General features: G+C 40.6%; 7 protein-coding genes across 9 annotated transcripts in view; all 7 read left to right on the top strand.

Annotated features, from left to right (window-relative positions):
• Positions 1 to 3,168: 3,168 nt before the first annotated feature.
• LOC308402786 (odorant receptor 131-2-like) lies at positions 3,169 to 4,254 on the top strand (the record flags this gene model as incomplete). Its single annotated transcript, XM_080891882.1, has 2 exons — positions 3,169 to 3,324; positions 3,457 to 4,254. The coding sequence occupies 2 exons, from the start codon at positions 3,169 to 3,171 to the stop codon at positions 4,252 to 4,254; spliced, it is 954 nt and encodes a 317-aa protein (XP_080748008.1).
• A 5,264-nt stretch (positions 4,255 to 9,518) lies between these two features.
• LOC308402839 (odorant receptor 131-2-like) lies at positions 9,519 to 10,682 on the top strand (the record flags this gene model as incomplete). The annotated part of the gene is made up of 2 exons (XM_080891936.1): positions 9,519 to 9,650; positions 9,900 to 10,682. The coding sequence occupies 2 exons, from the start codon at positions 9,519 to 9,521 to the stop codon at positions 10,680 to 10,682; spliced, it is 915 nt and encodes a 304-aa protein (XP_080748062.1).
• A 7,082-nt stretch (positions 10,683 to 17,764) lies between these two features.
• Positions 17,765 to 18,832, top strand: LOC308402785 (odorant receptor 131-2-like; the record flags this gene model as incomplete). Its single annotated transcript, XM_080891881.1, has 2 exons — positions 17,765 to 17,896; positions 18,053 to 18,832. 2 exons carry the CDS (start codon positions 17,765 to 17,767, stop codon positions 18,830 to 18,832), a joined length of 912 nt encoding a protein of 303 aa, XP_080748007.1.
• A 4,006-nt stretch (positions 18,833 to 22,838) lies between these two features.
• LOC308402783 (odorant receptor 131-2-like) lies at positions 22,839 to 24,277 on the top strand (the record flags this gene model as incomplete). The annotated part of the gene is made up of 2 exons (XM_080891879.1): positions 22,839 to 22,985; positions 23,450 to 24,277. 2 exons carry the CDS (start codon positions 22,839 to 22,841, stop codon positions 24,275 to 24,277), a joined length of 975 nt encoding a protein of 324 aa, XP_080748005.1.
• A 15,103-nt stretch (positions 24,278 to 39,380) lies between these two features.
• On the top strand, positions 39,381 to 41,732 carry LOC308403372 (odorant receptor 131-2-like; the record flags this gene model as incomplete). Its single annotated transcript, XM_080892714.1, has 3 exons — positions 39,381 to 39,428; positions 39,729 to 39,848; positions 40,917 to 41,732. The coding sequence occupies 3 exons, from the start codon at positions 39,381 to 39,383 to the stop codon at positions 41,730 to 41,732; spliced, it is 984 nt and encodes a 327-aa protein (XP_080748840.1).
• A 3,256-nt stretch (positions 41,733 to 44,988) lies between these two features.
• Positions 44,989 to 48,009, top strand: LOC308402782 (odorant receptor 131-2-like; the record flags this gene model as incomplete). The annotated part of the gene is made up of 4 exons (XM_080891878.1): positions 44,989 to 45,167; positions 45,767 to 45,905; positions 46,177 to 46,602; positions 47,728 to 48,009. The coding sequence occupies 4 exons, from the start codon at positions 44,989 to 44,991 to the stop codon at positions 48,007 to 48,009; spliced, it is 1,026 nt and encodes a 341-aa protein (XP_080748004.1).
• A 6,779-nt stretch (positions 48,010 to 54,788) lies between these two features.
• The window catches only part of LOC308402394 (delayed-rectifier potassium channel regulatory subunit KCNS2), a 20,787-nt gene continuing 3,486 nt past the window's right edge, over positions 54,789 to 72,089 (top strand). The window contains exons 1-8 of one of the 3 annotated variants that reach the window (XM_080891200.1): positions 54,789 to 54,929; positions 62,790 to 62,971; positions 63,100 to 63,233; positions 64,110 to 64,274; positions 64,354 to 64,525; positions 65,631 to 65,719; positions 66,675 to 66,804; positions 68,085 to 68,168. In XM_080891200.1, coding sequence (XP_080747326.1) covers positions 62,801 to 62,971; positions 63,100 to 63,233; positions 64,110 to 64,274; positions 64,354 to 64,525; positions 65,631 to 65,719; positions 66,675 to 66,804; positions 68,085 to 68,168 — 945 coding nt within the window. In that variant the 5' untranslated portion in view covers positions 54,789 to 54,929; positions 62,790 to 62,800. Of the gene's footprint in view, positions 54,930 to 62,789; positions 62,972 to 63,099; positions 63,234 to 64,109; positions 64,275 to 64,353; positions 64,526 to 65,630; positions 65,720 to 66,642; positions 66,805 to 68,084; positions 68,169 to 72,089 lie in introns of all 3 variants that reach the window. The other 2 variants (XM_080891199.1, XM_080891201.1) reach the window with 2 other exon arrangements.

The raw sequence follows: 72,089 nt of genomic DNA, 5'->3' as shown, positions 1-72,089 counted from the left end.
GTTGGTCTGGTCACAGTATACTCAATGATGGTTTTAGTGTGCTCTGTAATGTCTGTTCTCTTACCATTGCTGGTATGGATTCCAAAAAAAAAGAAAGTGTGTGCGTATGTATGTACATGTACATGTATATGTATGTGTGTTTGTCACTATGTAATTAGTATTGCTTGTTACCTGTGGTAACGCAATTTATAATTAATATATATTCTGTATTCAGTTATGAAGGTTCTATTTGTTGTTGCGAGCTGCCGTTGAGATGCTTGCATGTGCCCGGGGCTGTTGATGGTTTATTTGGTTGCAACGATGAGCGTAGCTGCGGGAAGCTTATTGTTTTTTGTTGATGAGTGAGTATAGGGGTGGGATTTAATAAGTTTTCTTCGTCCCACTCCTTGTCAGGTAATTTTTGTTTTTTGTTTTGTGCACTTTATGTTCAATATATGTATTTTTGTTGTGCCTGAAATGAACAAATAAATGAATGAATGAATGAATGAATGAATGAATGAATTTGAAAAGCGTAACATTTTCTCTGAATACGGAACAATTCCATTTTTTACCGGACGTTTGGCAACTCTACTAACTAACCTTATGAATAAAACAGAGTTCACTATCAGTGACATCATAGCACCCAGCTGTATAGAAACTCCGTCATGCTAGCTAGTACGCAGTACGAGTTATTGTAACTGACTGTAAAAAGTCAGCACAGCGAAAATAAACTCCACCTAAACTTGGTTTATATCTGACCCAGATAGACTGCAGGTCATAACTTCTTACATTTCGGGCAGTATGTTCAAAGCTTGTCCACTCTGCGCTGTGATATTTTACACCACTACATCTGACACTTCCTTACATCACTGAGCTTAGCGATGTAAGGCACTAATGTAGCTGCTAGGAAACTTGTTCTTGAGCTAATCTGAAGACTACACGAAGTTTGGAAGTCTGTAGCGATTGACTGCAGAAAGTTGGTGACCTCTGTACTACGGCCTACCACTTCATGACTTATTTGCTGTTGTTTCACATGACTTCCACTTTTAACACTACTAATAGTCGATTATGAAGTATTTCATAGCGAGAAAATTTCATGACTGGATTAAATGAATGACTGGATTAAATGAATGACTGGGTTAAATGCGTTAAAGATTTTAATCACACTAATCATAATGGCGTGTTAACACATTCTTGAAAGGGCCCCTTAGTTCCAGTGAAAGGAACCTTTCATGGTTCAGCATACCAAGACGTTTGGACAATTTACTGCTCCCAGCTTTGTGGGAACAGTTTGAAGATTTAAAAGTTTGAAGGTGGAACAGTTTGAATACATCTTTTTGTTCCAACATGACTGCAGACCAGTGTACAAAGCAAGCTCCATGAGGACATATAAGAGGGAGTTTGGCCCTGACCTGACCGAGTCTTGACCTCAACCTAAAGAACACCTTTGGGATGAATTAGAGCAGTCACCGCTCCAATTCTTCTCATCCAACATCTGTGTCTGACCTCACAAATGCACTTCTGGAAGAAAGATCTAAAATTCCCATAAACACTCCTAAACCTGTGGAAAGCCTTCCCAGTAGTGTTGAGGATGTTTTGCTGCAAAGGGTGGGCTGACATCATGTTAAACTCTGTGGATTAGGAATGGGATGTCACTCAAGCTCATATGCATGTGACAAGTGCAGACAAGGGAATACATTTGGCAACATAGTTTAAGTCAAAGGAGGCATTTGGTACTTTGCTGTGTGGTTATGTCTGTTGGTGTTAAGGTTAGGCTAATTTGCTCTTGATTTTTTTTTTTGTTTCTTTTTCTTTTGCCCCATTTTGAGAATTTTCCATTGATGCTTTATAATACATTCTATTTAAGTATTTGTTCTATGTAAATAATTCAGATCTTTTGTAATGTCTTTTAAAGAGTTCAGTGACTGAGTGAGTGCTTATGAAGGCTATAAGGGCTCTGAAACTGAAGCCAAATTGACACCTTCCCATATCACACATTTCTCCCACCAGGATAAAAAGTACAAAGAGGAAATGTTTTTAACTGTCAATAAATGAAAATGTCTTTTTGTTTTGTTGTTTTTTTCATGTTAGATATATTTTTTAAATGTAATAACACCCAGAGGGATATAACAGGGGTTGGTATTAGTTTACAGAACAGAAATGTTTTTAAAAAAAAGATGCCAAAGTTTAACCAATGAGGAGAAACAGTATCAGTGACATCATTTCTAACCTTTAACAGGAGTCATGCATCAAACTCCTTAATATAAAGACAAATTATTTCCACATCAGTTTCCTAACTGGTCAAAGTGGAGACTGAAGTGGTCTGTCTAAGGTAGGAAAGTTTTTTGTCTTTGTCGCTGCTATCAGTTCATTATAGTGCAGTATTTAGGATTCTTTAATGCATAAAGCTCGAGCAAAGCAGCTTATTTGTGTGAAGGTTGTGTGACCCCTTCTATGTACTCGGAGCTTTAGTTCTTTCCAGAGTTTCAGTTGGAGACTGGCTGGGCCACTCTACAACTTTTATTTTCTTTCTCTGAAACAATTGAGCGTTTCCTAGCTGTGTATTTAGGATCATTGTTTTGCTTCAAGTAAAATGATTGTTGTTTTTTACATCACTGCATCCAACACTTCGCATTGCACTTGAAGGTGTAAGGTTTGGATGCAGTTGCTCAGTCATGGAAACCCACTGCATGAAGCTCTCTACACACTGTTTTTGAGCTAATCTGAATGCCACATGAGGTCTGTAGTAGCCGACTGTGCAGAAGGTTAGTGACCTTTGTTCACTCAGCATCGCTCACTAAGCACCTCAGCATCCCCGGATGCCTCTCTGTAATTTTACATGACTTTGTGGCTGAGTTGCTGTTATTCCCAGTCACTTCCACTTTGTTATAACACCACTAACAGTTGATTGTGGAATATTTAGTACTGAGGAAATTTCACCAATGGGTTTGTTGCACAGGTGGCATCTTATCATGGTACCAAGCTGGAATTTACTGAGCTCCTGAAAGCAACCCATTGATTTACAAATGTTGGTAGAAGCAGACGGCATGCCTAGATGCTTGATTTTATACACCTGTGGCCATGGATCATCTGAATTCAATTATTTGGATGGCTGAATGAATAATTTAGGCAATAAAGTGTGTGTGACTTACTTTTACTCTTTTGTAAGGATCCCGAAAAAGCATCTCTATGAATTCCTCATCTTATGCCCTCAATGCGTCGAGCAGTCTGAACTATCGCGATTCGCCAAGTGCAGCCGTGGCCAAAAATGTCATCGTTCTGGCTCTCGGCTTTACCATCAACTATATTAACGGTACACTGATACACACCTTCAGAAAACACCAGGTCAGTATTTATTGTTATTGTTGTTTTTATTTAATTATCATTATTGGAAAAATATACCTAAATATTGCTAACACAAGAAATATATATGTATTAAAGTAATAAAAGTGAGATGAGGTGTTTCATGTCTTTCAGATATTTTATTTGAATCCTCGTTACATCCTGTTCATCCACCTGGTGGTGAATGACATGATCCAGCTCACTTCTTCAATTAGTCTATTTGTTTTCACTTATATCTTTTATCAAATTAATGTTGCATTCTGTTGCTTCCTTATCACTTTGGCTATCTTCACCACCTTCAATACTCCAATAAATTTAGCTCTCATGGCACTAGAGTGCTACATTGCTATTTGTTTACCACTGCAACACGCTGAGTACTGCACCACTAAAAGAACATACGTGGCTATAGGTTGGATCTGGGCCATGAGTGCAGTCTCAGCTTTGTCCGACATCGTTATTATTCTGGCAACAGAGCCAGTGGAGTTATTTTATTCCACAATACAATGTGAGAGAGATAACTTATTCCGGCATCCAATCATTGTAAAAAAGAAAGAGGTTTCATATTTAATTTTCCTAATTGGTGTTTTGCTCACCTTCATGTACACATACTTCAGGATATTTTTTGCTGCTAACAAAGCTAAATCAGCCAAGCGAGAGTCGAAGAAGGCGAGAAACACAATCCTGCTCCACGGCTTTCAGCTTCTGTTGTCTATGCTAACCTATATAGCAACTGCATTAATGCAGGCTCTGGTGCGCTGGTTCCCTAAACAGTATCTAATAGTTGTTTTTATTTCCTATATCATAATCTACATTGTCCCCAGGTTTGTTAGCCCTATTGTGTATGGGTTACGAGACAAGACATTTAAACAGTATTTGAAAAAGTATCTGTTGTGTACCATGAAAATGGGTAACGAGACCGATTTTAGACTATAACATTCTTGATCTAGCAGAGGGCAGCTAGGTGTATTGGTAAAAAACATTAATTAATCATCAGGTTAACTGGATTTCATCCTCTGGACATGCACTGGGTGCACATTGTGTTCCAGAAAAACCCCCAAATATTAGTTGATATGTTGGCTTTTTAAATGCTCAGACATAGGTATCACCATCAGTCTTGAAAATCACACATTACCCTTGCTCTTGTTAGTAGCGTTGTATAGAATCTGAATTAAGTTTAAAAAAAAAAACAATTTTAAAAAAGCAACAAAAAAAAGAAAGAAAAAAAAAACGTTACTGTTACCAGTGATAATTTACTGTTTTAACTCTTTGGCAAATATTTGTCCACTTTAAAAAAAAAAAAGAGCATCCTCCTTCAATTCTAAGGTTTTATGTATCAAAACATGATATGTAAGTAACAGGCGATACTAAAACTAATGCTGATGTCAGCAGTGGTAATATGGAAATCCCCCAAAATCTCATCTGCATTGTTTTTGTTCTTCTTTGTGTTGATGTCAGCATTATCTATATTGTAGTTTATAATGTAGTATAGTTTAGTGTCATTATGAATCACATAATGGTGTATTATTTTTTTTTTTAAAAAGCTCAAAGAAAGAAAGTTCCTTTGTCTCACAATGCCTAATATACTACTTTAAAGTTTGGAGATGATCCAGTGGAAACTAGTGTTTTCCTAATTGTGTGACTGTGTGATGTTTGATCTCTGACCTTGAAGCAGATACTAAAAGGTGTATTTTATATCTTTACCCATTTGATTGGAGCATAACTGGCTTAAATCTTTGGTTTCTATAAGCTTTAAATACTTAAATTCATGCAGTGTGTGATTTTGCAAAACCTTATACAGACATTGAGAATTTGTAGGGCGTTGTATTGGAAAAATATAATGTGTGATGAACATCTCTCTTCATTTCCTTTCATAAGATGTAGCACTTGATTACATACTCCCTCCCTTTTGGGGAAAGAGTAATCTGGCCTTTAGCAGGTCTTTAAAATAAGCAAATGCAATCTGACATGAAAACAGCGTGACATATTGTCGTTAGTTGTTGTTTTTTTATTATGCCAATATGCAGAAGCAGTGTGTAAAAAAACATAAATACATGCTTACTGATGTATTATTGTAGGTTCTTTACTTTACAGCATAAAATGCCTTGATGCAATTTTGGTTGTCTTTTGCAACTATGTAAATAACATTTTCTTGAATTGACAAAATGCTGCTAAATATATTTATTTATATAAAAACAGACAAAGCAACGACACCTCGAGCTGCTTTTTATTACAAGATTGCAACCCTACAATAAAACAGAGAAAAATCACCAACAAATAGATGGCAGCCTGTTAGCAACCACCTGGTGACACTGGGAAGGAAGAACTCCCTTTAAACAAAACCTCCAGCAGACTCAGGGAGGGGCAGCCATCTACTAAGACCAGTAGATGGCTGACATCTACTGGTGGCAGGAGGAGCAGGAGACAGGACCAAAAAAACACTGGAAAAGAGACAAAAATTAACAAAGAATGATTAAATACACAGTGGTATAAAAACAAACCATGAATTGCAGCTGGCTCCTAGCCTTTGCATCCTGACCCTCCCCCACATCACTCAAACAGCTGCTGCGCGGTGACCTGCCCCTCCTTTTTAATTACCCTATAGTGATTACGGTTCTCAGTACATCACTATAGAAATAGGGCCTGCAGGAGCAGGTGTGTTAGCCAGAGATTTGTGGTTGGGGCTATTGTCTGCCTCTCAATTTTATCTGCACTTTATAGGCCTTTTCCACTTGTACCTGCTTATTTTAGCTCGGCTTGACTACGTTTTTAGTGCTTTCCATTAGGTGATAGTTCCTGGTACCAGGTAATTACTCCGTCAGGGTTCCAAGAAAAATGTGATGTCAACCGACTGTATGCCACCAATCGGCTAGTGGTGGCACTCAATGAGTCATGACGGTGTCTCCTTCACAAAAATCCAAACCGCTATTTTTAAAACCATTGGTGCAGCCATTAAGGGAAATGTCTGCACAGAAAACAACATGCCATACACCGAGCAGCAGGTATACCATCACCTCGACATCCTCCTTTGTTGTGGCATTTGTTTTGCGTACAAATGATGTCACAGACTTTCAGCCACATTGCTATAACAACACCACACGTATTAAGTGGTACACGATTGTAATAGATGAGTTGAGTCACTTTGAGTGAAGCCAAATACGTACTAGTGGAAGAGAGCTAAAGACACAGAGTTTGGAGGGGGGAGGTTTGGATGATCAGCAGTCACATGCTCATGGTATCTGTCTCTAAATTAAATAGCACTGTAGTTTACACACACACACTCATGCTTTAAAACTCATATACACAGACACAACACATGCGCCAACATATCATGTCAAACGCTGACAACAGCGTGGAGTCTAAGACCCAAGCTGACATATAGACACAGATGAACAGGCGCACGCAGACACAAACATGCATTCCCACCCCCATATACACAAACAAATACTTGACACTCACCCGATGTGTAGACAGACACAAATAGACACTGTACACACATTCACACTCCCCAAACATACTCATTTTGCTCTGGCAGGAAGCATTTTTCTTCCTGCCAGAGAGCAGCACGGCTCCTACCGATAACCCTCAGTGTCTATATGCATTTAAAATTGAGGATAGGGCACCAGCGTCAGAGGTGGGTTTGAATACACAGACCATCCTCTGGACGCTGTATAACGTGCCCACCCCCACGTCCCTACATGTATGTGTTATGAGAGTGTGAGTAATGTGGATGTCTAGGTTGCAGAATAAAATTTAGGCACAGGCAGCCAGAAGGGGACAGAGGGGGAGTGCCTCCCCTGCACCCTGGTGACACACCTGCACCCCAAGCAGGTGACACACCTGCTTGGGGTGCAGGTGTGTGTGTGGGTGTGGTGGAGCGGGAAGAAGGAGGCAGCTGAGGATGGGGAGGGAAGAAAGGGGCCAGCTCCTGGGGCCAGCTCCCCCGCTGACCCCAGGAGGTATCCCAACACTCTGGAACCCACCAGGGCAATGTGGCCTAGGCCCATCCAGACCGGGGCCCACAGCAGCAGCACCACCCCGCCCCACAGAGTCCGGGGCAGCCCACCTGACCCCACCGCAGAGAAAACTGCACCCACCTCATCGTCCAATCTTCTCCCAGACTGCACAAGACAATAGACACCCAATTTGAGTCATTCTCCACCTCTCCAATATCTCTCCCCTAAAGATATTGGAGTGAGCTCCTGTAGAGAGGAGACCTCCTGCAAAGATGTGCTTGGACTTCTGAGTTGTGAACACTCAAATCAGTCCATGCATGATTGCATGGCTCCGCCCATCAAAAAGCCACCACGGACCCTCCAGCGACGACAAAGGCTGGGGCGGTCCCACGGACCCTCCCCCCAGCGAAGGCGGATGAAGGCAGACGAAGCTGATGGAGGCTGGAGCGGCCCCACCGACCCTCCAGCAGACGACGAAGGCTGGAGCGATCCCTCGGACCCTCCAGCGAAGGCGGATGAAGGCTGGAGCGGTCCCACGGACCCTCCAGCAGACGACAAAGGCTGGGGCGGTCCCCGGACCCCCCAGCGAAGGCAATCCCGGACGAGCCCCCATATGTTACACCCCGGCCTAGGCAACCGGCATGCAACGCAGGAAAATAAAAATAAGGGGAAAAAAATAAAAACTACTACGGTTCACCACAAAAAAAAAATCCCAAAATGAAAGTATCGACAACTATTTACATTAAAGAAAAATAGGACATTTATTTACAGCAAAACACCAAACTATTTACAACGGGGGGAAGATCGCGACCCTGACACACTGAAACACAGGGTTTAAATACCTAGAAGGAGCAATCAGGAAATGGACAACAAGAGGGAAACACAGCTGGGGCAACGCTGAACTGACGAGACAGGGAAACGTATACTGAACACACTAAGATAACACAGACTTTCAAAGTAAAACAGGAAACACATAACAGTCACGCCAAAACAAAACGCCTAAAACAATACACTGCCAACGCCGAACCGTAACAGCATGTTCTAAAGAAAATCTAACTATGTTTTGTCATACTGATGTAAAAGACAAAAAATAATGGGTATTAAGGCCCTTAATGAGCAGGCCTTTTGAATGGAGTCCTTTAATGCATGCACATGGCCTAGGGCCCTGATACACATATAATACAGAGAGATGTTTCAGATGTTTCTGGAGAGCTGGGGTTAGTGGATGTTGTAGCCTAAATGCTGACAATATCCTCTGACTTTTCAAACTTTAAACAAAGACACTAGAGCATGTGTTGGTGTCATGTCAACCTAAGGAGATGGACCATAAGACAAAGCATGATATTGACACATTTGCAGAGATTCTTGTCTCTTCTCTGTGAGCTAGCAAAAGTGCCTAATACACACGTGCATGCACTAATGGGTACGAGCACTCCTACTACTCACAAACATTCAGGCACTGTCTCCCTCTCTCACACATACAGTATAGACACACCTGACGTCATTTGCATATAACCACTATTATAAATTATCAATCACTGGCAAGTGCTACAAGACAGAAGTCAACCATAACCAGGTGAGCACCTATTCTTTGGTGGGTGGGGTTGTTTATAAAAACAATTTATATATTCTTTGAGATTTGTATTGTATTGAATCATTTAGTGTAGTATATTTTATTTTATGTGATCAGCTATATAATAACTCTGATTGTAACACAACCAGGCGCAATTATCAACTATGATTTAAGTTACTGCTTTGAATGAGAATGCTACTATTATCCAGCTCGTTGTGACTAAGTTAATGTTATAGGACAAACATGTGGAGTTTTTTCTTTAATGAAAATGTCTTATTGCAGTTCACACTTAACTAAAGCAGAGTTTAGTGCAGAAAAGCATAGTTTGTTGTAAACTGGAGCAGAAAGGTTCTTGAACTTTATAAAATTGATGAGAATAAATAATTTATGGTGGATTACATTGCAGAAAATGCATTTTCTGAAATGTAAATTATTTGCTTAAGCAAAATGAATAATTTTTCATGCTTGGATATGGTGTTTTATGGTTGGTGTAATAGTGTTGCAGAATATTTAAGATTTCTAAGATTATTATTGATCAGATAAGGAATGCTCATAGATATCAACACTTTGCCGTGTTTTTAAAGTTAACACCTTCTGTGTTACAACCTGCCATAACAATCAATGATGTCTACAGGTTTTTTGGCCAACTCAAGAACCTTTCAAATGCTGCCATGAATTTGACAACAGTTATGTATCGGGACCCGTTAAACATAGCTATTGTCAAGAATGTGATAACTGTGGTCCTCAGTATCGCCATCATCTATGTCAACGGCACCTTGCTGCACACATTCAAAAAACATGAGGTCTGTATCCTGCTCATAAATTTTGCATCTATTTATTACATCCATTTAGAACTACATACTAGACGACAGAATGTGATATGTTCTGCACGGTGAACATTCCATCGCGCAAAGAGACGTTGGAGTGACGTCTTTTAAGTGATATTTTTGGACGTCCAAGTTTGGTCACTGGAGCAGTTGTTTTTTATCCACCGTTCAATGTTTAGTGGAATAATTCACCTTTCATCTTCTAAATCCTGTCCTTCTCTTCAGGTTTTCAACACAAATCCTCGTTACATCCTGTACATTCATCTGGTAATCAATGATATCCTCCTGCTCATCATGTTCACCCTCTTTCAAGTTCTCAGTTACACCATTTTCACTCTTCATGTGCCCTTCTGTATTATTTTGCTAGTGATTGCGATAATTTCCACCCTTAACACTCCAATGACCCTCGCTGTGATGGCAGTAGAGTGTTATGTTGCCATATGCTTCCCTCTCCAGCACTCACAGATCTGTACAGTCAAAAATGTAACCGTTGTGATCACAGTGATATGGGTGCTAAGTTCACTTACAATTCTGCCAGATTTATTCACCATCCTGGCCACAGAATCCAGAGATTTCTTTCATTCAAGAGTCTTCTGCCTTTGGAAAACAACTTTCAGACCTCCTGAGCTAGAAAAGAAGAGAGATATATCCAACATTGTATTTCTGGTTATTGTTTGGCTCATCCTTGTCTACACATATTTCAGAATTCTTTTCGCTGCACAGGCAGCTGCTGCAAACGCCAGGAAAGCAAGAAACACTGTACTGCTGCACGGCTTCCAGCTGCTGCTGTGCATGCTCAACTACGTGTATGATTTGCTGCTGAATGGTTTGACATCCTTGTTTCCAAGTGGAGTACTGACTATCCGCTACACAGTCTCAATACTAATACATGTTCTGCCTCGAATCATCAGTCCAATTATTTATGGGATACGAGATAAGATGTTCAGAAAGTACCTGAAAAAATACTTGTTTCATACAAAAAATGCTAATGCTTTTGTACACAGGTAACCCAGACAAGACAGACATTGTTGACGTTACACATTTATCAATTTCTCTTAATTTTATTACCATTTTCTTTTAGATACAGGCTAAGTATAAGTAATGGGAGTAGTGAAATTCACTTTATGTTTCTCATATCATCCTGACTTACAATTTTTTTGATCTTTCTAAACTCTCATTCACAGTGAAACAGTGTTCTGTTAGTCTCTGCATTTTGAAGCTGTAGGCAGAAATACTGTAACTTCCTGTTTGTATCACAAAGGAGAAAACTGCAGTAACCTAACCTACAGCAAATAAAAACATATTTTCATGAGTTTTCAGAATTTGGTGTTATTGGATTCATTTTAGGTGCTCAGTGTTTAGTGTAATATGTTCCAAAGTAAGATGCTACTTCATTGACAGTCCGTTTTTCCATAAAGCATTACTGTGCTAAATTGAAAAATGGTATAACAGTTTTGTTGTTACTTATGTAAAACAGGTTCTCCAATTATGTGCATGATGGGAAAATAATCAAATGAGTCTTTTTCCTGCAAACATTTTGCTACCATTGGCTCACTAATGGATTTTATGTGGTGGTTTATGTGGAGGGAAATTTTGAAATTGCAGAGCAGGATACTTTATATAGTACTGTTAATTAGTAATTATTGCTTTTGGCTTCCTGTAAGCTACATTAGTGCTTGAACTTGCAGTGATGAAGTGAATGCAGAACACCACTGAACTGATCTGAATGGACTGGCTCATTGTCAGTGATCTGATCCAGCTTTTCAGTTTTGTTACTTGTGTTATTTGGTATCATACTTGAATTTTTCGTGACATGGGGTATTCGTAAGTCAGGGTTCCACTGTATTTAAGAATAGTTTATGTTTTTTTATTTATGTGTGCTCAAATGGAATAATATGGTAATAATAATACATTTGTCTTAAATTATGGATGCTGTGTCGGTCGCGAACGAAGTGGCTCTTAGAGCCGGATCTTTGAAGTGAACGACACGAGCCGGCTCCTTATCGCCAGCCGTGGGGGTTTTTTTTTTCTTTCTCTCACCCTCTCTCTCTCTCTCTCACTCTTTTTTTCCGCTTCACTCAGCACATGAGCCTTGTGCTTTGTGCTGGGAAGAGGGGGGAGGGGCGGAATTTACACTCGCAGTAGCACAGGAACAGAGCGGGAGGAAGAGAGAGAGAGCCAGGGACAACAATGTCACATTAGAAAGGTATAGTAAATACAGTTGTGGATGTTAAAGGATTCACAAAGTTTATTCATGCAGGCCCATATGACAGAGAATGTGCATCTTCTTTTTGTTTTCATATTTTCATTTATATGTAATTGTGTTGTGGTTTGCAGTGTTTTGTGTTGTTTTACTTAAAATTTGTTTAAAAGGAAAAAGCTGAAAATTTAAATAGTTAAAAGTTGAACTGCGAATAGTTGGTTTTTGTAATATATGATTTATTTATTACATTTTATGTGGAGAGAATAAATAAAAAGTAGATTTACGGTGGCCCCTACAGACAAAACACATACAAACTCCAAAACATGTAAAAACTCCAAAACATGTAAAAACTCCAAAACACGTACAAAGCACAACAGAAGTGCTCCAGGATGCAGGCGAAGTGTTGAGCTTTTGTTACCTAGTGGCTACCCAAGCCAGCAAGTACCAACGACCGGATTTGGTGTGTGGTAGTAACAGGTAAATGAACATTTTTTTTTAAATCATTTGAATATATATGAGTGGTATACATACATATGTATATATATATATATATATATATATGTATATATATATATATGTATATATATATATATGTATATATATATATATATATATATATATATATATATATATATATATATATATATATATACATATATATATATATATACATATATATGAGCTGGCTCTTTTTAGTGAGCCGAGCCGAAAGAGCCGGTTCTCTAAAAAGAGCTGGAAATCCCATCACTATAGTCTTTAATAGATTTTGATATAATACTGTTCAAACATGATCTCAGATTCCAAAGTGAAAAACATAACATGCTGCAAGTGTGTTGACCAAAAATTATTTTCAAGACCATATATCTTTAAAAATAATTTAAGTATGAAGCTATAGTTTCATAGCAAATATTACATATGTCCAAAATTTTGAATGTAATTTTTTTAAACCCATCAGAAATGATTGTGCAGAAATTGTTCTGAAAATTTGATGATTTGAAATGGAATGACCCTTATGTTAACTGATAATTGCAGTGGTGTGAAAAATAGTTTGCCCCCTTTTGCGTACATTTAATTCAATTCAATTTTGCCTCAAGGTGCTTTGAATTCTAATGTAAACACTCTACAATAATAAAAAGACAACAGAGCAAACCCCACAAATCATATGACCCCCTATGAGCTAGCAACAGGAAGAAACCTCCAGCAGAACCAGGCTCAGGAAGGGACGGTACACATTGTTTAATATGTGCATTGAAGGACATTTCGTGGTCAAAAATGACTCCAAAGTTCCTCACAGTATCTCTGGAGACCAAGGTAATGCCATCCAGAGTAGATATCTGGTTAGACACCATATTTCCAAGATTTTTAGGCCTGAGTACAATAACCCCAGTTTCATCTGAAATTAGAAGTAAAAAATGAGAGGCCATCCATGTCATTTTGTCTTTAGGCCATTCCTTAGGTTTAACAAATTGGTGTGCATTATCTGGCTTCATGCATAGATAAACTGCATAGCAGTGAAATAGATGCTACGCCCTGTAATGACATTGCCTAAAATAATCATGTATAAAGTAAACAGAACTAGTCCTAGCCCAGAACCCTGTGGAACTCCATAATCAACCTAAGTGTATGAAGTGGAGTCTGCAAATACATGAACAAATTGGACTCTATGAGATAGATAGGATTCAAACCACTGCAACAGAATCTCTTTAATACCTCCAGCACGATCACAAATTTAAATATTAGAAAAAAATCTTACTAGTAAACACAAGTAAAATATGCTAACCTTAACCCTAACCCTAAAAAGTGGATTGTAAAGAGCTGAAGCAGTATTTAAAATGTTTTCATTCACATTTGTGAATTTGTTAAGTTGCTAAGTTTTATCTAAACGCGTTCATGAGTCACACCTCACATAATGGGGCAACAGTTTGAGGCCTTCACTAAACTACACTCTCACCAAACTCTCTCACACACACAAAGGCCTTTGCTATTACTTGACTACTCTGTATTAGTAGCTGACCTACTAGACAGATGTATGACATGTGAGACGGTAACCACGTGAGTGCCTCTTCTGTGTTTTCTTGCATATAAATTCATAATATAATATTTTGTCTGTATATCAACTATTACTTCAGTTATAACTTCATGTTTAGAAATAAACATTGTCTGGATCTTCTTCTATTTACTCTTATGAAATGAGAGTTATATGTGTGAACTTAAAAATATATGCATATAAAATCACTTACAAATCGAGCTTGAGCGAGAATAGAAGATGTTTCTCACAGCAAATTCAAATTCAAATTCAAATTTTTATTTGTCACGTACACAGTCATACACAGTACGATATGTAGTGAAATGCTTGGACAACTGCTCGTGACCTAAAGAAAACAAAAAAGGAAAAGGCTATGAATAAGATAGGAAATAAATATGAAAAATTAAAAAGGGTAAATTTAACTAGGAAGGAATAAAATATAAATTAAGGTTAAAAATGAAATAACTGTACAACACACTGGGAAAGAATAAGATAAAATATATAAATTAAATTGAAAATAAAATAACTGTACAACAAAATACACAATATAGAACTATATAAGAATGTATGAACAAAATACACAAGAAGTATAAATAAATATATACACAATAACAGCAGCAGTGATTTAAGTAATGAAGTGAAAACAATGTCCAGAAAGTCCAGTGTGTGTGTAAGAACTGTATGTGTGGGTCAGTACTGTGTGGTGGTGTGATTGAGAGACCGTATCGCCTGCGGGAAGAAGCTCCTCCTCAGTCTCTCTGTGTTGGTCTTCAGGGAGCGGAATCGCTTTCCTGACCTCAACAGAGAGAACAGTCTGTTGTTGGGATGGCTGAGGTCCTTCACGATCTTCCTGGCCTTGGTCCGGCACCGCCTGCTGTAGATTGAGTGCAGGTCAGGGAGCTCGGAGCGGATGGTGCGCTCAGCTGACCGCACAACCCTCTGTAGAGCTCGTCTGTCCTGCATGGTGCTGTTCCCGAACCAGGTTAAGATGTTTCCCGCCAGGATGCTCTCTATGGTGCAGGAGTAAAAGTTCCTGAGCACCTTGGAGGGCAGTTGGAAGTCTCTCAAGCGTCTGAGGTGGTAGAGACGCTGACGGGCCTTTTTCACCACGGTGTTGATGTGACAGGACCATGACAGGTCCTGCGTGATGTGAACTCCGAGGTATTTGAAGCTGTCCACTCTCTCCACTGGGCACTCGTTGATGACGGGGGTCTGGTAGTTCCTCTCCTGCTTAGTGCTGAAGTCCACTATCAGCTCCTTTGTCTTACTGACGTTTAGAAGGAGGTTGTTCCTCTGGCACCAGTTCTCCAGATTCCTAATCTCCTTCAGGTAGGCCGTCTCGTTGTTATCAGAGATCAGGCCCACCACGACGGTGTCGTCAGCAAACTTGATGATGGTGGTGGAGCTGGTAGTGGCCACACAGTCATATGTGTACAAAGAGTACAGCAGGGGGCTCAGAACACACCCCTGGGGGGCTCCAGTGCTGAGAGTGGTGGAGGCTGAGACATGTCCGCCCATCCTTACTGCCTGTGGTCTGCCAGTTAGGAAGTTGGAGATCCACTGACACATAGATGAGCTGAGTCCCAGAAGCTCCAGCTTGGTGGTGAGTGTGGAGGGAATTATGGTGTTAAATGCAGAGCTGTAGTCTATGAAGAGCATTTTAACATAATTCCCCCTTCTAGTGTCCAAGTGAGTGAGTGATGTGTGGAGGAGATGAGAGATGGCATCGTCTGTGGAACGATTTGGACGGTAAGCGAACTGTAGTGGGTCCAGTGTGTCTGGTAGTGAAGAAATGATGAAGTCTCTGACCAGGCGTTCAAAACACTTCATCACTACTGAGGTGAGGGCTACAGGGCGATAGCAGACATGTTGAAAATAACAACTGAAGACCAAGGTTAAATTAGCAGCTTCAATTTAGTGTTTAGTCTATGGTGTACCATTTTTCTCCCTTTGTTTTCCCCTATGCCGATAAATGAGTAAGTTTAAAAAAATGATACGGTAGCATGGTGGCAGCACATGGCAGCATGGTAGTTTAGTGGTTAGCATTGTTACCTCACAGCAAGAAAGTCCTGAGTTCAGTTCTAACATCTGTGTGGAGTTTTCATGTTTTCCCTGTGTGTCCCTGTTTTAGTGTTAATTGATTCGAAATTGGAAATAGGGCAACCTTTTGCACTAATGTGAGTGTTGTCTGTCTCTGCGTGTTAGCCCTGTAACAGACTGGTGGCCTGTTCAGGGTGTACCCTGCCCTGAAGACAGCTGGGATAGGCTCCAACGCCCCATGATCCTGAATAGGATGAGAGGATGGATGGACATGGTCCATAAGAAGTGTGATGCATTTAAAATAATGGTCATCATCAATCACCAGAAAATGAGAAAACTAGTTTATGGTAGGCATTACAATGTAAGACAAAACTATGTAATAAACATATTATCAAAATTATATTTGTAAATTGATTTAAAAGCCATAGATTGTTTTGTGATAATAATATTTATGAGAGGACAAACAATGTCAGTATTAAAGTTTTCTCTGTTATATATTCCCTGAGAAGTGACATGCTGATGAATAACGTCAGGAGTGGGTCTCTGTCTACTGAATCCCAACTGGAAGCTGGTTCCACAGAAGAGGGGCCTGAAAGCTGAAGGCTCTGCCTCCCATTCTACTTTTTACCTCCGTCCACATATGTGGACATCACATTTTGGGTTATTTAGACCAAAATACTCAATTTTGCTCTGCAAGGGCCTGATATACAGGACATTATACTGCTACTGTTCTATCAAAATTTTAAACGAATATCCTCAGATGTGGCTCAGATTTTTTCTTAAAAACAAAAATAAGGTAAAAAAAAAAAAAAAAGCTGGTAATTCTTTGTTTTTACATTTCTCCGGCCCCAATCAGCCCAAATATCAAAGAGAAATTAAAAATGCATGCCGTGGAGGTTAAAATACTCCAGGAATCACAAGTAAACCAGCAACCACCATGGTGTTGTTGAAATTTTCTCTCTCATGCCATGAAAACGATTGAAAGTTCAGGTTTGCTTTCATTATACCCTCCTTAGGTCATCAGTCACAACTGAAAAAAAGTATCTGGCAAAAGAAGTGGATTGTAAAGAGCTGTAGTAGAATTTTATTTAAGATTTCATTCATCTAAATTGGTTTGTTCAGTACTGCGTGTAAGCATCAGGATTTATGAAACGTAATGAGCTAAGGCACACGCACTCTGAAGGCTCTCATGAAACCACGTGCACATGCACACACACAACCAGACCCCTTCACTATTACCTGACTAGTACCAGTACTCTATATTAGAAGTGACAATCTACCTGACTTACCAGACCTGTGTGGTATGAGATCATAACCAGGTGAGTGCCTGTTCTTAAATTGTTTGTGTGTAAAGAGATAAAACGATATCACATAATAACGATCTTTTTCATCATTGTGTTCACTTGATGTTTTTTTAAATGTTATCAAGTGTTACAGTATAAATAATATGTGTGCCTTACGAACCGTTGTTTTACTGTTTGCTGTTTTTCTTTCCTTGGCAACAGATTGGTAGGTTAAAAAATGACATTGTGCATAAAAATTAAACATATAACAGAAGGATCATCATCATTACCATTATGATTGGGCTTACAAGAAAAAAAAAAAGCATATAATGAATACATATATGTATATTTATTTACTCTTCTGGCTTCTATTTGCTATTTTTCTTATTGAGAATAATGTTTCCAAGATAAACAGCCTTCAGTATTGAAGCTTTCCTATATTAATGTTTTATGTTATATGAACCTGAAATGCTGATGAATAAAGTGTCCAGTTTTTAGAAAACTTTTCAGACGTCTCAAGAACCGTTCAAATGCTGGTATGAATTCGACAACAGCGGTGTATCAGGACTCCTTAAGCACAGCCATCATCAAGAATCTGGTTACCGTGGGTCTCTCTGTCTCCATCATCTACATCAACAGCAGCTTGGTGCACACATTCAAAAAACATGAGGTCTGTATTTTATTCATTCCTGATATTCATTTTGTATAATTCAATATGTTTGGGATGTATGTGGGACATCGTATAATGTGATTTATTTCATGCATATTCTCAGGTGATCATCTGTAATGTACCTATAAGTCTAAACTATCCTGTCCTTCTCTTCAGGTTTTCAACACAAATCCTCGTTACATCCTGTACATTCATCTGGTAATCATTGATATCCTGCTGCTCATAATATTCACCCTCCTTCAAGTCCTCAGCTACATCATTTTCACTCTTCCTGTTCCATTTTGCATCATTTTATTGTTGATTTCCATAATTTGTAGCCTGAACACTCCACTGACCCTTGCTGTGATGGCAGTAGAGTGTCATGTTGCCATATGCTTCCCTCTCCAGCACTCACAGATCTGTACAGTCAAAAATGTAACCGTTGTGATCACAGTGATATGGATGCTAAGTTCACTTACAATTCTGCCAGATTTATTCACCATCCTGGCCACAGAATCCAGAGATTTCTTTCATTCAAGAGTTTTCTGCCTTAGAGAAACTGTTTTCAGACTTCCTGAATTAGAAAAGAAGAGAACTATATCCAACATTGTATTTCTGGTTATTGTTTGGCTCACCCTTGTCTACACATATTTCAGAATCCTTTTCGCTGCACAGGCAGCTGCTGCAAACGCCAGGAAAGCAAGAAACACTGTACTGCTGCACGGCTTCCAGCTGCTGCTGTGCATGCTCACCTACGTGTATGATTTGCTGCTGAATGGTTTGACAAAGTTGTTCCCAAAAGGAGTCCTGACTATTCGCTACACAATCTCAGTATTCGTTCACGTTCTGCCTCGACTTGTTAGTCCACTTGTTTATGGGATACGAGACAAGGCATTCAGAAGATATCTGAGAAAATATCTGTTCTACTCACCAAAGGCTAATGTTAACAAAAGTTAAAAACAATGCCATCAGCGCTTTTAATTTAAAATACTGAGATTGAGTAGTCTTTGTTTATCTTATTCTATTGTCCTTTTTTGTTTGCATATCTTTCTAATCTAATGTCACATTGAATGTGTCGAACAGTAACTTTCACTATATGGCAATTTTATAAGACACGATTTTATAAGACACTTTAGTGTTCGGAAAGACAAAAACTGCAGAATTCAACCAGAGAGCTGAAAATATGGACGGAAATAAAACTGGACAAAATGAAAGCAAAGTTAATAAAGATGGAAGAAAATGTTGCACAAAAAGGCAAAACAAAAGCCATCAACATAAGAAGTAGATATTACCAAAAGAACCAATGCAAAAAGAGTAAGTATAACTAAATAATACAGAAAAATATTTTAAATATATACATTTTTAGGAGCAATGTGAAGGAACCCAAGAGCTCTAAAACAGTCAGAAGTGCCCACCAGAAGATGTCAGTAGAGCCCAGCCAGGATTTTTCAAGCCAATATTTGGTGACTTAAAAAATGGTAAAACTTTATTTCAGAGTCTTTCCTGACATTTCTTATGTGCAGTTATTTATCATATTATCTATATTTAAACGAGTTGAATGCAGTGATTTTTCCTTGATAAAATAAGATCCAAAATACATTCTTCTGAGTTTAAGAGTTTCTCTTTAATTAACTAATACATTCCAGGTGATATTTTTAAATGACTTAATGCATTAAGGTAAAAACACTAAGGTTTACAGAATGGAAAGTTCTTCAGCATTAGTGTGGTGCTCATAAAAATAGCAGCATGTTGATCGATGCTGATGACACCTACCTTAATGTGCTATTACATTCTTTTATTGAGAAGTGCATGATCTGTAGTCTGCTTTATTTCTTGTCAGAGTCATAGTACTTATGTAAATGTGTTGTTTCTTATTAGAGATCAACTAAAGCCATCTTCTTCTAAAACCATCTTCAGTCTTTTGTAGATGAGGCTTTTTAAAACCAAAACCAACCATTTTTCATTATTCATGTACAAATGATCCTCATTATTTATGTCTTTGCCATAGTCCATCCTGGGCCCTATACTACAAAGACAGTTTAAGGAGCTTGGAAAGAAAAGCATCCGGACTTCTGTAAGTTTCTTGAAGACGTTTCATCCAAGAAGTGTATTCAGTTCTAAGAGCAATCCCAGAGGCCCAGATTTTTAAGGGCTATTGGGAGTTTCCTTAAGAGGGTCCTGAACCCCCTATTGATCCTCTGCCAAATCCCAAGAGCCTAGGTTTGAAAACATGTGTGGGTCACAATCAGCCAAGGTTTCAGGTGAACCCATTGTGAAACATAGCCCCACCCTATCGAGTGACTTACTGAGATCAAATGGCCCAGGATGTGAGTGGGCATTAAGGCATTTGGGCCATTCTCAAAATTGGATTATAGATGGCAGAGAGTTGGTGTCGGAAGGCACACCTCTTTTCAAGAATAGTCATTCACGGTGGACATAGATGGGCTTTCCCTACATGTGTGTGTTCTTCCTTTTTCCCTTCTGCCACAGTCCCAGAGGGAACAGTCCTGATTACTCCAATTTTGTGTTCCAGAGGGTAGTGGAAGTCAAAGAGTAGGTTCTGGTCCATGTGTGTGAACGACTTAAAGATCCAGACACTTTTCTTTTTAAGCTCCTTAAACTATGATGACCTGGATGACTGAGAACCTTCACAAACATATAAAGAGAGTTCAACATACCAAGAGTTTCCCCTCCATGTTCACATGAAAGACGTGGTCTTTCAGCATCTAACCAACCTAAATCCCAGCCCTGGCAGATCACCATGTACTAAATAGAAGTGAAGTAGTTACAGAATTGAAAAGGGGAGGAAGGGAGGGAGGTGCATGTAAACGAGAATGATAGCTTGCAGAACTGGGAGAACCTATATAGATGAAAGCCAGAAGGAGCGTGTTTGGAGGCGTGGTCCTGCTCCTGAAATTCCGATCCATAATCTCCAATTGTCTCAAGGGGCTCTATGTTTTAAGGTATAGACCAGGGGTCCCCAATCCCAGTCCACAAGGGCCGGTGTCCCTGCAGGTTTTAGATCTCACCCAGGGTCAACACACCTGAATCACATGATTAGTTCATTACCAGGCCTCTGGAGAACTTCAAGACGTGTCAAGAAGGTAATTTATCCATTTAAATCAGCTGTGGTGCATCAAGGACACATCTAAAACCTGCAGGGACACTGGCCCTCATGGACTGGAATTGGGGACCCCTGGTATAGACCCTACAATACAGCAAAAACAGGGAAAACCCCAACAATCAGATGACCCCCTATGAGCAAGCAATCTGGCAACAGTGGGAAGGTAAATAGTGCATAAACACAGTGAATTAAAAAAAATAAAAGAAGATGACGAATAGGTGACGAATTATGAATTTAGGACCCGTTTTAAAGTCCTTTTATTGGTTTTTAAACCTCTAAATGGTCTGGCACCTGTTTATTTGTCTGACTTGTTGAAGCCCCACGTCCCCACTCGTTCCCTTCGGTCAGCTGAGCAGTTGCTGCTTTCAGTCCCAAAGTCACGGCTGAAACTTGGAGGAGACCGAACGTTCTCTGTTGCAGCGCCGAAGCTTTGGAATAACCTTCCTCTCCATGTTAGACAGGCTACATCAGTGCCAGTTTTAAGTCTTTATTTAAAAAACCTATTTTTATTCCCTGGCTTTTAACTCTGTGGGTAACTGACTTTTTTTATTTTTTTTATTGCTATTTCTGGTTTTATTACTATGTGCATATTAGTATTGTACAGCACTTTGGTCTACCAGGTGTGTTTTTAAAGTGCTATATAAATAAATGATGATGATGATGTTTTTGAAAACATTTGTCTCATGGCATGAGGATTCAGGTAAAAGAGTACAAAACCACAAATATATCTAATAACGTTAAATCAGTAACAATTTGCACAGTGACACTGCACCAGTGGCATAAACATGCAAAGTCCAGTTTAATGACTCTGATTAGCAGACATGCCTGTTAAGATTTTTTTTTTTAAACAGGAGAAAAAGAAAATATTGTCACCCAACATACCGTGTTTATAAAGGGAGAAACTCCACACCAGGAATGAAACCTTTTTTTTAAAGCAGACTGTAAAACTGTCCTTTCAGGAAGTTGAAGTGAGAGTCTGTGGGGATCAACTCATTTTTGATGTGGCTCCAGTTTTTTGTTTTTTCTTCTGTGTTGAATTTTTTTCTTCATCCTGGAACTTTTTGTGCACCAGAAGTGGGCAAATATGCAAAATAATGATGCAACCAAACAGACTAAACAACCAATCACTGCATATAACATCATTTGGGATTATCCAATCTAACTCCAAACCTCTTGGCGAGATGGAGGAAGCCGGCGTGCAAACACTGGCATCTATATAAATTCCTTGCACTCCCTACAATCTAATAGAGCATGTTGTTTGTGAGGGTAAGTACAATCTTTATTTAGTGTGTACTGTTACTGCATTACTGGACTGGAAATACTTTGCAGACTATAAATTACTGTGTTGTTGTTTGATATCCTTTTTTGCTGTTTGCCATATTTGTTATATAATTTTAACTTTTTCTGGGGTTTTAATTTTAGATTTTTAGATTACAAGTGTTGTCTTAGCAGTTTTATTGCAGCAAACACTAAAGTGAAGACGTGTAATGAATGCAGTTTCCTGTAGTAACTTGTTTGGTGGAGGTTTGATTTTAACAAAGAAAGTAAAGAACATGTGAATGTGAGCAGTTGTGATTTGATAAAGTTTCAAGCTGTGTTTGAAACATCGAATGTCTTTCACAGATCAATGCGCTGTACAGTAACAGCTCTTTTACTCATGAATGTTTGAACCTTTTCAATGCCACACAGTAACCTCCAACACCATCTCTGTGTGTGTGTGTGTGTGTGTGTGTGTGTGTGTGTGTGTGTGTGTGTGTGTGTGTGTGTGTGTGTGTGTGGTGTGTGTGTGTGTGTGTGTGTGTGTGTCATTTCAGACTGGGAGGATTTGTCATGTCAGACATGAATTTGTCTTCAGTCAATTTCTCTTCCACTCTAACCTCGTATGAGGAGAATCCCCTCCTGACCAACTACATAGTAGCTGCAGCCCTCTGCATCACCATTAATTACATCAATGGCACCCTGATCCACACCTTCAGAAAATATCAGGTATAAACTCGTACATTGTTGTACAAATCATGAAAAAAGAGTAGTTTATCACTCTCACTGTGATTCATTTTCAGATTTTTCTATGTAAAAAACGACATTAGGAAATATTGATACAGTGTGCTTCTCTGCAAATAGTGTATTTTTATGCATCAAGGCATGCCTTTAAATCTAGTCTTTTACTCCGAATTATTGAAATAAAATAAAAATCATCTGCTTCTGGAAAACATGGAAGCTTTCTTTAAAGGTGTAAAATTTCAGGAAAATGTGATTAAATCAATATTAAGTAGTTCGAATAGTTAAAAATCCTTATTGTAATACTTTGTGTCAGTTATTGCTAACCGTAGAGTCTGCTTTCAGTACCATGTAGTGAAAATCTTTTCTTGCCCATTTGCAGAAACATCAAATTGCTTTAAAAGGAATCCTGTTTCCCTCACATGTGTGGATTCACTGTTTTTACTCTACAGATCTTACATTCAAACCCTCGTTACATTCTCTTCATCCACCTGGTGATCAATGACATGATGTGGCTTTTCCTGTCAACTCTTCTCCTCATCATCAGTTACGCCCTGCGCATCTTCTTCGTGCCTTACTGCATCATCCTGCTGATCATTTCCATCATCGTCTCCCACAACTCCCCATTAAATCTGGCTGGCATGGCAATCGAGTGTTACATCGCCGTCTGCATGCCTCTCCGTCACGGGCAGATCTGTACAGTCAAGAAAACCTACATTCTGATTGGTTTGATCTGGGCTGCCAGTGCACTCTCTATCCTCCCTGACCTGTTCATCCTCCTGGCTACAGAGCCTCTGCAGTTCTTTCACTCTAAAGTGAGATGCATTAGAGATTTCGTGTTCAGAAGCACATACAGCCAGAACAAGAGGGACGCTTCACACATTGTTTGTCTTGTCGTGGTCTGGCTCACACTCATATACACCTACGCTAGGATTATATTTGCAGCCAAGGGACTAACCGGTGACATCAAAAAAGCCAGAAACACTATTCTTCTTCATGGTTTTCAGGTGCTGCTACTTATGCTGAATTATCTGAGGAACATTTTTGAACGGAGCTTGTTTTTTTTATTCCCAAACCGGGAAAGTCAAATACGATTTGCTGCCTTTGTCATTGTCCAGATCATACCACGGTTTATAAGTCCCATCGTTTATGGACTGCGAGACCAGACGTTCAGGAAATATGTGAGAAGGTACCTCGTTTGCCGTGAGAGAGGAATCGCCCACCCAGAAAACACCACTACTAAAAAGGCCTCACTTAATGTTACATCTGCAACAGTATAAAACTTTATTATTAACTTAATTTGTGTTTTTTATGCTGCAAATAAATAAATAAATACTATTGCTTGATTTTATAAAGCATATTTCTTTTTTCCGGGGGGGGGGGGGGGGGGGGGGGGGGGGCTTATAATTATTCAATGAAAAGAAAATATCCACTGGGATTAGTCAAGAAATTATGAAACATTTTTATAAATTCCATGTTAATGTGCAATGAAAACACTAAAAGTAAAGCAGAAAATACTCACCACCAGCCTTCAATGATCAGAGGTTAGTTTGGGGTTTACTGTGCATCATGCTTTGGTAATAAATAATAAATAAAGTCCTCTTAGGTCAGAATATGCTTCATTTTCTTCTCTTCTTCTTGGCCTTTTTATCTTAAAAATTAAGGATAATGAAAATTGCTGTGACTGATTCATATATTTTTAAGAAACTGTGACAAAGAGCATTCATGCTTCAGACTTGGCCTTTGTTGGGGGATTATACATGACTGGTCCCTTTACAGCAGGGGTGGGCAACTCCAGGCCTCGAGGGCCGTGTCCTGCAGGTTTCAGATCTCACACTGGGTCAACACACCTGAATCAAATGATTAGTTCATTACCAGGCCTCTGGAGAACTTCAAGAAATGTTGAAGAGGTAATTTAACCATTTAAATCAGCTGTGGTGGATCAAGGACACATCTAAAACCTGCAGGGACACCGGCCCTCATGGACTGGGATTGGGGACCCCTGGTATAGACCCTACAATACAGCAAAAACAGGGAAAACCCCAACAATCAGATGACCCCCTATGAGCAAGCAATCTGGCAACAGTGGGAAGGTAAATAGTGCATAAACACAGTGAATTAAAAAAAACTAAAGAAGATGAGTGGATGAGAAACTGAGTGCACTGTAAACAACGGTGCTGATTTGTGATTTGATACTAAGTGGTTTGACAAGGTTGTTCCCAAAATGAGTGCTGACTGTTCGCTACACAATCTCGGTGCTCGTTCACATTCTGGCTCGACTCGTCAGTTTATGGCATACAGGACAAGACATTCAGAAAGTACTTGAAAAGATACCAGCGTTATACACCAAAGCCTGACTCTGATAATTAACACCAAAACAACATCACTAGCTTTATTCTGTTTTAAAGACTGAGGTTCATCAGTCTTTCTTCATCTAATTATTGTTTTCTTCTGGATCCACCCAAACAGAAACAGCTTTAGGTGTAGCACATCTTCTTTTGAAATTTGTGTTTTTTGCCAGAAATATGTTTGTATGTTTCTAAACTGCCAATTACAGTAAACTAAAACCAACCAACCATTTCTGATCATCATTCATGTTCAAATGACGCTCATTTATGTCCTAACCAAATAAAGCCTTGCAGGCTCTTTATGTGCTTTGTTCTGAAGAGTGAAGGCAGATCAAATTTCTCCTACAGGTATGTCAAATGCACACTTATCCTGAGGTCGGGAAATGTTTTGATAGTAACACATTTTTAACACGTTTTGGTTTTTTATGCCACCAAAACATATTTATTGATGATAATAATAGAAATAATAATAATAATAATAATAATAATAATAATAATAATAATAATAATAATAATAATAATAATGATCTGAAATATAAAAAGGTTTTTATGTCCACACAAGACATCATGATAAAGAAAAACACCTTCACAGTTATCAAAAATCTCAATCTGAGAGCTTCAGGAGACTTGAAACAAAAGTTACTCAGCAACATGAAAACCAAACAAAAAGAGAGGCAACAAAGGAACCAGCAGCTCAGCTCGTAACTCGCACCTACTGTAATCAGTGGAACCTGTAAAAGTTTAGATAAAGCTAAATCAGCTGACATCCAGACCAAGGTACAAAATTATTTTCTCTTGTCTATTTTTTCCCCAAATCCCATAAGAACTGCAAGTTTTTTACTTTCACCTGAAAACCCACTGCATGTGGGGAAGAAACAAAACGAATAAGAATTTAAAAGAAAGTATAAGTTTAAGAGATTAAGACCTAAAAAACACTCAATGATGAGCAAAACTGAAAACACCTCATAGGTGACGAATTATGAATTTAGGACCCGTTTTAAAGTCCTTTTATTGGTTTTTAAACCTCTAAATGGTCTGGCACCTGTTTATTTGTCTGACTTGTTGAAGCCCCACGTCCCCACTCGTTCCCTTCGGTCAGCTGAGCAGTTGCTGCTTTCGGCCCCAAAGTCACGGCTGAAACTTGGAGGAGACCGAACGTTCTCTGTTGCAGCGCCGAAGCTTTGGAATAACCTTCCTCTCCATATTAGACAGGCTACATCAGTGCCAGTTTTAAGTCTTTATTAAAAACCTATTTTTATTCCCTGGCTTTTAACTCTGTGGGTAACTGACTTTTTTTTTTTATTGCTATTTCTGGTTTTATTACTATGTGCATATTAGTATTGTACAGCACTTTGGTCTACCAGGTGTGTTTTTAAAGTGCTATATAAATAAATGATGTTTTTGAAAACATTTGTCTCATGGCATGAGGATTCAGGTAAAAGAGTACAAAACCACAAAAATATCTAATAACGTTAAATCAGTAACAATTTGCACAGTGACACTGCACCAGTGGCATAAACATGCAAAGTCCAGTTTAATGACTCTGATTAGCAGACATGCCTGTTAAGATTTTTTTTTTTAAACAGGAGAAAAAGAAAATATTGTCACCCAACGTACCGTGTTTATAAAGGGAGAAACTCCACACCAGGAATGAAACCTTTTTTTAAAGCAGACTGTAAAACTGTCCTTTCAGGAAGTTGAAGTGAGAGTCTGTGGGGATCAACTCATTTTTGATGTGGCTCCAGTTTTTTGCTTTTTCTTCTGTGTTGAATTTTTTTCTTCATCCTGGAACTTTTTGTGCACCAGAAGTGGGCAAATATGCAAAATAATGATGCAACCAAACAGACTAAACAACCAATCACTGCATATAACATCATTTGGGATTATCCAATCTAACTCCAAACCTCTTGGCGAGGTGGAGGAAGCCGGCGTGCAAACACTGGCATCTATATAAATTCCTTGCACTCCCTACAATCTAATAGAGCATGTTGTTTGTGAGGGTAAGTACAATCTTTATTTAGTGTGTACTGTTACTGCATTACTGGACTGGAAATACTTTGCAGACTATAAATTACTGTGTTGTTGTTTGATATCCTTTTTTGCTGTTTGCCATATTTGTTATATAATTTTAACTTTTTCTGGGGTTTTAATTTTAGATTTTTAGATTACAAGTGTTGTCTTAGCAGTTTTATTGCAGCAAACACTAAAGTGAAGACGTGTAATGAATGCAGTTTCCTGTAGTAACTTGTTTGGTGGAGGTTTGATTTTAACAAAGAAAGTAAAGAACATGTGAGCAGTTGTGATTTGATAAAGTTTCAAGCTGTGTTTGAAACATCGAATGTCTTTCACAGATCAATGCGCTGTACAGTAACAGCTCTTTTACTCATGAATGTTTGAGCCTTTTCAATGCCACACAGTAACCTCCAACACCATCTCTGTGTGTGTGTGTGTGTGTGTGTGTGTGTGTGTGTGTGTGTGTGTGTGTGTGTGTGTGTGTGTGTGTGTGTGTGTGTGTGTCATTTCAGACTGGGAGGATTTGTCGTGTCAGACATGAATTTGTCTTCAGTCAATTTCTCTTCCACTCTAACCTCGTATGAGGAGAATCCCCTCCTGACCAACTACATAGTAGCTGCAGCCCTCTGCATCACCATTAATTACATCAATGGCACCCTGATCCACACCTTCAGAAAATATCAGGTATAAACTCGTACATTGTTGTACAAATCATGAAAAATTGTGATTATTATTACTGCAGCACAGGGCAGATCTTAAATGCAAACCCTTTCTGACTTTGTTTTGTTCTGCTTAAAGAAACGGATGCAGAGTTTTACCTGTTTTGAGTTTAATCTAATGGCAAAGCTCGTTCTTCTTTTTGTTTAAAAGGATAAAGATCAGTATTTGCTGCCTGACTGCATATGTACAGTAGTATTTTGTATTATATATTTATGCGTTCATGTTTTTGGTGTGCTGGTTTTGCTCTGAATCTTAAGCGATACATGAAAAAAGAGTAGTTTATCACTCTCACTGTGATTCATTTTCAGATTTTTCTATGTAAAAAACGACATTAGGAAATATTGATACAGTGTGCTTCTCTGCAAATAGTGTATTTTTATGCATCAAGGCATGCCTTTAAATCTAGTCTTTTACTCCGTATTATTGAAATAAAATAAAAATCATCTGCTTCTGGAAAACATGGAAGCTTTTTTTAAAGGTGTAAAATTTCAGGAAAATGTGATTAAATCAATATTAAGTAGTTCGAATAGTTAAAAATCCTTATTGTAATACTTTGTGTCAGTTATTGCTAACCGTAGAGTCTGCTTTCAGTACCATGTAGTGAAAATCTTTTCTTGCCCATTTGCAGAAACATCAAATTGCTTTAAAAGGACCCTGTTTCCCTCACATGTGTGGATTCACTGTTTTTACTCTACAGATCTTACATTCAAACCCTCGTTACATTCTCTTCATCCACCTGGTGATTAATGACATGATGTGGCTTTTCCTGTCAACTCTTCTCCTCATCATCAGTTACGCCCTGCGCATCTTCTTCGTGCCTTACTGCATCATCCTGCTGATCATTTCCATCATCGTCACCCACAACTCCCCATTAAATCTGGCTGGCATGTCAATCGAGTGTTACATCGCCGTCTGCATGCCTCTCCGTCACGGGCAGATCTGTACAGTCAAGAAAACCTACATTCTGATTGGTTTGATCTGGGCTGCCAGTGCACTCTCTATCCTCCCTGACCTGTTCATCCTCCTGGCTACAGAGCCTCTGCAGTTCTTTCACTCTAAAGTGAGATGCGTTAGAGATTTCGTGTTCAGAAGCACATACAGCCAGAACAAGAGGGACGCTTCACACATTGTTTGTCTTGTCGTGGTCTGGCTCACACTCATATACACCTACGCTAGGATTATATTTGCAGCCAAGGGACTAACCGGTGACATCAAAAAAGCCAGAAACACTATTCTTCTTCATGGTTTTCAGGTGCTGCTACTTATGCTGAATTATGTGAGGCCCATTTTTGAACAGAGCTTGTTTTTTTTATTCCCAAACCGGGAAAGTCAAATACGATTTGCTTCCTTTGTCATTGTCCAGATCATACCACGGTTTATAAGTCCCATCGTTTATGGACTGCGAGACCAGACGTTCAGGAAATATGTGAGAAGGTACCTCGTTTGCCGTGAGAGAGGAATCACCCACCCAGAAAACACCACTACTAAAAAGGCCTCACTTAATGTTACATCTGTGTGACGCCCACAAGTGTATGGTCACTATTGTAATTTTTTTGTGAATTGTTTTTGATGTAAAAGACCTGATTTTATGGTGGTATTGCACTTTTCATTTAGAGTTTTGGACAATGTAATTGCGTGGCATTGCCACAAGGGAGAGATAGGGGTGAGTGCGATAGGCCGTTGCAACGCGTCTTGGCCTCAGACGAGGAAGAGCCTGCAGACCGAAAGCAACTGATGTCTCCTGTCTCTGCTTTTCTGTTAAAAAAAACAGTTTAAAAACAGACCCCATCGAAGGCCTGTAACATAATTTTGGTGGCCCGTACAGGGATCAGCATGCTACGAGGGTGACTGCTGATTCTTTAATCAATGAACCAGAGGTGGGACCAAGTCATTGTTTTGCAAGTCTCAAGTAAGTCTCAAGTCTTTATCCTCAAGTCTCAAGTCAAGTCTCAAGTAATGTCAGGCAAGTCAGAGTCGAGTCTCAAGTCACTGGTGTAAAAGTCCGAGTCAAGTCACAAGTCTGAAACTTTGAATTTCAAGTCCTTTCGAGTCTTTAAAAAAAAAAAAAAAACGAAAAAATAATGTTGCAGTTATGCTAAATGTAAATATTAGACCATGTAATTTTAAAATCTGTGTTTTTCTCAACACATGACAAAATAGTGAACTTAGAAAATATACACAAATTGTGAAATTGCACCTCTTTAAAATGCAGCTCAATTAAACCTAGCTCCAAGAATAATTTTCACCGACAGTTCTGAGATAAGCTGCATGTTATTCTTGGATGCGCTTGTAGGACCAGCTTTAAAATCGCATGACAAAAATATCATACACATTTAAAAAAAACTGTATCACCAACGTAGCCTGGACAACATTTGCTAGTTAGATGAAGTCAACTATCTCATCTTAGCATATTTATATGCATATTTATAATCATACGGTTCTTGGAGTGAGTGCATACACTCATGAAGTTTAGTAACTTCAGGTCACTGCAACAAGCCCAGGTACAGTTTACCGACGGATGGGTGCAGGACCTTGAAATGCACCGTGTAGAATGAAAGACCATCGTACGTATCATAAGTTTACCAGTCTCACAAATCGTCGTCATAAATACACATTCATTAACCGTTTATTAATAGGACCTTTGAGCTCAACGGTAATTAATTAGTAGTGGAAATAATTTCTGGTTCATTACAGAAATGTAGCAGTGACAATAATACTGTATGCTGTAATCGCACTGGGCAATTAGTGATACAAACCTGTTTTATCCTGTGAATAAAAGTATGTGTTTTTGTCAGTGTACCATAATAACAGAAGCAAAACGCAATATTGTGTCAGGACAATTCACTATTTATGCACAATAAACAAAGGAGCATAGCGCGACAATTTCTGTTCAGCGCCAGACTTGCTTGTAACCTATATCACCAATTATGTTATGAAAATGACGTATTAACTACTAAAAAACACTGACCTTCGTGGAAATGCTTGGAGCAGACTAACCTGTGAGCTGGAGTGTTCTGGGACGTTATATTTGGTCTTTGAATGGCTGCAATCCAGGCCACCCGTCGCGTCTTTGTTACTTCGGAAACATGGCTCGAACAATTTCTCTTCAACGACGTAATCCGATAACAACCGATCTCTTTACCCGTCGGCTTCCCGTGGCTGTCATGCGACCGGCTATTGCAGTTAATAATACAACAGCTTCTTGACATTTTTGTGTTTCTTTTTATTGCTGTATAACTGATTTCAATTGAAAGCCTGCGTGCGCTAGTACCGCTTGCCACGAGTTCCCAGAATCCTTTGCGGTTCTACCCGTGAATGACGTCACATTTTCAATCTCTATATAATATGCATGTTAAATTTTATATTTGGGGTAAAATATCAAGTCTTTTCAAGTAAACCGGTTCAAGTCCAATTCAAGTCCCAGGTCATTGGTGTAAAAGTCCAAGTCAAGTCACAAGTCTTAGAACATTTTTTCAAGTCAAGTCTAAAGTCATAAAATTAATGACTCGAGTCTGACTCGAGTCCAAGTCATGTGACTCGAGTCCACACCTCTGCAATGAACCAGAGACAGCCATCACAGGGCAGGCGTGTTGGAACAGCAGACGTGCAACTGAGGCAGCAGAGGGACCTGTGTCGAGGAGGGGAACCCCTGCTGGAGAGGTGACGGGCTGCGTGGTTGAGCTGACTGCACTGTGAGGAGTTGCTAGCCAAAGGACACACAATGGAGGACAGTGAAAGAAAAGAACTGGCTTGGCAGATCAGAAAGAGTCTTAATGCACTGACAGCAGAGGAACTCTTCCAGATTGCTACAAACATCACACCAGTACCTGATGTGGACCCCGCAAGTGTACGACGTGGTGATGAGGAAAGCTGTTTTGATTATGTTTGTGCTTATCTGCGCTGTAAGACATTGCTTGACTTAGAGGATCAGGGGTTTTCACACCTACTGTTGTTGAAAGATGCTATTATTCATCTCACTGATAGTCGTACAGCTGAAGTATCTCACCTTGTAGTCTCAAAGGAAAATGTTGTTACTCTCACAACACTTAAGCACCCTGAACAGAGTGATGTACTTACCTCAGCTATATTGCCTCTTGAGTCTGCTAATCCACAAACAACAGAGTATGAAATACTAAAGGCTAACTACGAGGCACTTGGTAAAAAGTTAGCAGATTTACAAGTGACATCCGCAACACAAGACACACCCACCCCCACTATTACACAGTCACTCCAGCCTCGAGCTGAGAATGTGACAAACAGCCTCTCCACCACAGGCATGCGACAATCTAAGCCTGATCACATGTTTTCCCTAACAGACCTGCCATTTTTGCAACGCAGAGAGTTTAAAGTACATGGTGGTCAGGTTGGGGACATTGCATCTGACATTAGCTACCATGGACTGTGTAAGCAGATTGAGGATGGGCTCAAGGTGAAGCACACAGAGGGAGAGATCATTCAAGGTGTGCTCCGTATTATCAAGCCTGGACAGTTTAAGGACATGTTGATCAGTAAAGATGACTTGACCCTCATTGAACTCAACAGCTTACTACGTTCACACCTGAGTGAGAAGAGTGGGAGTGAGTTATTTCAGGAATTGTTGAGCACTAAGCAACATGACCATGAAACTCCACAACAGTTCCTCTACAGGATGATTGGACTGAAGCAGAAAGTCATGTTTGCATCCAGGCAGGATAACATGGACGTTGCGTATGAGACACGTACGATCCAAAATGTGTTTCTACGCACCATTCATCAAGGTCTTCTACCAAAATATAGTGATATTCGTAATGAACTCAAGCCACTACTATCAGACTACAGTGTGTCAGATGAAGCCTTGATAAGGCAAGTGAACAAAGTGTCAAGTGAAGAGAGTGAGCGACAGCGAAGGCTGGGATATTCCACTCGACAAAAGGTAACACATGCTCATACTGCTCAACTTGAACCGGCTAAAGACACTGAAATGACTGACTGTAAATCTAAGAGTAAGAATAAAGTCATAGAAGAGCTGGCTGCAAAGGTGGAAACCCTGACCAAAGTGGTGGAGTCTCTCACAGCCAGTCAGGCTCGTGAACCCACTGTCAGTGTGCACACCCAAAGCAGAAGCCCAGACAAACTGCAAAACAGTACGGCTGTCCCAAGTGTATTGAAAGCGGGGCTACTTCATGCACTCATTGTTTTATCTGTGGGGAGACAGGTCACAGGGCAGTGGGATGTCTCAAACGAAGCCAACACAGAAGCTCTAGTTGGCCTTCTGCTGATACACACACTCCCAGAACCAGTGGACAGCCAGACCCAAAATCACGAGGTATGTGCTCAGAAGAGTTTGCTCATGTCAGAAGTAGTTGGGCGACCCTTCCAACGAAAAATGCAGACACAGGGGCAAGTGAGAGAGTGGCACAGCTTGTTGGAAAGAAATGTAAAATCAAATGTTACATTCATAGCTTTGCAGTGGACTGTTTATTGGACACAGGTGCACAAGTGAGTCTCATTGATCGCCAGTGGGCAAAAACCTACCTCTCTGACCACAAACTCCGGCCACTGACAGAACTTATTGGAGATAAGCCTCCTCACAGTTTGTGATGCCAGAGTCCCATATGTCAAAGTACCTATTGGCAACCACACTAAGCACGATGTGACCCTCACCGGCTGATGTATCTCAAATACCCCAGCAGTGCGGTGAAGATCAAGCAACACAGGAATGGGATCCACCTGTTGATGTTAGCCACCTGACTGAAGACCAACAAACTGTTGCCAAGAAAATGTTAAGGGAAGAGTCAGGGGCTTTTGCACGTGATGAGAATGACATGGGGTGCATTCCCAGCTTGGAAATGACGATAACACTCAAAGACACAACCCCAATTCAGAAATCGTACACCTCAATTCCAAAACCCCTTTATAAGGAGCTTAAAGGGTATATTGAGGACCTCCTAGCAAGAGGATGGATTGTAAAGTCTAGATCTCCTTACTCTGCGCCAATAGTTTGTGTGCGGAAAAAGGATGGCTCCCTAAGACTCTGTATAGACTATCGTCTCCTGAACCAGCGCACAGTACCTGATCGCCACCCATTACCAAGAATCCAGGACCTCATTGACACCTTGGGAGGGTACAACTGGTTCTCCATTTTGGACCAGGGAAAAGCCTATCACCAGGGCTTTATAGCAGAAGGATCCCGCCATCTGACTGCATTCATCACCCCCTGGGGCCTTTATGAATGGGTGCGAATTCCCTTCGGTCTTACCAACACACCTGCTGCATTCCAACGCAGTATGGAAGAAATGCTGGCTCCCCTTCGGGATGAGTGCTGCATCCCATACTTGGATGACATCTTGTGCTACGCCAAGACTTTTGAGGAACATGTGGAAGGGCTGAGGAAAGTCTTGAGAGCCCTGCAGAACTACGGAGTCAAACTCCGGCCGACAAAATGTGACCTATTTAAAAGAGAAGTGAGGTATGAAGGGGGCTTAGTGTCAGCTGAAGGAGTACGCATTGATCCAAAAGATCTCGAGGCAGTGTACGCCCTGAAAAAGGAGACACCTGCCACAGTGGGAGATGTGAGGAGGATCGCTGGGTTCCTGAGTTACTATCGCTCGTATATCCAGGATTTCTCGAGAATAGCAAAACCCATCTATGAGCTTTTGCAACCCAAGAAAACCAAAGAGGAGCATCTTCTGGGGAAGGTTATAGGACAGAAGGGGAAAGGTGCACAGTTACCACCCAAAACACCAGTTGAGTGAGCAGAGAAGCACCAGGGTGCCCTGTGTAAGTTGATGGATATGTTGGTAAACCCCCCTGTACTTGCCTACCCGGATTTTGAGCTTCCCTTCGTCCTTCATACAGACGCATCTGATAAAGAACTTGGGGCCGTTCTCTACCAACATCAGAGTGGGAAGCTAAGAGTGATTGGATACGGCTCCCGAACACTGACACCGGCTGAAAAGAATTACAGACTCCACTCGGGTAAGCTTGAGTTTCTCACCCTCAAGTGGGCTGTCTGCGAGAAGTTCAGGGATTACTTGTTCTATGCCCCGTATTTTACCATCTACACAGACAACAATCCCATAACTTATGTCATGAGTACCGCCAAGTTGAATGCGGTTGGGTTCAGATGGGTGGGAAAGCTATCAGATTTCAGGTTTGATATAAGGTACAGACCTGGCAAAGTAAATGTTGACGCAGACACCCTGACGAGGAGTCCCCTTGACATTGACAGATACGTCACTGAATGTACAAAAGAGCTCTCCAAAGAAGCTGTTGCCGCTACTTGGGAGGGATGTGGAGCAGGCAAGCATGGAGATGTCGCATGGATCGCTGCTCTGGCTCTAGCACAAGGTGACCAGCTTGAACCAGTAATCCAAGAAATGGTCACGCCCATCAATTTGGATGAACTACAAAGGGCTCAAAGAGCAGACCCTGCAATAGGTGAGATCATGAAAATGAAAGACGCAGATCAAAAGCTGACAGATGACATGAGACGGAATGTGAGCGGTCCGGCAAGGAAAATGATGCATGAGTGGACAAAGCTGAGCTTAGAAGACGGAGTTCTGTACCGTAAGACTGCAGAAAAGCGCCAACTAGTCTTACCAGCTAGCTTCAAATCCCTGGTCCTGAAACATCTGCATGATGACATGGGGCATGTCGGGGTAGAAAGAGTTCTCAGCCTGGCGAGGCAACGGTTCTACTGGCCATACATGAGGCGAGACATCGAAGCCTAAGTCACCCGGCAGTGTCCGTGCATCAAACAGAAGAAGCCGGTGACACATGTCCGAGCTCCCATGTCCAGCATTACCACGAGCTCACCAATGGAATTGGTTTCAGTTGATTACCTCCACTTAGAGCCAAGCAGGGGCGGATATCAGTATATCCTAGTTGTGGTAGACCACTTTACTAGGTATGCCCAGGCCTATCCAACCCGCAACAAGAGTGGTAAAAACTGCAGCTGAAAGGATTTTCAGTGATTATATCCCCAGATTTGGCTACCCTTTAAGGCTGCACCATGATCAGGGGCGGGAGTTCGAGAACGAGCTTTTCCGGACTCTACAACAGTTGAGCAATGTGGGGCACTCTCGAACAACTCCGTACCACCCTCAGGGCAACCCAGCTGAACGCTTTAATCGTACCATCTTGCAGATGCTGAGGACCCTGGGTGAAGAAAAAAAAGAAAGATGGAGAGAGTATCTCCCACAGATGGTTCATGCGTACAATTGCACGCGCCATGAAACAACGGGTTACTCACCATTCTTTCTGCTTTTTGGTCGACATCCACGAATGATTCGTTCGCTCGCTCTATGATTCAGCAAAGGAGGGAGGGGGTGAGCGAGTCCTGAGTGATTCGCTTACGCTTACGATTCAGCACAGGAGGGAGGGGGTGAGTAGCTCAAATGTGTTGTTAGCATGTTAGCAGCGCGATGCTACTCTGAACCGAGGAGCTATTTTCTTGATGTGAGCTTCTACTCAGGGTTTTTTCTTCCAGTTCAGAGCAGAAATCCTTTTGTTACGAAACTGGCTGTTGTTTTTTCCCCCCACAATTTTAATTATAAGCTAGGTATATTTCTACTAATGGAATTAGTTTGCTAACAGCAACAGGGATGAGTCAGTGAGTCAGTTGGGCTTGTGAATCATGATTCACGAGTCAGTAAAGTGATTCTCGAGTATTGAACGATTTGTTCACGAATCGAACATCACTACCTGTCTCTGCTTTTCTGTTAAAAAAACAGGTTAGTGGTTCAAGTTTGCTCACTGCAATGTACATATAAAGGCAAGAAACCTTTTTCTGTCTTAGTTTAAAGACCGCGAATATTGTGAGAGAGTGTGTTTTCACCGATTGAGAGAAAGCTAACTATACCGCCATTTGTAATGGAAGCCGCCATTTCACTCTTAGTCTAAATAGGCAGCTGGTCTTATTACCTGTTTTATTTTGTGACAAACGCAGCTCTTAAGACGCTTCTTTTATCCTGACATTATTGGAAGTTACAGTTGAATAGGACCTACCCAGTTCTTATGTGTCAAATGTAAATAATCTGATGTATACTGTTTGTGGATGATTGTGAACTGTTTGTGAGCAATGGAAGAATATTTTTGTTTATTGGTTACAAATGTAATATGTTGTTTGAATCTGTTAAAGTATAAGGAATGTATAATGGTATATAAGCGGGTTAATTGCAGTGTTAGTGGTGCTGCACAGAAATGTTTTTGATGCTGAAATGCAGTAGAATTGGTTACAGATTTATTGTAAATAAGGACACTCATATACAATGATTATTTTGTAAGTTTATTCTTGCGAGAGTGCAAGGTAACCAAAAGGGTTTGAGCTATGGACCTAATTGAGTGTTTGTGTTGTTAAAAGAGAAATGTGTGTGTCTAAATGAAAAGAAAAGGACGTTGTTAAATTCTGTTAATAAACCAGACGAGGAAGAGCCTGCAGACCGAACGCAACTGATATCTCCTGTCTCTGCTTTTCTGTTAAAAAAAAACAGTTTAAAAACAGACCCCATCGAAGGCCTGTAACATCTGCAACAGTATAAAACTTTATTATTAACTTAATTTGTGTTTTTTATGCTGCAAATAAATAAATAAATACTATTGCTTGATTTTATAAAGCATATTTCTTTTTTCCGGGGGGGGGGCTTATAATTATTCAATGAAAAGAAAATATCCACTGGGATTAGTCAAGAAATGATGAGACATTTTGTATAAATTCCATGTTAATGTGCAATGAAAACACTAAAAGTAAAGCAGAAAATACTCACCACCAGCCTTCAATGATCAGAGGTTAGTTTGGGGTTTACTGTGCATCATGCTTTGGTAATAAATAATAAATAAAGTCCTCTTAGGTCAGAATATGCTTCATTTTCTTCTCTTCTTTTTGGCCTTTTTATCTTATAAATTAAGGATAATGAAAATTGCTGTGACTGATTCATATATTTTTAAGAAACTGTGACAAAGAGCATTCATGCTTCAGACTTGGCCTTTGTTGGGGGATTATACATGACTGGTCCCTTTACAGCAGGGGTGGGCAACTCCAGGCCTCGAGGGCCGTGTCCTGCAGGTTTCAGATCTCACGCTGGGTCAACACACCTGAATCAAATGATTAGTTCATTACCAGGCCTCTGGAGAACTTCAAGAAATGTTGAAGAGGTAATTTAACCATTTAAATCAGCTGTGGTGGATCAAGGACACATCTAAAACCTGCAGGGACACGGGCCTTGAGGCCTGGAGTTCCCCACCCCTGTTTTACAGTAAAAGCAATGAGTTGGTACAGCTGACAGAGATTAACATTTATTTTTCTGTTATTTTTTTAACCATTTGATTTTTTTTTCAAATCTCATATTTGAGACCATAGCAATCACAGCAGCACCATCACTGTCATCATCAGGAAGCTTTCCCTCCTGTGATAAACACTGAAACGCTTATAAAAGCTCCGCTCTCACACTGCCTGCCTTCTGTGTTTCACCTGCACTCAGGTAGGTCCTCATTAAAATCTCTGCAGTGTGAATTTGTTTGCATGGCAGCAGTTACTCTGTTCCTTTATTTATATGATTTAACTATATTCTATATTTTAAATGATATTCTAATTTAATGTTTTAAATATTATTTACCTAAATGTAAAATTTGAGGTCATTCACATGTAATGGAGTATTACTACTATTACTAATATTGCCATTCTAGAGGCAGCAACCCCAAGTTGCTCTGATTCATCCATCCAATTTGAATGTGTGTGAATGTTAGATAGAAAGTGTGTTTATGGGTAAATGAAGCAATTTGCATAAAGCCCTTTGAGTGCTCAGGTAGACATTTATTAACATTATATGGAATAAAACTGCACTAACTGAAATAAAACCACAATTTTATAACTTTGTGATGAAAAGGAAAGGGCATGGCAGTTTTTGTTTAATCAAATGTTTATTTAAACACAGACCTAAATGAATCTGCTGTTAACATGTATGATATTATAGTTATAGAATAACTGAGAATGGTTTGAGTTTTGGCCGACGCTCATGTCAGACAGGTAATGGGGGAGATCAAAAAAAATCTGATCTGTTAAAGCATCAGCAGCTAAGACTAAAATACAGACTCAGAACAAAGTATGAAATTCATAATAATGTGGCAGTAAAATTGGAAAACTCACAGCTCCTTTATTTTAGGGGAAAGTGTCCACTTTTTAAATCGTGGTATGCAAGATTTTTTTTTTAAACTGATTATTAAAATTATGATACTACTATTAATGTAGTTGTACTAGGATGAGTTATTTAAACAGGTATTGTGTTGTCTGTGTCCATCCTCCCTCAGGTCTCACATGTGAAGAATGAGCTCACTGCTGGGTCTCAGAGGCAACATGACCGTCCCTTATCAGGTTCAGTAAAGCAGCGCCAGTAAATAATTATATCAGTTAAAATATAAATCTATTTATATTTAAATAAAATCCTCATGTTGATTTACTTTATGGTGTAAACAAATTACTAAAACTTGAAAGTCTGCTCAGTAAAATGTACTTTTATCAAGGCTACAAGAGGAAAATTCAGTCCAGACACTATCACCCAAGTAAACAATGAAGATGTTGTTTGCTGTTATTCTCCGTTTCCTGTTTCACGTGTGTGCTAACAGACACCAGAAGCAGATAAACTGAATTTCTTGTCTCTCGTTGCTGGATCAGCTGCTGCTCATCAGAGATACTTTCACCACAGCGTTTGTCAAGAACCTGATCGTGGTTCTGGTCTGGCTCACACTCAGTTACATCAACGGCACCTTGGTGGTCACGTTTTTTAGACACCAGGTAAACACACACACACACACACACACACACACACACACACACACACACACACACACACACACACACACACACAGCAGCTTATTTGTCACATATTATTATTTATCCTGTCATTTATAATTATTAATCCAAAACATGTTATTAATATGATATTTTAGTTGACTGGCCCTGCAGCGCCCACAGAACATACACGTCACACACATGTATGAACTGATAAATGTTTGTTTAGTGCATACTTACAGGAAATTACACAAAACAATTTAAAGATGTCATTATAAGGTCAACACATAGAGAAAAACAGTGACAAAAAAATAAGAAGAAAGTACCAAAACACACGTACAAAGCATGTTTGAAATATAGATATAGCAGAGATTTTGATATTTGATCTTGCTGTTTCAAGAGTGTGTGCTTCACTGCACTCCAGTAAGACACTGAAGGCATTTTGTACTAACAACAGCAGCAAAGACAAAGCTGACCGTGAGTGACATCAGGCACCTGTAAAGGTTTTTTTTTTCCATTCACTCCATATTTGATGATAAGGCCGGTATTATTTCTGCTGCTGAGTGAGTGATACAAAAATTTGGAGGGTTGTAAAAGTTTCTTATTGTTATTCGTCCTTAATGTGTCTAAAAACAGAGGACGTTTTATTTTTATGGAATTTAGAAAAAAGGAGTACATGAAACCGCAGCTAATAAAACTGTTTTTGAGGCAGTTTTCCCCCCAAACTCTACTTACGCCCGTCACTCTTTTCTTTTCAGTCCATGGAGAAACAAAACTCTACAATAGTCTGAACAAAATCTCTATTGCTGTTAAGCACAGAGTCATTCTGCTTCCTCTCAGCTGCCTCTCTATAGAGGTCGCTGTGACTCTGTTCGTTGGGTAAACTTTTGTCCACAGCTGTGATTTAAAGCTGGAGTTCACGATTAATGTGCATGTCTGGAAATTTGCAGTGAAGTTTGAATGCATCAGATGGAGAAGTGGTTCATGTGCCTCTACACCAAACTCACCGAGGAGTGTCACACAGAAGTATCACAGCACAGGACATTTCACTCCTTCTGTTTCCTCCTTCAGACCTTTCATGACGACCCTCGTTACATCCTCTTCATCCACATGGTGATCAACGATGCCATCCAGCTGACTGTCACCATCATGCTTTTCATCCTCAGCTACATCTTCTACAAGATTAACGTCGCCTTCTGCTGCTTCTTCATCCTGGTGGCAGTCTTCACCACCAGAAACACCCCTGTCAACTTAGCTGCCATGGCCATCGAGCGCTACATAGCCATATGCGAACCTCTGCGGTATACCCAAATCTGCACCGTGAGGAGGACCTACATCGTCATCGGGATGATTTGGTTTATCTGTGTGGCTCCTGATATTACAGATCTGTTTGTAACACTTGCAACCGAGTCTCTGAGCTTCTTTCATGAGTCGGTGTTCTGCTTGCGCCAGAATGTGTTCAAAGACCCGATCCTGGCGTACAAAAGGCAAGCCGTTGATATCATCTACTTCTCCTGTGTGTTTCTGATTCTGGTCGTCACCTACTTGAGGATCCTGTTTGCAGCCAGAGCCCTCTCCACAGATAAGACATCAGCCCAGAAAGCTAGGAACACCATCCTCCTCCACGGGGCCCAGCTGGCTATGTGCATGCTCTCCTACGTCTCTCCTAGCGTGGAGGTGGTCCTGCACATCATCTTCCCAAGTCGGATCCTCGAAATCAGATTTGCAAACTACCTGATCGTCTACATCCTGCCCCGTTTTCTGAGTCCAATCATCTACGGTGTCAGAGACAAGAAGTTCAGGGAGTACCTCAGGATGTACTTTCTGAGCAACAGATGCAGAAACAAAGTGAAGAAAGTAACGCCCGAGGACAAAGACCACTTATAAAGACTTGTATAGTGCTTGAAGAAAACCTTTAATTTGCAATGTTTTAATGTGAAAAATAAATACATAAAAATGTATTTTATGTTGACAATCCTGGCAAGTGCAAATATCTAATTTCATGTGGTCTGAATGTGTGAATGTCTCAGAGATTAAGGAGAAAACAAACTGTTCAAAGGAGCGAATGCTTATTGGGGAGGCCACGTCCCAACAAATTAAATCAGGGATAAAAAAAAACTCATTTGTGTGGGAGAATAAAGGACAGATTACCCAAGACCATAAAAAATGTTTTTATGGTTTGATATGAAGCACTGACTTTTTCTGTGTTAGCAACAGTTCAGACTCTTTTCTGTTTTTTCAGCTGCAGTTTGGACTCCAGTACAGACGCCTCAAAGAGGTCAGCACATTTCTTTTTCCGCTACACTTTTCGTAAGAGTTGTGTTCACTTTCATTAAGCCAAACCATTTTAAATGTGGCACCGATCTTCAGTGACAGAGATAAACTCCAAACCCAGCATGCAGAGGAAGCACATAGACTAATTTATCCTTCAGGATACTGTTGACACTGCTACACCGAGCAGCACCTCTCCCACATGTACAGTCTCAATGGAAAAAAGCTCCACCTTGTGGCAAAATCTATTCTCTGCTGTAAAACCTACTGAATGAAAACATTCTGAGTTTATTGATATCTCGGTTTATATTTATTTTACAGAGAAAGGCTGCGTAACATGTTGAAATCTGTGTTTCTCGCAGCAGGTTTCCTGGGGTCATCCTGGTGTACTAACACCTGCCCAGGTTTACTTGATAACCAATGTTGGCCTTTTTCTAATCCTTCGCTAAGACTCGCAGTGAGCAGGAAGTCAGTCAAGCAAAATAATGTTGCTGATTATATTTCTAACACAAATCCAGCTCACCACCGTCTCACGGACTGAAACTGCAGAATGGGACACTGAATGAAATCAAATGCAGCCTGAAGGAAAAGCAAGATCAAAACCATCTGATAAAACCTTTAAAAAAAGTTTCAGCTGACCTCAAAATCTGCTTTTTTAATACAAAAAATTATTTTACCCTCAGATTACGAAAATTAAAATTAGAGCTACGTGCTTTTGAAGTCACATCATTTTTGACTCCTCATCACAGGAGATATCAAAATGAATGAAAATATAATACTGAGTCAATTATTCTAAAACCAAAATCTTATTTTTGTTGAGCAACAATTTATATGTATCCCACTTTGAGCATTAATGTCATAGAATATATCCAGATAAACCCACTTCATGACTATGATTAGGAATACAAAAACAAGCTTTGGTACTCTGGATGTTTTATTTGGGTTTTTTTTATCATTAATCTCTGGAGTAAAGCTCAAAATGTTAATTTTCAGTGAAACTTTTAAGGGTTGTATCATGATGTAGGTTAAATGATCGAAATGAAAGGTCTCGATTTAATCTGCATTTGGACCCAGACATGATTTCTTTTTGTGACAAAATAATTTCCAGCATTTCCATCTTGGTGTGGTTTTTTCTGACTTTATGGTCTTCAGCAGCTTTGGACATGGATATAATGTCTTTACATTAAACACAGCAACATGTTGTAATTGCCTGGCTGCATGACAACAGTGATGTCCTGACGTTTGCACCACTCAAAGCTCCAGTTTTGAAATTAGTAATCTGACATCATCCTGTAGAGGACGGATCATATTTAGGGGGCTTATCAGAGCCAGCAGGCCCAGTCAGGGAGTCAGCAGGTGAGAGGCTCTGACGTCTGTCTGTTTAATGTCTTTGCACATCACTCTAGCCTGTGATTGCCATCTCTTTCTATCAAAGCTTTAGGATACATTAATGCAATATTTTAAATATGAATATTTCCTATTTTGTTGGTTTGTAAAGGCTGAAAGTTGTAAAAAGGTTTTTCTTCTGTTCATTTGTATATTTTCTCTGATGATATTAACATATAAAATGTGAATGTTGATGTATAATGTTGATGTATCAGCAGTGAAACAGAATGATTTTTAAATCTAACAATCTCTCTTTTCTTAGTGTGTGCATATGAACATAGTTTATGTTGTGTTTGAGTTACTCACAAAAACAATGTTCCTGCACTCCTAAATGTTTTGTTTGTTTTTTAGAAGAGAGAACAGAATTAGAAATGACCTCTGACCTTACTGTAAAGAGCAGATCTGTGCACAGGTGTGTGAAGGCTAACATGTTTCTATCCTCATTATTCTAAAATGTTATTATAGCGTTACCTTTTTCACTATAATACTTGTGCTAATCAGAATCAATCAGAATCAGAATCAGAATACTTTATTGATCCCTGGGGGAAATTATTTTTTGTTACAGTGCTCCATTTTAAACCAACATTAAGACAAGACAGACAATATGCTAACTAAGAATAGTACAATATATACATATATATACATACATACATACATAAGTCACTTATAAATAAATAGTTGGAAAAGAAACATGTGTAGCTGTAGCAGCAAACAGTGTGTTAAGTGGATGCGTTGTACAGGGAGATGGCCACAGGCAGGAATGATTTCCTGTGTCGTTCAGTGGTGCTTTTCGGTAATCTCAGTCTCTCACTGAACGAGCTCCTGTGACTGACCAACATGTCATGGAGTGGGTGGGAGGTGTTATCCAACATTGTCTTTATCTTGGACAGCATCCGCCTCTCCGACACCACCTTGAGGGAGTCCAGCTCCATCCCCACAACATTGCTGGCCTTACGGATCAGTTTATTAAGTCTGTTGGCATCTGCGACCCTCAGCCTGCTCCCCCAGCATGCAACAGCATAGAGGATCGCACTGGCCACCACAGACTCATAGAAAATCCTCAGCATTTTCTGGCAGATGTTGAAGGACCTCAGTCGCCTCAAAAAATAGAGACGACTCTGGCCCTTCCTGTAAAGTGCTGTGGTGTTTTTAGCCCAGTCCAGTTTATTGTCAATGTGTACTCCAAGGTATTTATAGTCCTCCACAATGTCAACACTGACCCCCTGGATTGAAACAGGGGTCAAGTGTTTCCTGGTCTTCCTGAAGTAATAATAATAATAATAATAATAAAACATATCCATACCATGTACTTTAACATATTCCAGAAATGTGTCTTTTTTTTTTTTACTATTGATCAAAGATTTATCATTAATTAAAGATGCAGTGTGTAATTAATAATTGAAGAAGTTCATTAGTATAACTGTTGTATAACTGTAGGTTTTATTTCTTTGCTCCTTCAGACAGTGAGAAGGAGGAGATGCTGGTCATGAACTCCACCTCCACTGGGCCTCTGGACCCGCTGGTGTCAAATACCACCTCTGTCCAGACACAAGGTGTTAAGGAGAGCTTCTCAAGCATTCTGACCAAGAACATAGTGGCCATGCTGGTGTGGCTGGTCCTCAGTATCATCAATGGCAGCATGGTGCACACCTTCCAACGACACAGGTACTCAGAGCCTCAGGGATACACAAAAACGTATTAGAGGACAGCAAAACTCCCAAAGGTTACATTCTTCTGCCTTCTTCCATATTAAAATGTTTTTATTAAGAAAAGATGCACATGAGAAGTCAGATGTTGGACACATTTAACCTTTGAGTCTCGAGTATAATGCTGCATGAAAAGTCTGTTTGATATTATTTACTCTGGTATAAAAGTAATGTGGTGAATTCATATATAGGGACTCTTGCAAGCTCTACCGAGGAAGCACCCTCACCTCAAATGAGGCATTTTCAGCACTGAGAATACATCCAGAGGTGACCCTTCGAACTTGTGTCCAACACACGAGTAAGGGCGAATTCAGTCCAGAGCTCTTATGTGAAAACAGCTTTAGACTTCGCTGCATTAGTCCAGTTTAATCTCCAGTTTAGCAATAAAAAGCCTAAACTGGTTTGAAAAGAGAAAAGGAAGAGACATTTCCTGGAAAATGTTCAAAAATAAGCAGATGAATCCAAAGTAGGAAAACTTGCATGTGATGATATGGTATACACACAAACATAAACCACAGCATCTGTCTCTCAGCTCTCAGCTCTTTGTTCTGACCCTAGTCTCTTCTACGAGAACCCGCGATACATCATGTTCATCTCCATGGTGATCAATGATGCTCTGCAGCTAACCCTGGTGACAGCTCTCTATCTGATCAGCTACATCTTCAGGAAGATCCATGCCTCTGTTTGCTGCCTTCTGGTAAATCACAGCAGCATCAGTCAAGCCCATCACATATGTTTTGCATGTCATGTCATCCTTCTATGGGATCCTGACTACAGACCATCTAACGTAAACAGAGGAAAGGAAAATTGTGCTGCATCTTCACAGGATCAGTATGAATACTGTTATTATTGATTTATAATCCACAACAGGTAGTAAAGAAGAATATAACTCTGTGATCTACAAATTAACTACTATACACCATTGTTAACCTTTGTGCTCTCCCTCCACCCTCCTCTCCCATCCTTAGATCATGACAGCGGTCCTCACCACTCGCTCCACCCCTCTCATCCTGGCCGGCATGGCCGTGGAGCGCTACATCTCCATCTGTTTCCCTCTGCACTACAGCCAGATGTGTAACATCCCTCGCACTCTCCTCCTCATCTGCGTTATCGTCATCCTCACCATCACCCCGCCCATCACCGACCTCCTCATCACGATCGTCAAGGAGCCTCCGAGTTTCTTCCACACCAAGATTTTTTGTGACCACTCACTTCTTTTTCGTGACCAGTTCATTTACTACAAGAACTGTGTGTTTGACGGGACTTACCTCTCCTTTGTGGCCCTTGCGCTGCTCTACACCTACTGTAAGATCATGCTGACAGCGCAGGCTGTCTCAACAAGCCTCGTCTCTGTGAAGAGAGCCAGGAACACCGTGCTGCTTCACGGGGTGCAGGTGGGTGTCACACCATGAAAAAGCATTTATGAATTGACACCATTCACCAAACATTATCATCTGCCTTTATCACTAGTTCCCCCTTAAATGTTCAAAGATGGTGTGATGAAGAGCAACGAGATTTTTAAACCGTTTACTTAATTCTATCTTGAATTTAAAAAAAAAATTCCCAAAACAACAAACAAGTAGGAGGTGGAGACAGAGTGTGGAAGGTGCCATTTTTAAAAAACTGAGACTGTTGTATAATTGCTCCAATTATCAGGGTACTACTCAGTTTACTGGGGACAGTTTGTTTCTGGCTGATGGGAAGGAAGCTCTGCCCTTAAATCCATGACGAGCAATGCAGATTTCAAACAGGCCATGGAACAGTAGAGCTGATCTTCACCTTTGTGGGACTTTTGGAGGCATCGTGGGAGTTTGACCGTCCAGTCTACATTGTTTTGTAGATTTGGAGAAGGGTTACAGCCGAGTTCCCCAGAGCCACCAGTCTGGTGTACTGCGAAAATTCATCGGTCTGAGAACCTGATTTTATTCATGAGTGATGGGAAGGTGGAGAGTGAGTTGGACAGGTGGACTGGAACAGCATCAGCAGCAATGTGGGCATTGGAACAGATTTTGATTTATTAGTCCATCTACATTATAACCCTCAGCTATGGCAATGAAATCTGAGTAAGGTCATGAATACAAGCAGCTGAAATGAGTTTGCTTCATATGGGTGCATGGGCTTAGCCTTAGAGATGGAGTGAGGAGCTTAAAGATCTGGAAGGATGTTGGAGTAGAGCTGCTGCTCCTCCATGTTGCATCCTCTTTACAGTAAGGTCAGTTGATGTGGTTCAGGCAGTTGGCCTCCTGGGAATCTGAACTGGAACACCATGTCTTGGCTGTCCTGGAAACACCTTCCAGCTGGAGCTGGAACTGTGGCTGTGGAGAAAAATCTGGAAGACCCGGTTGCCCGCTGCCGGTGCAACCAGCAACCTACAAAGAAGCCAGTTTTGCCTCTTTGTCCTTTTTTGTCCCTATTGTTACTTTTACCACATCCCCTGAACAGTTAAAGGAACATATATCTGAAAATATCTGAGTCCAGAGGCATAAATCAGCTTTATCTACACTCTGTTTTTGTTTCAGCTGCTGCTGTGCTTGCTCGCCTTTGTGGTTCCCTCCCTTCAGGCGGCTCTGATCTCTCTCTTCCCTCAGCTGAGCCTGGAGATTCGATACATCTTCTTCCTGCTTGTCTACATCATCCCTCGCTTCCTGAGCCCCATGATCTATGGCTTTCGTGATGAGCAGTTCAGGAAGTACTGGACCCGATACCTTTCCTGTCACGAACACAGCGTGACTCTGCTCAGGCTGGCGTCACAGAAAATGAACCCTCAGGTGAAACAATCAGGGAACCTCAGCTCAACCTGACCACAGTCTGCTGCACACAAACAGCCCACTGTGTGATCATTGTTTCACCTGTTTGTCATGCATTCATGGATGGATAGATTTAAATAACATCTATAATAATTAAAGCTCAAAGTGCATGGGCTGATGTGCAGATTAATACATTTCCAGTGAAATCTGTATTTTTTTGTCATCCATGTGTGTTTCTGAATCAAAGCGCGACCGAAACACTGTGAAATTTGTCTATAAAAACTTTTAAACAAATCATAAAGGTAGTTGTGATGTTTTATTCTTGTACAACTAATCCTGAATAAAATAATGCTTTAAGTATCTAAAAGGGCAATCATTTAAAAATATATATGTAATTAACTGCAAAACCATTTTTATATGAATAAAGTTTATATAATTGTGTCGGAACACAAATCAACTGTCAGAGGTCAAAGCAAGAATACTTGTTTTGTTTTAAAGTGAGTGACCCTAAAATTAACCACAGTGATGTCAGCAGTACTGAGCAGATCAGCATCATTCCTAAAACACCAGGTATCAGCTGTTCTCGTGCAGAGGAACTGGACGAAACAGGTCATTTCCTAATATAGCAGAAGCTGGTAGAGCACGAGGTGTAACATGCCGACGTTTTGTCACGTCCCGCGGCGTTCCTGAGGAACACCAAAGGAGACCTTCGGCGTTCTTATGGTACGCGGCGGGTTATGGCTGAAATCCAGTGCAATGACGCTCCCTCGGTAATAGCCCTGTATTCCAGCCCTAAACCTAACCTTATTCCTGATCTTAACCAGGGCTTTAATGACGTTAAATAGCGTGTTTCTAAGCGATTTGAAGAAAAAGAGCAAACATGTAGATTCAGTCCAGACAGTTCTCATTTTTCCGAGGTCGTCATTTCGGAACGTGGTGGGTAGCCGGAAACTTAATATGTTGACGATTTGTCACCTAGCGTAAAATGTTACGCTTTGGGAGTGAGAATAACACATAAACTGCAGGAGGTGCTTATACCTGCCCTAACCCTCACCAGCTGCAGTTAGTAATCTCTCTTCCACAGCATGTCTGTTTTCCTTCTCTCACCTCATCTGGTCGCAGCAGATGGCCCCACCCCTCCCTGAGTCTTGTTCTTTTGGAGCTTTTTTCCTGTTAAAAGAGAGTTTTTCCTTCCCACTGTCGCCAAAGCGTTTGCTCACAGGGTGTGGGTTTTCTGAATTGTAAATACCTGATCATGCTGTTTGAATAAAACCTCATTTAGATCTCTCATAATATTCTTGCACAAGATTTCTGATAAACAAACTCACAGTTCACAACTACACACAGTTTTCAAAACGTAAATGATAATCCACCCTCTGGCCTGCAGCTCCCCACCTCTCCAGGATCATCTCACATCACTACGGCAGCGAAATCTATATAACCACACGTCTTCCTGTTCCTCTCACTTCTCACACGCAGCTGCACAGCCTGTTACATCAGCACAGGCCAGAACGGTGTCGTGTTGAAGTAAGTCATTTTTGCTTAAAGACTTAAGAGTAGGAAGAAGTAACTTACATCTGCTGTTTGCTGTCTTTTAATGCTGAAGTTTTGAATTTTTTTGTGAAAACATATGAATGGTGATCATTTTAAGAATAATGAACAAATACCAACAAGTTTTTGGACTTTAGAGATGAAGTGGTGTTTATGGCAGGATATTTAAAAATTTTCAGGGCATCTGAAACTGCAGAGTGACTAAAAAGTGCTTATTACTCTTCTTGTTTCACTTATTTTCAGTCCAGTCCTTGAACCTAATGATTTCAGAGAAAGCTTTTGTTCTTTTCTTAAGCATCATGACAATTGTTCACGCATTATATAAAAAATCCTAACTCAAGTGATGAACCAGTGTTGTGTCTGTGCACAACAGACTTTAGACACTAGGACTTGAATGAAAATAGAAACATGAATCCAAATGTCACATTTTTAGTCCAGTTTGTCATCAGGATCTATCACCATCAGTGTGGAGGACAATAAAGGCGGTCGTGATAAATATTGACTTATACAGTCATAATGTACTTCCATTGTCTCATTGTATTTTACATGTTTTGTTTTTGGTGGCTGGCAGTGATATTTCAGCAAAATTCACCAAACTACATCTTATTAACATGTAACACAATGTTTGTTTTGATTTTTCTTTTGTCTGTTTTTCTTAAAATGAAATTCTTCCTTTTGTCATTTCTTTTAGTTTCATTCAAATCATGATTCTTGTTCATGATTTGAAAAAGAATCATGAACAACAGAATCAAGTTTCTGTTAAAAACACATTTTATTTGTCTCAGTGGTTGCAATGAATGAAAAACACCACTTGAACCTTGTGCTATATGTGGAGTTGTTTCTCTGAGTTTCATCTTTCGTTCTGTTTTAGGTGAGTTCGGTTTGTCGTGTCCGAGCAGGACGAGGTGTGACATGAACACAACCAAACGCCAGGACAGCTTCAATGACGCCTTCACAAAGAACTTTGTCTCCTTTGCTCTCGGCTTCATCATCAACTACATTAATGGGATGTTTGTCTATACCTATTTTAAGAGTGTTGTCTTCCAGCAAGACCCCAGGTGTATCATTTCCTTCTACAAGATTTCTATCACATCAATTTCAATAATAAATCAAAGAAAACTGAGAGCAGGATGAAGTTTGTTATTATAATTTGATATTTCTGCTACCTAACATTGGGACTGTTTTTTGCATCTGTTGCCTCGTTTTGCTCTTTGGTCCTCTCCTGTCCCGTCTCCTGCAGGTACGTGCTTTACATCCACCTGGTCATCAATGACATGATTATGCTGACAGTTACTGTGATGCTGCAGATCCTCACCTACACCACCCCCCTGAGCTTTGCTCCCTGCTGTGTCATGCTGCTCATCTCAGTGACAGCCAACCAGTAAGTATCTGTGCGAGAGACAGTATAACAGTTTGTACATAGCCACTGACCATATTATTAGGTACACCTGAAAACTGTTAACATACATGAAGCGTGGGTGACAAAATATTCACTACGCTTTTAAATGAAATGCAGTATTCTGCTATTATTTGTTCAATTAAAGTGGACAGTCAATGTGCACTTTAAGACAGTCTGAGCTGTACTCAGACTGTAGGGAGAAAGAGAGAATCACAGACGTCATGAGCAAATATAAACCTGTGTGTTCTAACTGTCTTCATGCAGGAACAGTCCTCTGAATCTGGCCGGCATGGCGGTTGAACGCTACATTGCTGTTTGCCGGCCTCTCCATCACTCTCAGCTCTGCACGGTGCAGCGAGCGTACGCTCTGATCGCACTGATCTGGGCTGTCTCCTTCATCCCCTCCATCTCAGATGTCATCATCCTCCTCCTCGTCCAGCCCCTCTCTGTCTTCACGAAGAACGTCATCTGTTACCCCTCCTTTGTGTACAACACACCGTACCATGAGACACGAAGTCTGGTCATCCAGGTGACATGTTCGTTTTCTACGTTTATGGCTCAGTTTAAATGATTGGTGGATCAAATCAACTTGAATTCTCTCCCTCAGGTCCTCCTGTTTTCTTTTGTCTTCCTCACTTTGATCGTCACCTACATGAAGGTCCTCTGTGCTGCTCGGGCAGTTTCTTCTTCTAACCAGGCCTCTGCTAAAAATGCTCACAACACTATCCTGCTGCATGGAGTCCAGCTCCTCATCTGCATGCTGTCATACATTTCTCCCTTCATCAACCTCATTTTAGTCACAGCCTGGCCCCATAAGAGGACCATAATCCTATTCACCACCTTTCTGTTCACCAACCTGCTTCCACGTCTGCTCAGTCCACTCATCTATGGTGCCAGAGACCAGAAGCTCAGCAGCCACTTCAGGGTTCACTTTGGCTGTAAAGGTTTTAAATCTAGAGGGAAGAGCAGGAAGTGCAGGGTGCCAGAGAAGCACTGACTCTAAACACACGCTATACCTAAAAAAGTGTGGTTTGACCTGATTTATCCAGTGAGCACAGACGTTGATTTTGGTCTGAATCAGGTTTGTCCAACTCCAGGCCTCGAGGGCCGGGTCCTGCAGGTTTTAGATCTCACCCTGGGTCAACGCACCTGATTCAAATGATTAGCTCATTACCAGGCCTCTGGAGAACTTCAAGACATGTTGAGGAGGTGATTTAGCAATTTCAGTCAGCTGTGATGGATCAAGGACACATCTAAAACCTGCAGGACACCGGCCCTCGAGGCCTGGAGTCGGACACCTCTGGTCTAAATGAAGCAAATTAATTGACCTTATGCACATTTTTATGTAGGTGCAGTCAGAAGAGTTTGTGGCTAAAACTTGCCTACAGTATAGATTTGTACATGTACCCTGTCAGGCACACAGCTCTGTCAGCTCTGGCTGCAAATGCAGAAGCCCCACTTGCTAATGAAACATTCTGATTAAGAGGGGCAGCCAATCAGAAGAAAGAAAGCGGGATGAGACAAATGATGAACTGAGTGTAGGGTAGGATTTGTTTTGAACTTTGACTCATGTGAAGTTGCTCAAGTGGAGTCTGTGATTAACAGTGTGGTGATAGAAGCATTACAGCAGGTTAGGTGTTCCAGTTATCAGAGAAGATGACAGAATTTCTTATTGCACCGCACGTAAAATTCTGAAAAATGTTTATGAACAAAATAAAAAAGAGAAGCAAAGACGTCCATCGACCCAGACTGAGCTGTAAAACTTCATCATGCACACTAGATGGAGCCCTCATCACAGACATGCAGGAGCTTTCCAACATGGAATACTTACTGTACAGACTCGCTGTGAGAGATAAGACTTCTGTTTTATTTACTAGCTAAATGTAATTTTTGATTTGAAAATTTCCCTTTGATTGCCTAAATATTGAAATAATGTACTACTCATATACCCTTACAAAGCAAAAATAAAGAACACTCAATGAACAGGTCAATAACGTTCATAATAAAGTGTAATAGTAATAATGATGTGTACTTAAGGTATGGACAGGAAGGTTACCTTTTCACAAATGTTTAAATTATGAAACTGAGTGAAATATCTGTTGTTACAAAACACAATTTTTCCAGTCTGGTATGTTAAAAACCCAGGTCTGCACACACTGCGCTTATTATTTCTCAGGAATGTGTTTTTCCCATGTTTCCTCATAAAAAAAATTTATGTAATAAAAAGGTAAACAGAACATTTAAAAATATATGAGAAAAAATATAAAAGGAAAGAAGTATGACCCATTATCTCAATGAAATGCTCATTTCTGTATTATAACTCCAGCGTGCAGCAGATCAGTGACATAAAAAGATTGTAGATGTGCAAATGATGAGAACACTTTGTGAACTGGACAGTTTTGCTGAATATTTGAATCAATTTGGAATCTTACTGAATGTCATCATGACTCATATTCCAAATTTCTGTGTGTCACAGCTTGTGCAGAATAAACCTTTGTAATGGTTTACGGCACTCGAATAAACAAATGAACAAATACATCTATTTATAAATATATTATGAAATCAATAGAGACTCATGCTCACATGCTGAGATTATGAGGTTGTCAAATGTAGGTAAAGAAACTGATACAAAATGAGCTAAAATTAGTCAAATTCACAAATCAGGATAGCGAGATGATGCAGGAAGGAGGAGAAGAAGCTCAAGATCACATGTGGGGAAAAAAGCTGTGGAAAAGATGTAAGTGGACATATAAGCCTGTTACACTGTGGGCCACACACAGCGCACTTTGGTTCAGACCTAAAACAAATCAGTTTTCTGTCAGTATAAAGAAGCTACACATTTAATCCCTGAGATATCTTAATGTAAGAAAAAAGTCCAACTAGGAAACTTACTCTCAGTTTTTCTGCACAACAAAGAAATGTTGCTACAGCAGATAAGAGACATCTGTCAGCACATCACTTTGGGCTTAAACTGCAAGAAATAAATATGTAAAATTATAGAAAGTAGCTCATCACCCAGAAAGTTTTTATTAAATCAGAGATTTTTTTTATGTTTATTTATTACATAATTACTTTGGTGCTGTATGAATAGCCATTGAGAAGGTCTTTATCAGTGCAACGAGTTGTAAACATTTATTAAATTATAGTTCAAATTCAGGTAAACACTATTTTAAATACAGTTTATGCTTTCCTTCACATTTTCCAGTGGACCGGATTGGAGTCTTTCTTGAGGCAGTTATGGCCCCCAACCCTCATGTTTGACACCACTGATTTAAGCAGAATTGAACACGTGACACAGACACTGTTGGCAATACAGTGAGGAAGTGTTTTAAAGTTTATACCTTAATAAGAAAAAAGGTAAGTCAGCTGTTCACAGCTGCAGTGTGTCCCTGCTGGGATATTAAAGCCTTAATATAGGAAATAAAAGTAAATTAATTTAAAAAAAAAAGAAGAAGAAGAAAAAGAAGAAGTGGCATTTGGGACTTTACACGTTTTTATCACACACACACACACACACACACACACACACACACACACACACACACACACACACACACACACACACACACACAGAGCTTACATCCCAGATGTAAGATATAAGAGATATTACGATGACGGTGTTAGAGCCGGTTTAACGCAGCTGCGCTGATTCTCCGCGGACAGATTAAAACTTTAAAAACAGCCTCGCTGAACTCTGAATAACCGCTGAGCGCCGCAAACGCATCATAAAAAGTCTTTCATACAGGAGACGTGTCTCACTCGGAGATCGGCTCTTGTTACGGAATGTGACGGAAAAAGCCGAAGACCGCCTCCGAGAGAGAAGACGGACCGATGAGCGCTTCAGATGGAGGAAAGCTGCGCGCGCACGGCGGACTGTGACAGCCCTGCAGCAGGAGGCTGAAGTTTCCAGCACGAGGAGGTCGCGCGGGTTTTACAAGGTTTCTTGTTTGTTTTCCAGCGATCACATCTTTTTCAGAGGTGGAGGAGTGAAAAACTTCATCATGGGGTGAAGATGACATCACAGGTAAGTCACATTAAAACACACCAGCATCTTTTTTCGTCGCGTGGTCTTAGTGAAATAGATTTAAAGTGGCAGCTCCAGTTATCCCAGATTACTCTGGGAAGTTTCGCCCTTTTGTTTGCAGCACTGCTTCTCGCTCACGGAGGGAGTTTGCTGTTGAAGATGCTTTTTCCCCACCGCTGTGATTCCAGGCTGCAGGTGCTGAATTATAGATCAACTTTATTTCTGTATGTGCACCAAAGCAGCTCCCCTGAGAGCTCAGCATGTAATTACAGACACACGGAGGCTCCCAGTGTCTCACTCGTATTTAATGTGGGGGGCAAGAAAATATTTAAATACTTCATTAACAAGCTGTGGAGCCCTTAGTGGGCCTATTCTGCTCTTTGTAAATTTCCTGTGGTGTATACTATTTCAGTGGATGTTCATACTAAATATGTAAAAACTTAAATAATATTCATCCCTGTCAACCACAAGCTGTCTGAAACACTGAGGTTTCAGACAGTCTGAGGTTCACTCAGCACTTACATCCCCAAGAACTGTCTCAGGGACAAACCTTCTGTTTGCAAGGGGCAGCCAATCTGAAGAAAGCCATCCTGTACATGACAAATAAGGATTATTTCAAAATCTGAATCATGCAAAGCCACTGTGGTAAAGTCTGAGAATAAACATCTGAAGCTGGAAATGAGCATAATAAGCCCATTTTAATACGACAGATGCAGTGCAGCGGGTAATAAAGAGCTATGTTTGTTTCATTTAGTGAAACTAAATCTAAAAAATGGGTCAGCTCTAGGTCAGTGTTGGTGTCAGAAACAGAGGCTTTGGGGCAATCTATCATTTTAGAGCTGCAGTGGCTGAACAGTGTTTCCAGATAACAAAAACAAACATACTTTAAAGTCATCGTTGGGAGTTTCTTATCCTGAACAAACTCCTTCGAGCTAAAGTCAGTTACTGAGCGTCGGGAGCAGTTTACTCTAACAACAACATAATCCAGGCTCAGTGAAGGCTGTGTGGTATGTCTGTGAAGGTTCTCAGTCATCCAGGTCATCGTAGTCTAAGGAGCTTGGAAAGAAAACTTCTGGACTTCTTTAGGTTGCTTGAAGACGTTTCACCTCTCATCCGAGAAGCTTCTTCAGTTCTAGGGTCAAATGGTGGAGAGTCCCAGATTTAAACCCAGTGGGAGTTTCCCCCCAAAGAGGGACAAAAGGACCCCCTGATGATCCTCTACCTAATCACATGAGCCAAGGTGTGAAAACAGGTGTGGGTCACAATCAGCCAGGGTTTCGGGTGAGCTCAATGTGAAACCTAGTCCAGGATGTGAGTGGGCGTCTGGGAAGGGATCTCCCAGACACTCTCTGATACACCGGCTACATCCCCTATGTATCAGAGAAACTCAGGAGAGTTTTCTCCAAGCATGACATCCCGGTGTACTTCAGACCCAGCAACACACTCAGACCGAAACTGGTTCACCCGAAAGACAAAACTCCAAAACACAAACTTAACAATGTGGTGTTTGCTGTACAGTCCAGCGAGGAATGCTCAGACCTCTACATCGAAGAGACTAAACGGCAACTTCACAAGGGCATGGCACAACACAGAAGAGCCACCTCCACAGGACAAGACTCAGCTGTCCATCTGCATCTTAAGGATAAAGGACACTCTTTCGAGGATGCCAATGTTCACATTTTGGACAGAGAGGACAGATGGTTTGAAAGAGGAGTGAAAGAAGCATCTATGTCCACTGTGAGCGACCATCTTTGAACAGAGGCGGGGTTTACGACACCAACTCTCTGCCATCTATAATCCAGTTTTGAGATCCCTTCCCAGACGCCTTAACGCCCACTCACATCCTGGGCCATCTGACCTCAGGAAATCACATGATAGGGTGGGGCCAGGTTTCACAATGAACACACCTGAAACCCTGGCTGATTGTGACCCACACCCGCTTTCACACCTTGGCTCATGTGATTAGGTAGAGGATCATCAGGGGGTCCTTTGTCCCTCTTTGGGGGGAAACTCCCACGGGGTTTAAATTAGAGATGGACTGATCCGATATTACGTATCGGTATCAGTCCGATACTGACCTAAATTACTGGATCGGATATCGGAGAGAAATAAAAAATGTAATCCGATCCGAAGTATCACAAAATCACCTCACAAAACGCGCTACTTGGCGTAACCCAGCTCGGCGCATCGGAGCAGTATGTGTCACGTGATAGAGCGACTGTTGTCTGCGACACCTGTCGGCGGTCTGTTGGAGCATTTGGAGCCTCGCTACATGCTTCCTAACCGCAGCATTTCATCTTGGCAAAAACTTTCCCAGAGAAGTAAAGCAAGTGTGTAAGTTCATCCCTGAATGTTTGCAGAGTATTTCCACGTTAAGCTTAACAACTGATATATTGAGCCACAGCTGCACTGACCATCGGAGTTCCATACTGAGGTGAAAAGGAAGCGATTTGTCCGGTATTTCAGCTAGAATTAAAAAATAGACACAAAGCTGGAGTTATTCTGTCTTTGCTGCGCAGTTGCATCTGCTCTCATTCACTCCCCCTTCCTCTCCTGTTATTACTTCAAACATGAAACTGATCAATGATCAGCTGATCGGGTTTTCTGCTGCAAGTTCCGTCTTTCTTGTTTGTTTATCGCCCACTTTGCGCTAGAAAGAGGAGACCAGCGGATAAACAACAGCAGAATGTATTTATAAAAGCTGCTGGTCATGATGTCGGTTTGGTTATGTGGTGAGAGGGAAACATGAAGATGAAACCAGGAGATGTCCTTACTGAACCATCAGAGCTGAACAGGTGATGGAGAAACAGGTTTACCTTTTAGTTAAATGAGTTGAAGGGAAGTTATGAACTGTTTCTGAGAGACAACTAACACCAGGATCCTTTTTTACATAGCTGAAGGCTGGTAACTGTGCAGGGGCGGGTCTAGCAAAGTTTTGTCGGGGGCCAGGTAGGGCATTAACAGGGAGAGGGAGGGGCACAAAGACATACTTTTCTTTGTTATGTCATTTAAAAACTTTGAATAAATAATTATCTGAATCTTACAACAAAAGAGGTCATCTGATTAAATGTATAGAAATCCATTATTGTATATAGTAACTAATAAGTCTAACATATACCCTAGTAAGCTATAGTACTTTTTCCTTTGGTACCATCTGTGCAGTCTGCAATTCTGTTGAAGAAAGATGTTGAATCTATTTAATTATTGTAGAAAAATAATTCATTTCTGTGCATTTGTTTTACACTTGCATTAAATTAAAGTTGATTACATCGATTAAGGGCGGGGGGTGGTTCCCTAATATTTTTGCTGGGAGTTTGCAACCCTATTAGTGAGGTAGGTAACTACTCTTTAAAATACCAGAATAGGGAGGATGGTGTAGGTTTAAATTTATTAGATTGATCAGTGTTGCTAAACTATAAAATGTTTTGTGTGTAGTGTATTTTTTGCATACAGGTATAACAGAATAGCTTCGGTCGCTTGTTTTTTAAAACTTAAGTATGAACTTATACAAAATGCAGCGAGATATTTATAAAAAACAGTTTTATTGATTACAAAATACGCTATATCGGCTTCATATCGGTATTGGCAGATATTCAAATTCATGATATCAGAATCGGTATCGGATATTAAAAAGTGGTATCGTGCCATCTCTAGTTTAAATCTGGGACTCTCCACCATTTGACCCTAGAATGAAGAAGCTTCTCGGATGAGAGGTGAAAAGTCCAGTCGCTTTTTTTTCCAAGCTCCTTAGACAAGGCTGTGTGATGAGTTTAAGAGGTTCAGTAAGACACTCCTGAGTTCAGATTATTTTGTAAGTTTTGTTTACATTCAGCTTTTATCACTAGAGGCCGTTTTCAGTGGTTAAATACTCTTGCCTCATCAGTTTAATGCATGGAGGCATTCGGTCGTTGAATCTTTAGAAATGGATTTCTGAACATGCATCAACTTCAGAGAGGGACCGTTAACTCTCGTGGTTTCACAACAATGTATGCATTTACAAGGATGTGCCACAAAGAGAGCATAAACAATTATGAAGGATGAAAAATAACCATAAAACCAACCACATGAAACAAGAAAACACAAGAGAACCACAAAGACCGACCATAAAAAAACAGACAATGACCATGCAGAGACAAAACATTCACATAAATACGATTAACTAAAAATCACCAAAGAAACCAAACACAGCAAAGAGGAGACCAGAGATTACAGTGAAGTATATCCGAAATATATCAGCTGTGCATTACTGTGTGGCTGGATTCTAATGTTTCAGCAGCTGAATGTAATGTTGGCGTTTTCAGACTGAAATCATATTTCATAAATTATTCATGGTCAACTTTTAAATAAACATGTAGCTACACACGAATTCAAAGGGATGTAAAAAAATCTGTTTTTCTGTTAACTCATTCACTGCCATTAACGTCTATAGCCGTCAATGGCAGTGAATGAGTCAATGGGTTTAACTCATTCACTGCCAATGGCTGGCAGTGAATGAGTTAAAAATGTGGTCAAGTGTAAAAGAGCGTTATATAGTAACGTACATGGAATTATTATTATTATTATTATTCTTGTCCAGCGCTCTGGGAGTTCTTACACCCGTCTCTGAGTTTGACCCAAACATGCCGCTGACGGATGAAGACAGATTCCAGCTGCGGTGAAGCGAACAATAGCCAGGACGTGTGACCATAAATCAGTGAGCTGAGCGCAGAGAAACCTGATTAAATACCAGCAGGAAGACAGTGAAAGATTCAGGAGCAGATGAAGTCAGAGCGTCCTGGTTAAAACGCCATTATGTCCACATTAGGTTAACACCTGTCTGCGATTCCTCGGGCGATTTCCTACACTCTGTAATTAGAGACTCTGTAACCTTGTTACATTACATTATAGCTACACTTTACCTGCAGCGAGGCACTTACTGCAGCCTCACAATGGATGGATGGATGGATGGATGGATGTCCTCGGTCCTGCTAGAGTGAGCACCACATGAGAAGCAACTGTTTGGATATTTACACTCTGATGACAAATACAAACTGTCACCTGTGCTGCCTTTGTTTCCCCTGCAGCATCTGCTGCCTGCTCCACTCTGTGTGTAGAGGACGGCCACACAAAGGCTCAGAAATATAAGGAGGGTGTACACTGAGGGAATATCAATCACAATCCAAACTGGAAGCAGCATTTTCTGTCTGAAGTGCATCTGACCTATTAAAAGTGGCTTAAAATATACACAACAGTTTAGTACTGATGTGACCATGTGACACATGTTTAACCAGATTTCCCCACATAAAAGCAGCCTGACACGTCGTCAGCTCAGACTCTGATGACTGCAAAAGTCAAAACACAGAAGATGAAGAGGAAATGTGTCTGCGAGTTAGCCCAGCAGGGATACTATTACAAGGAATAACTGAGCATAATTTTTTAAAAGCAACACAGTATGGCCTTAAAGCCTCACATTATTAGACTGCAGTATATATACTGATGGATTTTTGTGTTCCCTTTAAAGACATCAGTGAAAAAAAAGTACAAATTGGTGCAGAAACACAAGTTATGAAGTGTCAGGTTCAAACGTTTTTTGTGGGGGAATCCTCACCAGACATGCCGTATAATATCCAGCTCTAGTCGTCACATGACGCCAAGTCTCAGCCCTCAGACAGGTCTTTGAAAGAGTGTCACGATAAACTGTTGTGTGGTGTGTTTGGGGGACGGCTGTAAATTGTAGCTCCAAAAACACGCGTTACACTCAGCTCAAACTGGCAGTGATGGAGTGAAAATGAAAACAGAGCTGCAGACACCTTCATCCTCACAACCTTTACTTGTTGCTAAGCGATATTAATACAATTCTTGGCAACTAAACAGGACTGAATTATGTTTTCCTGGCGGTCATGTTACCTTGGTATTGTTAAAAAACATCTTAAATCACAGCAGGAAGATTTGGGAGACGCTGATAGCATCACAGCACTTTCCACAATTTTGGGGGTTTGATGTGAACTTTGTAATTTACTCATCTGTTGTCTGATTTCATTGTGTAGCTTCTTTTTGTTGTGAAAGTATGCGCGCTGTGTGGGTGTTTGCACCGGGAGTACAGTAAATGAGCACGTGTGGGAGTTCTGGCTGCATCGATATATGTTTTTTTTGTTTTTTAAAACTTGATGGAGAAAGTTGCAAGAAACCATGAGGTCAGAAGAACCGTTTTAAATCTTCTGCTTCTTGCACAGAAACACTTTGAAAATGTGCAAACTGTGGTTACGCTTAGATTAAGTCTGGCTCTCAACCAGTGCTTGTTGTGTTTTGTGGTCAACATGAAAATGTCTCTATGTACTTACATATTAGTTTCTGCCCCCCTGGTCTTAAAAGTGCATTTAGAGCAGCAGGTGGAGTTAGAGGAGCTAGAATTTTAAAAAGAAGCTCAAACGTTTGGAGCAGAAAATAAAGCTGAGACTCTTCTTTGTTACACGCTCTTCATGGGGGGTTTAATGAGTGCTGACTCAGCTTGAGATAAAGAAGACAAAGATTAAGGGCGAGAGATGAGTCATGATTCAGTCAGATGCACATTAACTGTCAAACGATCACAGCTTCCATTAAAATGTTGTGTCTGTCATCAAAGGGGTCGTATTCAGCTAATTTCCAGCCCCAAGAATAGCTCTGAGTGATCGCACTTCAAAATAATCCTTGTTTATGTCATGGTGAAACTTCCAGTTCATCCTCTGTCTAAAACCAGACGATTTAGCTCCTCCCAGCTTGTTTCTGATTGGTCGCTCATCCCAAACTGAAGGTTTTAGGGAATATATTATTTTCTATCCCCATCCATAATGTCCAGGATGGACATGGGTGGAGATGTCCACTCTTTATGACATCACAAAGACCCAAGAGCAGAAAAAACTATGTGAATCTGAGTGTTTAGCACAGTCTGAAGCCTGGAACATGTGACTCATAGAAGGAAGGAGGAGAAGGATAAACTGTACAGGTTTCCTCTACCTGTACATGACGTATAGATGCAAGAATAAGAATAAAACTTGATCGTCTGAGTGAGTGATAGTAGAACAGAGGGGCATTATTTATCATTGTTAGTGATACTGAATCGCAGTACTTACTCCTCACTAGAAGGCTGCGGTTGCCGAATATAAAGCAGCTCTCATGTAACTGAATCTGGACCGTAAAGATCGCGTGTACTCAGAAAACCATGCGTCGATAAATTCCCTTTGAAAAAAAACATTGAGAAATGCCTCTGAGCTTCGGCCCAGCAGAACCACGGCAGAAAACGCCGATTTAAGTTAGGAAACGTCACTTTGAATTGGCTTTTCCACCTCTGATGTCTTTTCCTTTTAAGATGATTACATTTTAATGCTTCTTTTCTCTCGCTGTCTCACTCATGTGTCTTACTGACAGATTCACATGTGAGACAAGAATCAAGAGGGGGGGTTATGAGAAGTCTTCACAGAAACTGCTGCAGATCTGTGTTTGTGTCCTGTGGAGATTTAATTCAAAGCTGAATTGATTTTTATGTCTGAGCACAGCTTGGCTGTTTGGGTTTTATCCATATACGTTCACAGTTTTTGAAATTAACCAGCAATTTTATCACAAATGACTTACACAAAGGGAAACTGTTGCAGCAGAGACATGCGGGGATGCGGTGAAAGGAAATGAATGGTGACAGATGGTTGAGTATACTGGCATGATGTGGTAAATATGTTGACAAGGGTATGTTTACAGGACTCAGGCTAACACACTGATAGATCAGACTCACAGTTCCTTTTTTATCTACATCGTGTCTTTTAATAATGTAACCACAAAATTAAATGTCTCTAAAAAGTGTCAGAGCGGTGTTTTTCAGTTTGTGTTCATTTCATTGTCTTTGTGTCTCAGCTGATCTAACCATGGGGAAGGAGAGTCTGCCCAGCTGGGCTCACCAGGACTCTGACGAGGGTCTCGTCCACGTGAACGTCGGAGGTCTGAAGAGGAGCCTCTGTTCCAGCACGCTGAAGAAATTCCCAGACACCAGACTGGGAAAGCTGCTGGCATGTGACTCAGAGGAGGCCATACTGCAGGTGTTTGGGTGTGAGCGGGATACGACTGACACGAGACCTGATGGATTTTTGCTTGACTTGTTGAAAGCCCACCTGCTTCTCTTCTTCTTCACTCTTCCTCTGTCGTATTCCCACCTTTCCTGCTATAGGTGTGTGATGACTATGATGTGCAGGAGAAGGAGTTTTACTTTGATAGGAATCCCGGCCTGTTCCCTTACGTCATCCACTTCTACCAAACTGGCAAACTTCACATCATGGAGGAGCTGTGCGTCTTCTCCTTCAGGTCTGTCTGAGCAACATTCATTTTGACATCCTCATCCTTCTGCATCCCAGAGAACCTTTACACCTGTCATACCAATCCAGCTGGAACTGATTGTGGACGTTTGTGACTCAAACAAAGGTTTTAGTCTGTTCAGTTTTTCTTGGTTTATCTGACCTGTAATCAGACACAGCAGCTGCTAACAGACTTCACTGTTCATTGTTGCTTTGCATGAAAAACTTTAAAGCCTAAAAACATAAACAGTAAAATGAATTCATCAACTCTACACAATCGTGTAAAATTTAAGCAGCTGATCCTTTGAAAAAGTCACAAACCCAAACTACTGAGACTAAGTTGTAACATCTCACCTCTTATTCATGATCTCACACACTGAAGCACTGCTGTTGTGCACAAATGTGACATCATCTACAGTCACTGAGGGTGCAGCGCTGGTGGTGGAGGCTTTGATTGGTCCCGTGTCCTGGACATGAACGCAAAGACTGAGCTCCACGGTTGGATTGTTTTTGTTTTACTTTTCTTTAACCTTTGTTAAACTGAGGTTTGCTCAAAAAGCCTGTTTGGTTACCTTCAGGAACACATCCTGGTTTTCACACCAAAGCAAATCTGCAAATCCTGTAGTGGATCTTCAGGTGTGTCAGTGTTATATTTGTGCTGGAAAGAACAAGCAGAGATTTAACGTGAATTAGGCCTTTGGCCTGCTTGCATATGTCCTTTGTTTATGCAGCATAATTATAGGAGTCATGGATCCATTTAGTGCACTAATAACATTGGAAGCAGATGAAGAAAAAAACAGATGGAAATCATTTTATTTTGATGTAGTTTGTACTTTTCTTTTAATACTGCATAGATAACCTTGATTTGGCTTCTATTCCCCGACAGCCAGGAGATCGAGTACTGGGGCATCAATGAGTTCTTCCTGGACAGTTGCTGTAGTTACCGTTACCACGACCGCAAACTGGAGAGCAGCCGACATCGTAGCTGGGACGATGAGAGCGACGCCAGCAGTGTAGACACATCTGTGGACGAGATATCCGACTTAAACAAGTAAAAGACACACAGCTGCACTTTCTTTCTCCTTTTTTTAAATAAATTATTAACTCACTGCCTTTTTCCACCTTCGCAGAGACATGCAGCACTTCCAGGAAGTGCGTTATGGGAACATCAGGAAGTGTTTGTGGTTGACGCTGGAGAACCCGGGATACTCCATCCCCAGCAAGCTCTTCAGTCTGCTCTCCATCGGAGTGGTGCTCACATCCATCTCCACCATGTGTATCAACAGCATGCCAGAGTATCAGGTGGGTACGGCGAGCTGGAAACGTGGAGACCAAACAACACGGTTCAGTCAGCTTTCAGCAGGAAGCATCTGTTGGCTTCATCGGGCTGATTTAGGCTCACATGAAGACAATTCGAGTATTTAACCCTTTTCATCCACAGTTTCATTAAAACAGTTTATTTGCTCTCAGAGTCAAACTCAGTGAAATCAAATAGACAAACTAATTTTGTGTGACTTACACTCGTCTAATATTACCAAAGATGTCTTTCACAAAGAGCCTTAAATCCGCTCTGAGAAAGACAGAAAAACATGCTTGAAGCAACCTTATGAACTGAAAACAAAGTAAAATACTGATAATTGTTTGCATCCAAACAGAGTGATGCTAAAAACCAAAGTGCCCGGGTCCAGGTCACAGGGACAGCGATGTCCTGGCCAGCTCTCCCAGCTTTTTAAGGAAGTAAACTGAGATATAATCTCTCCAGTGTGTCCTTTAACTGCTCAGACAGTCTGCAGAGGAAGTTCATTTCCTTCGTTTGTGACCTCACTCTTTCAGTAAGTGGCCAAAGGTGATGGTGGGAAACTAAATGAACCAGTAAATCAACAGCTTGGACACGCAGCTCTCTGTGCTTTAGATTTTTCCTGATTAAGTCCCAAAACACACGAACAACTATTTACATAAAGATAATTAAAGAAGAATAAAGTACCAATAAAATGATTTAATCAGTCAGATAGATTGACCCTGTTTTACTTGTGTTTTATTTAAACTCTTGATGCCTTATTGAGTCTATTTTTTTAACACGTTTTTATCCTTAGTCCACCTTATATCATCACTTTTACTGTTTGTATTTGCATTTATTACAACAGATCATTTCTGTTTAGCCACCATGTGTCTGTTTGTCTTTTCTTTGGCTCTAAGATCAGCGTTCATGCTGAACTGAGCATTCTACCTTTGATGTCTGTTAAAGAAAATCCTGTCGTTGAAAAGATACATGAATAAAAATTTGTGTTTGTAATTATTTCAAAATAAAAATATCTAATGGGCTCTCAAATTTTAATACATTTGAAATCACTAAATGTTTAATTGAAAACACTTTTAAAAACTGTCCTCTGTCCTTTTTGTCTCCCAGACTTTTGATTCTGATGGAAAGTTGATTGAAGAGCCGACCATGCAGGCGCTGGAGGTGTTCTGCTCCTGCTGGTTCACCTTCGAGGTGAGGTGATTAAAACTAAGCCTGCTGTGAACTGTTTTACTGTGCACTAAAAACTCACTGGGTCTAATATTTGAGGTTGTGTATAAGGGCATTTCCCATGCATGTCAATGAGAAGAAAAAAAGTAATAAACTTAACTGTGTATCAGTTAAGCAAACAATAAAGATAATATGCTTTAAAATGATTATAAATATGTATCTCACGCTGGAGATTTATCAAAGGGAAGATGAAACACAGCACAGAGTTTAATGTCTTTGCAGGGATGAAGGAAAAGGCACTTTAAATACTCCTGAAAGATAGCAACGTGCTACACGGTGAAGGCAGGAAACACAGAACAGAGAGGATCACTCCGAAAATATACGGAGCAGGAAGTGAAAAAAAAACAGAGAAACAGGTCGCGAAGGAAGACACGGGGACAACTTCACAAAGACTAACAGAGTAAATACAGCAGAGAGAGAAAGGTACACAAGGAGGGAATTAAACTTATGGAAGCCAAGTGAGGAAATACCCTTCAAAATAAAACAGGAAGAACGTCAGTTTGAGGTTTGAGCCCACGTTCCTTTACTGTGTATCTTTCCCCGCTCTCTCTCCCCTCTTTACTGCTGTCCCGTCAAATAAATCTTTAAAATAAAGAAGGAAGTAAAATGAAAAGAAGACAAAGAACATCACACAAAGACGCGGGGAACTCACGAGACAAAGAAAAAAACCCTCAAAGAATGCAAAGTCAGACCATGATGAGCTGTTACATACTTCATTCAATTGGTTTGACTTGCATCAGTTTAATTTTATTACTTTGTTTAGACCAAACACAAATTCCAGGCACAGTTAAAATACCTAAACTTAAATATTAGGCCCAAATATGTCAGTGCTGATAGAGACGCTGAACACAGAGGACAGTGACAAACGCTGAGTGTTTGTGATCTCTTTGAGGTCGTCACGCGGCTGCTGCTCGCACCAAACAGGAAGAAGTTCTTCCATCACCCTCTGAACATTATTGACATGGTGTCTGTGGTTCCCATCTACGTCACTCTGCTCTTTGACATGACTCTGGGATCCGAGTCCGAGCTGGGCAACCTGGGACGACTCATACAGGTCTGTGCTGTGGATGTGGATCGGATGCTGCTCTGGTAAAAATGTAACGAAGGATTCGTCACATTTGTCATAATCGCTCAGTAAAGGCTGTGATAGTTTGTATTTATGGTGACAGTGTCTGATATGCAGTATTAATCTCATCAGTCCCATCAAAGAGCACACTGTTAATATTACATGCACCATCTGTGGAGGTTCTGCTAGCCTCAAACTGTAACGCTGAGACAGTATTAATAACTGCAGACCATGTAGAGTGAGATCACACAAGCAACAACAACCAGTTCTTGGACCACGCTCATTTTATATTACACACGATGAAGAGAAATCATAAAGGAAGTCAATGTAAGAGTGTATGCTTACTCACAGGTCTTAATGTCACACTTAAGATTCTCCTGTAGCAGGAGGAAACTAAGGCTTATGGATTGTTGCTCCATTAGTCTGATATATTTCCAGGTCCTGAATGACAGTCTAGCATTTCATGGATCTGTGCGGCTAATTAGTGCACAACTATGATACATGTGTAACTGGAGCTATTTCTCAATCAATATTTCTAAAATGACAAACAGATTCAAATGCCACAACACAAAACCTGCTCTTTATAACAACGACGTTCAGTTCATTTTAAATTGAAAACATCGGGGTCAGGGATTTTTTTTTTAGGGTTTCGTTTCACATTTGAGTAACTTTTTATGATTCCCAGTTCAAAACAGTTATATTTAATGAGGCGCCTCGGTTCACCCACTGTTCAACCCTTTATCACACCAGTATCATACTGGGCCTGGGCTTATTTTATCATTGTGGCTGTAAAATTATAAAATAATTCTCATCTTTCAGGAACCATTTTTTCTGTAGCCCAGTGTGGTTGAGGAGTTACAGTAATGTGAAGCTGATTTTTCCATGAATGCTTTGTGCTTATCTCCCTAAAGCTCGTCTTCTCTTCTTTCTGTTACTTTCTGTCATTTAAAGAGCACTAAAAATAAAATGGGCCTGCTGCTGAGCTAATGCTAGGGTCTTTAACACCAACATGTCGTTGATGCAACTTCCTTCCGATTGGCTGTTCCTCGCAAACAAAAGCTTAGAGCACATGGTGGGTGTGGCTTCTGTGCTCATTAGAAAAAACCCCATCTGAAGCTCGCGGCGATTACGCGTCCATACACGGACCCCATTATTTGAAGCTTCGTGACTCCACCGTTGGATCAGTGTAGTGAATGTCTGCAGCTGCTGCCGTGCAGCCAGAGTTCGACTCTTTTTAAAGACTCATAGTCCACTCTGTGTCCTCTCAGGTGTTCAGGTTAATGAGGATCTTCAGAGTGTTAAAGTTGGCGCGACACTCGACAGGCCTGCGATCACTGGGAGCAACACTGCGGGTGAGTGGGGACTCTGTCTGCTCACACAGACACACAAAGTTTTGTAATGTGTGTATCCCATACACACAGCGACATTAACCAGCCGTACAAACAACGTGACTGATTTTTTTATTTTGTAGTTTTGTGACATTTTGTTCTGTTGACCTTTCTGTAGACGCCTCAGATACAGGTTGATGGATTGTGAGCAGATCTCAGCTGATGTGATGCACACTGTTTTGGAGATGACGCACAAAAAAAGACAACGGAAGGAAACTAAAGTTTGCATGTGGGCTGCAGTTTTTAACACAAGATCTCACTGATGTTCACTTGTTGAGTTTAGGGGAATTGTGTCAGTGTGTTTGAGATGGAAGAAAAACAACATTAGGAAACGCATGACTTAGCAATTCCAATTAGCTAGCATTGCTGTGGATGGTTTATAATTCAAATCATGCTTTCAAGGTATAAGTTGGATTAGTGAGGTCATCTGTAAAAGCCTTGAAGCTAGCACAATCTATGATGGCAACATTTACACTTTAAGTCATGTTTACACATTAATCTGCTCAGAATCTCTTTATGCAACCTTTAACATCTGATGGAAACTTGGTTTAATATTCTAAATCAGTCCAAGCAACCTTTTTGTGTATATTGTGTATGTTTAGTATCATGTGTAATGTATCAATGACACCAGCGGGGAAAATGGACGCACCATCCCAATTCCTAAAAAGTTGGGATGCGGCGTAAAATGTTTTTGTAAACCTCATAGACCCAAAGTTTATTCACCGAGAAGCTCAGAGAGACCGTTTCTAAGAAGTAAAATATTCCAGAATAATGTTCCTGAATTTAAAATTGTGAAGGCTGTGAATATCTCCTCATCTATGATGCATAATATCATCAAAATAATCAGAGAATTGGGAGAAATCAGTGTGTGCAGGGTCGGTTCTGCCTATGAACACAACTCACCGTGCCATCTGCGCGGGACGGCAGGTTAAAGCTCTATCGTGCAAACAAGAAGCCGTATGGTAACGTGATCCAGAAACGCCGCCGTCTCTCGTAGCTGATTAAAATTGGACTGAGGCAACGTGAAAAACTGTTCTGAGGTCAGACGAACTGAAATGTGAAATTCTATTTGGAAATCATGGATGCTACGGCCTCTGGACTAAAGAGCAGAGGGAACATCTGGCTTGTTATCAGCACTCAGTTCAGAAACCTGCATCTCTGATGGTATTACATATGCTTCCATCCAGACGACAACTTTTCCAGGGAAGGCCTTCCTATTCCCGCAGCACAGCTCCTTGGATAGAGTCCAAGTGCTGAAGTGGCAGCCTGCAGTCCGGACCGTACACCAACTGAAAATCGCTTCTCGCCTGCTGCACATGCCGTCCATCTGAGGATTAGTGATTAGTTTTAAGACCCGCTCGAGCCAAACCTCTCAGACTGTGATCAGTCAGCATACCTGTTAAGCCACTGACCTGCAACAGACGTCCCGGGATTTCCAAGCTGGTCTGTGTGCACTGAGAAAGGAACTGAGGAAACTTACCTGCCTGTCCACACGCCACCGCTCCTCCCGTCCCTCCCAGGATGTCAGGATAGTCTAACCACTCCTCTGCTCTGGCTCTGACCGAGTCTTCTCTCCTTTGTTGACAAAACAGCCGCCTGAATCACCGTCCTGTGATTCATCAGCCTCAGGTCCTGCTGCCTTTTAAACCTTGTGTAAATACACTTGTTAAACAGCTCTGTCGGTTGCTGGGTTGTGAATGCAGAGTCCAGAACTTCAGAGTCTCCTTTGACTTATGACAGCTGGTCTCCTGAGTTCCCAGATGTTTATGGACTCATAATGCATGCATGTGGGAATGCACGGCCTGTCCCAGCATCCTGAGATGGACTACTGTCATCAAATTCAAAATGAGCATTTATTTTTCTTAAAATTAGATATTTTGTCAATTCTATTGTGAACATAATCTGATATTATGGAGATCCATGTGTTCTGTTTTATTTGACATTTTTTGGAGGTGGAGTTGTTGATGAAGGATCAGGGACCATGCTGCTCCTCCTGGTTTTCATTACATCTGCACATTGTGTTTCCGTCTCGTCTCCTATACCATGAGCTTGTTCCTTCCAGCAGAGGATTATTAAAGCCTTTATTAAAGTGCAGCACCACTTTAATAAAGTTCCTGATCCGTGACCGGCATTTGAAATGAAGCACTGAGAGCTTATTTGGTCTCTTTCCTGCATATCAAGTAATGAAAAAGCCTTTAACTCAAAACATTAGTTTAATGTTTAGTTTGATCTTGAAAATGGAAAACAAAACATTTCAGAAGTAAAGCATAATCTAATGAAAAAGCAGTTCTCTGAAAAAAGACCAGCTTCATTGTGAATTGACTTTTACTGCTGCTTATTTGTGGAAATGCTCCATTTCTCAGATAACTCATTTTTTTACTCCACTGACTGTTTTTTGCATACAAAGTTTTTTTTCTCTTAGATTTGTTTTTCATAGTGCAAAGGATCCACATTTCTTTATTTTTTACACTTCTTTTTCAGCACCATCCTTCTTCATTTTAATATAGCTGACATTTGTTTCCTTTAAAGCAGGGGTGGGGGCCATTTCATTTTTTACAAAGTACCGTGTTACTAAGCCTCATGAGGTTTCATGGCTATTAATGCACTCACCACAAAACTTGCACACGTTATTCTCTGTCTGTCTGTGGTCGTGTGAGAGCTGCTTGTTAAGGACTCAAACTCTGGGGAAGAGCATTAACGTTGAGCTCTCAGCTCATCATGTTTAGCATGTTTCGAACTGTAATGGCGCCGGCGCCGCGCCACAAACTGGGCACAGCTTGCCTTTCACTTAAACAAAGAAAAAAAATCAGGTGTCCATCTTTCCTGGAACACGCAGCGTTCTGAATCCACCTTCGTTTTCATGACAGCTGCCAGGATTCATCCTTTGTTGTCAATCATGTAATAACGTACATCACGTGCTGTATTCAATTCAATTCAATTTTATTTATATAGCGCCAAATCACAACAAAAGTTGCCTGAAGGCGCTTCATAGGTACAGAGAAAACCCCATCAATCATATGACCCCCTATGAGCAGCACTATGGCGACAGTGGGAAGGAAAAACTCCCTTTTAACAGGAAGAAACCTCCGGCAGAACCAGGCTCAGGGAGGGGCGGGGCCATCTGCTGTGATTGGTTGGGGTGAGAGAAGGAAGACAGGATAAAGACATGCTGTGGAAGAGAGACAGAGGTTAATAACATATATGATTCAATGCAGAGAGGTCTGTTAATACATAGTGAGTGAGAAAGGTGACTGGAAAGGAAAAACTCAATGCATCATGGGAATCCCCAGCAGCCTACGTCTATTGCAGCATAACTAAGGGAGGATTCAGGGTCACCTGGTCCAGCCCTAACTATATGCTTTAGCAAAAAGGAAACTTTGAAGCCTAATCTTGAAAGTAGAGATAGTGTCTGTCTCCTGAATCCAAACTGGAAGCTGGTTCCACAGAAGAGGGGCCTGAAAACTGAAGGCTCTGCCTCCCATTCTACTTTTAAATACTCTAGGAACAACAAGTAGGCCTGCAGAGCGAGAGCGAAGTGCTCTAATAGGGTGATATGGTACTACAAGGTCATTGGCTCCCCGTGTGTTTCAGGATCGATTGTAAAGTTCTTTTATTGGTTTTTAAATGTCTTAATGGTCTCGGGCCGTCTTATCTCTCAGATCTGCTTTTACCATATGAACCCTCGCGGACCCTGAGGTCCTCTGGTACTGGCCTTTTGATTGTCCCTAAAGTCAGGACACATGCTCACGGAGAGGCAGCTTTTCAGTGGTATGGTCCTCGTCTGTGGAACAGCCTGCCGGAGGAGCTCAGGGCCGCAGAGAACGTACATGTTTTTAAGAACAGGCTCAAGACCCACCTTTTTAATTTAGCTTTTACTTAGCGTTT

The sequence above is a fragment of the Rhamphochromis sp. 'chilingali' genome (genome assembly GCF_963969265.1).
Source record: "Rhamphochromis sp. 'chilingali' genome assembly, chromosome: 9".
In the NCBI taxonomy this organism is placed as follows: Eukaryota; Metazoa; Chordata; class Actinopteri; order Cichliformes; family Cichlidae; genus Rhamphochromis; species Rhamphochromis sp. 'chilingali'.
The sequence above is the reverse complement of the archived record's forward strand: the minus strand, read 5'-3'. Positions and strand labels throughout refer to the sequence as shown.